The 51288-nt window shown below is 53.5% G+C and overlaps 2 protein-coding genes across 2 annotated transcripts; both read left to right on the top strand.

Moving 5' to 3' along the window:
* The first annotated feature begins 8050 nt into the window (after nt 1-8050).
* Selplg (selectin P ligand) lies at nt 8051-10381 on the top strand. The gene has a single exon (XM_059249472.1). It carries the CDS (start codon nt 8051-8053, stop codon nt 9299-9301), a length of 1251 nt encoding a protein of 416 aa, XP_059105455.1. The 3' UTR covers nt 9302-10381.
* A 17451-nt stretch (nt 10382-27832) lies between these two features.
* Tmem119 (transmembrane protein 119) lies at nt 27833-34818 on the top strand. Its single transcript, XM_059249421.1, has 2 exons — nt 27833-27988; nt 32756-34818. Exon 2 carries the CDS (start codon nt 32770-32772, stop codon nt 33592-33594), a length of 825 nt encoding a protein of 274 aa, XP_059105404.1. The 5' UTR covers nt 27833-27988; nt 32756-32769; the 3' UTR covers nt 33595-34818.
* Nucleotides 34819-51288: the final 16470 nt, after the last annotated feature.

Here is a 51288-nt window from a genome sequence, read left to right as displayed (position 1 = left end):
TTGATTGCATGTATGTCTGTACATCATATGTATACAGTGCCCTCGTAGGCCAGAAGACGGTGTTGGGTCCTTTGAAATCGGAGTTAAAGATGGTTGTGAGCCTCTCCGTGTGGGTGCTGGAGAGCACACCTGGCCCTCTGGACGAACAGCCAATGCTCTTAAACTGCTGAGCCATCTCCCCAGACACCGTGTTTTGAGACAACCTCATGTAGCCAAGGCTGGCCTCAAACTTACTACATAGCCGAGGAGGACCTTAAATTCTGTGCCTGCGTGTTTAAACGTGCTGTGATTACAGGCATGGACCTCTATCACACCCGGTTCAATGATGCTGGAATCAGACTCAGGGCCTCAGGCGTCCTAGGCTAGTATGCTGCCCACTGGAGACTGGGAGGGGCTGAAAACCCAGGCAGATCCCATCCCCCACACCTACAGACCTGTGTTGTCTTTGCTGAATGATGTTGGGGTTTGAGCCCAGGCCCTTCGGCAAGCTTGGCAAGTGCTCTACCACGGAGTCCTCCAGCCCTTCACCCTGTAGATAGAAATTGGTTCCTGTTGTCTATTTTTTTTTGCCTCATTTTACCTCCTTTTCCCATAACTAACTTCCATGTACAAGGGCCTGGCTTCTTGGAGGCCAAGGGTTAGGGAGGTGGTTCTTCTGGGTGCCTCTGGTGGTGCCACACCCTGTGAGGATGTTCCTTCCTTGCTGCTTTGGTCAACAGCCAGAGAGCTGAAACTGGGGGATGGAAGGGACTGGGCCACCCTGCCAAGTTCTCCAGGAAACCTGGGTTAGGTCCCTGTTGGGCCACCAGAGGGGCTTTGGTGCTTTGGGGTCACCTGGGTGTTCCTGACAGATGGTGCTGCTGTTTATAGGTGGGAGATCCGGGCTCTGAGGGGGAGAGGCAGGACATATGACGTCATATGAGGCCAAGCAGGCACTGAGTTAGGATGTCACACAGGCCTTCTGGCTGTGTGGTGACCAGGTCTGTCGGTCCCCTTTGCTGCATAGCGCAGGAAGTGGGGTGTGGAGGGTGATGCACTGGGGGAGCCTGGCTGGCTGGGCTATGTGCTGATTATGCTCTCCAGAAAGCCAGGTGAAGCTCTCCTTGAATTAACTTGTGCTAAACCTCACGGCTAATCTGTAGCTGGCCGGTGCCTTGGAGTTCCAACAAGCCACGCTGGGTTCCTGTGGTTAACGAGCCCCCACGTTATCTAACACCATGCTTGTGGCCTTGCAAGGGGCCATTGGATATTAATCAGACACACAGGATGTTTACTACTAAAGAGTTACAGGGGCCGGGAGTGGAGGTGCACGCTTTTAATCTCAGCATATTCTGGAAGCAGAGGCAGGCAGACCTCTATGAGTTTGAGGCCAGCCTGGGCCACATGGTGAGACTCTGTCTCAAAATGAATGAATGAATGAGTGAATGAATGAATGAATGATAGGGGCTGAGTGTCGAGGCACACACAGCTATAATCTTGGCACTCAGGAGGCAGAGACAGGAGACTCAGTAATTCAAGGTCATTTTTGGCTACAGGGCCAGTTGTGGGCCAGCCTGGGCTACACAAGACTGCCTCAGAACAAACAAAAAGCGTATAGGGTGGGAATGGGAATTAGAAAAAAAGGGTCCTTGAGAGGTTGACCAGAAAGGTAGTATGTGTCAGCCTATGAGACCTGAGTCATGGGAGGTGCATTTGTGAAGACCCCAGCTGTGTGCCTGCCCGGGGCTGGATCCTGGTCACGTGACACTGTCTCCAGGTGGCTGTTGTGTTGAGCTTCTGGAGTCCATGGGTTGACCCGAATGGAATTTTAGGAGACAAACTTCAGGCAGGTTTATGGAATGGAAGCTGCTGGAACAAACGGGAGACAATCTGAATGGTTCCAAGAACAGGTGTTTGGGGCCGAGATGGGCTCTGTGGAGGGACAGCCTGCCTTCGAGCTCCTGCTTCTGGCCGGCGTGACTCTACGTGCCCAGCGGGCCTCAGAACGATGGTTCCCGTCCTTCACTGGGGCACAAGCCGAGGATTCTCAGGCAGGTCTTAGAGCAGTGCCCAGCAGGCAGGCCACACTCAGAACATATGACTCATGGGCCTGAGGAGGTTGAGACGGAGGTCCTGCCACAGAGACAGACTTCTGGGCATCTCAGTTCTCTAAGGAAGCAAAGGCCAGTTCCAGCCTGCTCTAAGGTTGGGGATTTCCCAGGACACGGCCGTGGTTAACAGGGATCCCCTTGCCCTAAATGCAAAATTCAAAATTAGGACAATGAGCCAGATGTGGTTTTAGTGCCAGCACTTAGGAGGCAGAGGCAGGTGGATCTCTGTGAGTTCAAGACCAGCCTGGTCTACATAGTGAGTTTCCAGACTAGCCAGGGCCACATAGTGAGACCCCATTTCAAAATGATGATGATGATGATGATGATGATGATGATGATAACAGCTGGCTTTTATTGAGCATTTATTGGGTGCTAACCATCCTGTGGGGACCATCCCTCACCTCAGCAGCCCCATGAGGAGTGGATTCTCTTGCCTCTGCACACACTGTCCTCAGCACTGTCCTGCTTTGTGACGCTTTGCCCTCACGGTGGTGTGAAAGTAAGCCATTCTGGAGAACCCACACTCTGAGTTTTGAGTTTCATCTACCCTGGGCCATCAGTTCTTAGACACCCCAGGCTGGAGTTAGACAATGTTGCCCAACTGCTAAGGTAAGCGTCTCCAACACGTTTTAGGTGGGCCTGGCTACTCAGTAATGCTTGCCAGGTCAAGGGGGTTAATGTATTTCTCATATGTTCGTGCTGCCGTGGATTTATAGGGACTAAACCCCATAGTAAACTGAGGCACACCCAGATTGCCGATGGGTTTTCCATGGTTCAGAGAGGTGAAGTGAGTTGCCCAAGGTCACACAGCTTTGTCTGGGACAGAACCATGATGGACTGTTATCTGACTCCCAGCATATAGAGCCCTCACGGGACCTGGGGTGAGGTGTGGACCTGGGGTGACTGTGCCTCAGTCTCCCCTGGTTGTCTGTGTAGACTCTGCCTCTCTTGGAGTCTGAAACTCTAAGATGATGCTCAGGGACTCAAAAGGGGAGGGTCCAAGCTTCTTGGAGGAATGAGGCCACCAGAGGCTTGTCCTTTCTAAACCTCAGGGGCTAGGGAGGAAGCTACTGGTTTGGGGGTGAAGGACAGGAAACAGGCAGGCAAGCACTGACACAAACTGGATGTGGCTTCGCCCGCCCTCTTGATGCTCAGCCCGGCCGTCCCCGTTCTTGCTTTCCTGTCATCTGAGGAGAGGAAGGGTACGCCATCTCTCCAAGGCTTGCATTCCTCACCCGTATCACATGGGCCCTGAGAACCAGCGCTTCGCGGGGAGACGATAGGGGAGTTCATCCAGAGAAGAGCCCACCCACAGCGGCGGCGTGATGGGGGCTTGGTCAGAGTCGTTAACTGTGTCGAACACACGACCTCAGGAAATATCACCAGCGACGCGTCTGGCACCGGACTGCGGTCCACCTGTTTCAGCCATGGCTCCCGTTGGAGCTGTGCACTTCCATCCCTGCAGAGGACAGATGTTCCAGGCCGCTGTGTTTCAGGACCTGTCCTGTTGAGGTACACAGATAGCAGGGACCGGCCTGGAGTGGCGATGGCCCTGGTTAGTAGAGACTGAGGGATTTCTGTGATGTACGACTTCTGGGTCAAACTGCTCACTCTGGACAGGCCCAGTAAGGAGATTTGGGCTCTCCCAGGGAGACTCATCTTTTCCTGTGCTAAGTGAATGTTCTACCACTGAGGCACACCCCCCAGCCCTTGGTTTATTTATTTACTTTTACACCTGGATTCTTGTATTCTTCTGCCTTTACCTCCTAAAGTGCTGGGATTACAGCTAAGCATCAGCATGCCCGGCCATAGTTTTTTTTTTTAAAAAAAAGAAAATTATATTAATTAATGTATTTACTTATTTATATGAAACAGAGTCTTGCTCTGTTACCCAGGCTGGTGTCAAACTCCTGGGCTCCAGCGATCCTTCTGAGGAGCTGGGATGCCCGGAGCCTCCACCCGGCTCACTCCTGCCCCGAACCTCCCACAGCAGGGAAGGGCTCTCTGTTCCCTGGTTGCCCACAGCGGTGGCCCCCGTTCTCATCTCCATGGCCCTCTTGAGCCTGAGGCCTCCCTGTAGCCCCACAGAAGGTGTCCCCGATTTCTTCCTTTCAGAAGCCAACATCTGGGACCTTCCACGGGACATCTTGGAAGCAACGTTACTCGTTTTATGTAAGAGGCAGCCAGGCTGGGCTGTGGTGGCGCATGCCTTTAATCCCAGCACTCGGGAGGCAGAGCCAGGCGGATCTCTGTGAGTTCGAGGCCAGCCTGGTCTACAGAGGGAGTTTCAGGACAACCATAGCTACACAAAGAAACCTTGTCTCGAAAAAACAAAAAAACAACAACAACAAGGCAGCTGAGGGTCAGAGAGGGCGCTCAGGGTCACACAGCTACTGTGGGGTGTGAATGTGGGCCAGCCCTGTCTTCACCCCAGGCCACCTCTGCATGCAGGGGATTGTGGGTAGGAAGCAGCCTGGCTCCTTTCTGATTGGCCCTCGCCTGTAGATAGGACCCCTGACTTTCAGACCCTCTGACGCTCCCCCTCCCACAAGCTGCGTTGCCCCCAGAAACTGATGGGCTAGCCTCTGTAGTGCCCATCCCCCCCTTTCAGGAAGTGGTTCAGTCTCTGCCTTCCAGGAACCGAGGTGAGGTAGTGGGTGCGGGCGGCGGTGGTGTCATGATGATGACATGTACCGCTGCACCGGTGGCTTCTTCTCGCCTTGCTCTCCCCTCAGGGAAGAGGGACCGCGGCGGGGCGTGTCTTTTTTCTCTAAGAAGGAACCCTGCTCAGAGAGGCAAGCGCCTATCTCAAAGTCACACAGCCTCTAAGGGGCAGTGTTTGAACCTTCTCCCGTGAGATGCCACTGTCTGCTGTCCTTTCTAGGACCTTGGGGGTTCCTGAACAACTGGGGCCTGGCCTTTCCCCCAGTTCAGGATTCAAGCTCCACAGGCCTGAGCTGAGCCCTCTGCCTGGCTGTGTTCTCCATAAAGCCTCCCTTGGTCTGGACTGGGCCAATCCCCTCCTGGGTGTCTTTGGGCCTGTCCCTGTCTCTGTAACTGCCTTTCCAAGTACCATAAGGTTTGTTTTCACTTTTATTATTATTATTTTTTTAAATAGAAGATGTGATCAAGCTGGGCATAGTGGCGCACATCTTTAATCCCAGCACTCCGGAGGCAGAGGTAGGCGGATCTCTGAGAGTTCGAGGCCAGCCTGGGCTACAGAGCAAGTTCTAGGATAGCCAGGGCTACATAATGAGTTCCAGGATATCCAGGGCTATGTAGAGAAACTATCTCAAAACAACAACAACAAAAACAAAAGAAAAAAAAAAAAGTCCACAAAGATGTGCTCAGAGTTGCATTTTAAAAACTCAGTGCAATTCTAACTAACCCGCGAAAGAGGCCAGATTGAGCCGAGCAAAGAGGGACCGACAGGTTTGAGCCACCCGGTCCCTCCCTCCTGCCAATCACATGTATGAAGGACCAGGGAAGGATACAGGAAATGGTGGATGTGGAAGCCGTCTGCTTCAGAGACACTGCTGGAGGGTTGTGTACCACCAAAAGATACTGTGTGCAGGGCACCAGCAAGTACCCAGGTCCAGCCACTCACCACAGCATTCTCACGGCTGGATTCTGTCTTCTCTAAACCCTGGCCAGTGCCAGGAGGACGTAAGGGGTCAGGGGGATGTTGGCCTAAAGGAAAGGGCTGTTCTTCCTGGCGCCCTTGTTGGGAAGACAGTGGTCCCATACAGACAAGTCTGAGGACTGAGCTCCTTGAGAGGTGAGATTCCTCCTGGATCCTGTCTCTGGGCCCTGAGGAACTTACAGGAGAAGTCGGCCAGAGCAGCCAGAGCAGCGACCTCGGCTGAGACCTTGCTGTGGCATGGCTCCCATGGCATTTTCACAGTGCCTTGGAGGCGGGTCTTGTCCCCATTGTCCAAGCAAGGACACCAAGGGACCAGGACCAAGGAGAAACGCTGACAGTCATCAACCGAGAGGAGAGGCAGCTCAGTGGTTAGGAGCACTTGCTGCTTCTCCTGAGGACCTGAGTTCGGTTCCCAGGACCCACATGGCAGCTCACAGCTACCTGTAACCTCAGCTCCAGGGCGTCTGATGCTTCTAGTCCCTGAAGTCAGGTGCACATGTCCCCACACAGACATATCATATGAATAATTTAAAATACTTAGAAAAAAAACTGTTTTTTTGAAAAATTTTTGTTTGGTTGGTTGTCTTGGTTTGGTTTTTCGAGACAGGATTTCTCTGTGTAGCCCTGGCTGTCCTAAAACTCACTCTGTAGACCAGGCTGGCCTTGAACTCACAGAGATCCACCTGCCTCTGCCTCCGGAGTGCTGGGATTAAAGGTGTGCGCCATCACCGCCCAGGAGGTTTGTTTTTTTAATTTTGAGACTATAATTACATCATTTCCCCCCTTCCCTTTTCGTGATCCAAACCCTCTCAAATGCCCCTCCTTGTTCTATTTCAAATTCATGGGCTCTTTTTCTATTAATTGTTGCTGCACACATATATGTATGTGTATAGAAATATATTCTTAACTATAACCTGCTTGGTCTGTATAAGGTGACTTGTATGTATGTTTTCGGAGACGACTGTTTCGTGGTGGGTTTTTGGAGATGACCGTTTCGTGGTGGGTAACCTGTTGGTGTGCTCTTCCCTGGGGAAGACTGTTTCTCCCCATTAGAGTATTGCTCAGGTGGCTGTAGTTCTTTCTTGTGTAGAGCTGAGGTCTTTCCCCAGCCACTTTGGCGTGTCTATGTTGTCTTTGTTTGGCTCAAATATATCCTTTTTAAAAAAGAGTTGAAGACCCGAGGACAGGCAAAACTGTGTGGGGCAGGGAGGAGACAGAGAGCTGGAGGGGGCGGGGCTAAGGAGAAGCATTAGGGGCCAATGAGCTGCCTTTTTCCTCAGCTCTCGAATGCTGAGTCACAACGGACCTTCCTCTTTTTTTTTGTGTGTGTGTGTGTATTTTTTTTTTTTTTTTTTTTTTTTTGATAGGGGGAGGGTTTGAAACAGGGTCTCATGTAGTCCAGGCTGGACTCAAACTCACTATGTGGTTGAAGATGATCTTGAACTCCTGACCCTCCCGCTTCTGCCTCCTGGGTGTTGTGATTACAGGCATGTGTCATGTCCAGACCCTTCAGGCTTCTTAATTTTGCTTTTTTGTTTTTTAAACAGACTCTCACTAAGTTATGCAAGGCTGACCTTGATCTCACTATGTAGATAGGCCTACTTCAAATCTCAGGCTCTCAAAGCTGGGATTATAGTCATGAGCCTAGTAAAAATAAAATATTTTAGGGCTGGAGAGATGGCTCAGTGGTTAAGAACAATGGCTGATCATTCAGAGGACCAGGGTTTGATTCCCAGCACCTACATGTCAGCCTATAACTGTATCTCCAGCTCCAGAGGATCCAATGCCCTCCTCAGACACTGCATACATGTGGTTCCTAGACATTTAAGGAGGCAAAACACTCATATACACAAAACAAAATTAACTATATATATATATATATATATATATATATATATATATCATATTATTCTTTTTTAACCACTGAGCATGGTAGTTCATACCTATAATCTCAGCACTCAGGAGGTTGAGGCAGGGGGATCATTAGTTTGAGGACAGCCTGGGGTGAGACTCTCAACTCAAAAAATAAAATAAAATAGAATAAATAAAATTAAAAAGTAAAAAAGTAAATAGAGTGTTGGGGAGAGAGAAAACAAAATGTAACCAAAATCGCTAGGGAGGTTGGTGAACCTTCTCAGATGGCCGGATGGTGTTATTTGTGTGGATAAGCACAAAGCTTCTAACAGCTAAGAATGTTACCTCAAATATGTCTGATGCCACAGTGCCGGCCCCAGACCAGACCAGTGCTCCTTGTGTGCTCCTCAGCAGGCACGGGCTGACACCATCCCACCTGTCCATCCCTGTCTCCTCAGGTACCATGCTTCCACGCTTCCTTCTGCTGCTGAGCATCTTGGGCCCTGGCAACAGCCTTCAACTGTGGGACACCTGGGAGCAGGGAACCAAGGAGGCCTCACGCCCTGTGCGTCTCCGGGAACGGAGACAGGCAGATGTGGGTGATGATTTTGAGTACCCTGAATATAGCCTGGATGGCACAGATCCCCCAGAATTGCTGACAAATGCCACCAACACTGTGACTGCACACCCTGAACCTGTGACCACGACGGCCGTGCTGGAGCAAAGAGTTTCTGGAACCCCTGAGTCAGCCACTGCCCAGGTTACCGCCACTAGCCCTGCTGGCCAAGATGCAGGAGGGCGGGCTGTTGGAATGCTGAGCACAGAGTCTGTCACACAGCGGAAGCCAACCACAGTGGAGATGACTATCCAACCAGCAGCCACGGAAGCAAAGACCTCACAGCCAGCACCCACAGAAGCAAAGACCTCACAGCCAGCACCCACGGAGGCAGAGACCTCACAGCCAGCACCCACGGAGGCAGAGACCTCACAGCCAACATCCACGGAGGCAGAGACCTCACAGCCAACATCCACGGAGGCAGAGACCTCACAGCCAGCAGCCACGGAGGCAGAGACCTCACAGCCAGCAGCCACGGAGGCAGAGACCTCACAGCCAGCAGCCACGGAGGCAGAGACCTCACAGCCAGCAGCCACGGAGGCAGAGACCACCCAGTTTTCCAGGAGTCAGGTTGTAAAAAGTCGGTTCACAGAGTCCACAGCCACAGAAGCCCCTTCCACAGAGCCCACTGCCACGGAGACCCTGTCCACAGAGCCCACTGACTCTACCACTTTCCTTGTGCCATCTGTGAGTCACAAGGACAAGGATGAGGCAACTGGCCACTTCAATGGCAATGGTTGGAAGAACGAGCTGTTGGTGACCCCTGGGAGCTCCCTGGCTACAACGACCCCAGTGACCTCCGACCTCATCCCCGTGAAGCAATGCCTGCTGGCCATCCTCATCTTAGCGACCCTGGCCACCATCTTCCTCGTGTGCACCGTGGTGCTGGCGGTCCGCCTCTCGCGGAAGAACCACATGTACCCGGTGCGGAACTACTCCCCCACGGAGATGATCTGCATCTCATCCCTCCTACCTGAGGGGGGCGACGGGGCCCCCGTCACGGCCAATGGGGACCTGCCCAAGGTCCAGGACCTGAAGACAGAGCCCAGTGAGGACCACGATGGCGATGACCTCACCCTGCGCAGCTTCCTCCCTTAGCGCCCCCCCCCCCCCTCGGCTCCCTGAGCAAGACCCTTGCCGGCTTTACCCTCCACGCCCACCCACTGGTCACCAAGGCCACAGATCGGGGCTACCTGGGTGAACTTTCTCCATAGGGGTCGTGAGGGAAGAGGCCTTGACCCACCCCAATCATGGCCCAGAGCCTCCAAGGTCCTGCAGCTCCTGCTTTATTCATAGAGCCTAGTGGCCTCTTTGCCAAGGACCACGGTAGCAGTTGCTGCTCCTGGACCCCTTTCTCCACTCTCCGCTGTTTTTTCTGGGACCCCCTCCTCACTTTCCCCCCCCTCCACCAATGCCTCCCAGTGCTGTGTGACTTCCTGCAGGGTCACTGGAGTCCTGACCTCACATCCCCAAGAAAGAAAGAGTTCCCTTACCCCACTCACAAAGCCTTCCTCTCGGTTGCCGTGGTTACCTGATAAGAAAGGATCTCTGGGGGGAAGCTGCTATTTCCCAAGGCCTGTCTGATCCTCTACACTGAGGGGCAGCTTGGCTTTCCCCAGCAAGGCTTGGAAAGACAGTCAGTCCTTCATTAGGGTCTGTGTGAAGCATGAGCTTCCGTCCAGTGACAGAGCGACCTCGCACTGCGGCCTGGCACAGCACAGGCACTCAATAAATGTGTGTGGTAGCAAATGGTGGCTGCGTCCTTTGCCTGCCCAGGTTGCCACCTCCAGGTAGTTTCCCCAAAAAGCTCTTAGGCCAATGTCCATGTTGCTCTTAGGCAATAGAGACTTCTGGTACGTTCTTGGGCAACTGCAAGGGGGGAGAGCTCCATGTGATTGCACACGCCTATGATCTCAGCACTAGAGAGCTGGAGGAGCAGGAGTTCAAGGTCACCCTCCACTACCACAGCGAGTTTGAGACGACCAGCCTGGGATCCATGAGACCAGTCTCAAAGAAAACGAAAACTAGGTCTGGCTGGATGGCTCAGTGGGTAAGGGTACTTGCAGCCAGGCCTGAGGTCCTAAGCCTGACCGGGGCCTACACGGTGGAAGGAGAAAACTGACTCCTCAAAATTGTGCTTGGATTTCTACACACATGCTCATGCACAATAAACAAACAAACTCAGCAAATAACAAACCAGAGAACTTCATTGAACACACCCTTACCAAGTTGGGCTGAGAGAGGGGGGGGTCCCTCAGCTCTCAGACAAATATGCCTCTTGGTACCCACGTGAACCTGCCCAGAAACCTCTCTCCTTTCTTTCTTTCTTTATTTTTTAAATTTTTATTTTTTTTTATTAAGAAAAAATTTTCATTCATTTTAAACACCAAAGATCCCCCTCTTTCCTCCTCCCGCCCCCCAGCCTCCCACTCCCATCCCCCCGCACTTCCACCCACAAGAAGGCAAGGCCTCCCATGGGGAGGCACATCCAGTAGAGGCAAGTCTAAGCCCTTCCTCCTGCCTCAAGGCTGCACGAGGTGTCCCATCATAGGTAGTGGGCTCCAAAAAGTGCGCTCATGCACCAGGGATGGATTCTGATCAACCTCTCTCCTTCCACAGGGAAGTGCCCAGCTCCACTAACGCCTTCCAGCAGATCCCCACACCTGGCAGAGTCCCTGCCATTCATGACACTTTCCAGGCTGCCACTTACCTCCCAGGAGACGTGGGCAGTTGCTGAGAGTTTGGGGTTGACCAGTTGCATTTTATTTTATCTTATTTTTTGGTTTTTCGAGACAGGGTTTCTCTGTGTCGTTTTGGTGCCTGTCCTGGATCTCACTCCCTGGTCCAGGCTGGCCTCAAACTCACGGAGATCTGCTTGGCTCTTCCTCCTGAGTGCTGGGATTAAAGGCGTGCGCCACCGCCACCGCCCCCTCCCCACGCACCCCCCTGCCCCCCGCCCAGTTACATTTTAAGGTGAAGGTGGTGAGTATCCCTGCTGCGACTTCCCACATTAGTTTTTTAAGCCTCAGACGATGTGGTGCGTGATGGTGTCCCTGTGTGTGAGAAATGATGGTGTCCCTGTGTGTGGGAAATGATGGTGTCCCTGTGCCCTGTTATGAGGAGTTGGCTCAGCCGGAAAAGCACTTGTCTTACCAACATGAGGACCTGAATCCACGAAAGTTTGATCCCTGGAATCCACGAAAAGCAAAACAAAACAGGTGTGGTGGTTCACACTCTTAACCCCAGCCCTGGGGCAACAGAGGCAGGTTGTCCTCTGGCCAGCCAGTCTATCCTACCTTGAAAAGTCCAGGCCGATAAGAGACCATCTCAAATGGAAGGTAGATAATTCCCGAAGAGCATCAGCTGAGGTTGCTCTCTGGCCTCCCTGGGCACATGCACACATGTACGCACACACACATCTACACCTATACACACACACACACACACACTCATGCAACCACCCCCCTACACACATACGCATACATACACCTACATACACACACACATACTATACATACGCGCGCACATCCTGAGGACCCTGAACTCTCTCTCACCCCACTCCCAAGTCCTTTCTTCCAGTCATTTCCAGACAGGAGAGCCTCTTGAGCACACAGCCCCCATCTTCTGCGAGAAGAACAACAGCATTTCTCTCCCAGAAAACACTCTCTGGAACAAAGAGGCCTTGACCCACCTGCTCAGGGTGTGACCTGCAATGCAAGGGTTCAAAGAAAAGGCTGAATCTTGGGAGAGAGGGTCAGGGATGAGGACAGGAGGAGCTATGGGAAAGGCAGGAAGGAACATGGCAGGTGATGGGACCCTCGGGGAAGAGCAGGGAGCGGTGGGGAGATGTCCCAGCATCTGGAGGTGGCCCTGTCTGCTGCCTCCCCCCAGACCTTTAGAGGAGGCCCGCTGGTGGGCTGGTCAGATCGGGGTTCATCTCCTCCGGGTCAGAGACAATAGAGTCACAGACCCGGCTTCTACAGGACTTGAGGGCATCCGAACAGTTAGTTCCCTAGGGCCCTGATTCCCTTCCTGAGGATGCTGCCTGAGAACACAGGAGTGGTTTTCTGGCTTGGAAAGGGACTCACCCTGGATGAGAGGAACAGCCACCAGGGGGCGCTGGCCACCCGCTCCTGGAGGATGAGGGTGCGATGAGGAACCGGGCAGCCTGGGGTTTTGAGTGTGGATGCTCTTGGCTTTTTCTGGTAATGTATTTGCTAAACAACTCATTCTCAAAGCTTGACACCTGGTCCTCGGTCAGATTCCAGATGCCTCTTGCGCACAGCTGCCCTCCCCCATCTCTGTACGCCCCTGACCGTGAGAGCCTGAGTCAGCCAAGGCATCCACTCAGCAAACCCACACATGTCTGCAGTATCTCCCTGAACCCCTCAAACAGCCTTCAAAGGCGGCCCTCAAATGTTCTCCATTTCATAGAGGAGGGATTGGAGGCTCAGAGAAGTGAACTCCCAGCCCCAGCCCCCTTAATACAGAGGACCTGGGACTGGAACCCAGGCCCTGGAGCCACGCTCTTTACCATGATGTTACTCTCTCCTCCAGATCACAGCGGGGTTCTGGGGGAATCCTGTGCCCCAAGGTCTCTCTGTTGACTTTCCTGTCATCTGGAAGTCCCCCTTGTCATCCTTGGAACGGAGGAAAGGCATGGTTCCTCGGAAGGGTGACAGAGAAGAACCAGCCCCTCTCTGTAGAGACCAAGAGGATGCAGAGCTAGGCCCAGCACAAAGAGGGCTGGCATGTGCTGAGCACTCTCTGCATGCCTAACCCTTGTCTGTATTATCTCATTCAGGTCTTAGGGGGACTGCACAGTTGGGGTGCAAAAGTCACTGTGGGGAAACTGGAGCTCAGAAACCAGGAGCAAACAGGTTGCATTGCCAAAAAGCCAGAAGAGGCGGGGAGAGGGTCGGCAGGAGGTGGAGGGCAGGCAGGGAGAGGATCAGGCAGAGGTGGGGGTCAGGCTGGAGGTGGGGGTCAGGCAGAGGTGGGGGTCAGGCAGGAGGTGAGGGCAGGCAGGAGGTGGGGGTCAGGTAGTTGGTAGGCTAAGTTTACGCCCAGTCTTTGCCTCCCCCCCACCCCACCCCCACCCCGTGTCAAGGGCTGCCCCCTCCCACCCATCACACGGGTGTTTCACTTGACAACCGATCTGAGCAAGAGCTCAGATTCTTCTCCCCGTCTGCCACTAGCACAAGTCACAGGGTGTTAAGAGTGTGTACTAGCCGGGCGGTGGTGGCGCACGCCTTTAATCCCAGCACTCGGGAGGCAGAGCCAGGCGGATCTCTGTGAGTTCGAGGCCAGCCTGGGCTACCAAGTGAGTTTCAGGAAAGGTGCAAAGCTACACAGAGAAACCCTGTCTCGAAAAACCAAAAAAAAAAAAAAAAAAAAAAGTGTGTACTAGTGTAAGTACAGGAGTGTGCGTGAGGGAGATGAACTAGGCCATGGAGGAGTATCTGGAGGAGGAGGAAGAGTCGCTGCGGGGGTGAGGTGGGGGAGACTGAGGATGTGGGTGAAGGGATGATAAAGACAACCTGGGGGATGCTGGAGTTAGAGAGGGTGGGGGAAGAGCAAGCTAAGACCTCGGGGTTCTGCTGAGGGCAGCCATCCTGAAGGGGGCCTGAGGGAAAGGCAGTAGAGGGCTGGGATGAGGAAGGGAGGGACCCCTCGTGGGATTTCAGCCTTGTGGAGTGTGAAGGCCCTCCAGGTGTTTCCCTAAGGCAAACGCTGATGCCATCAGCCGTCAGGGGAATGCTCAGGGAAACCCCACTGAGGGTCACAGCATACTGAGACTGAAACCAAAAAGGACAGCAGCACCCTGCTGGATGGGGAGGGGCTGGGGTGCCTTGCAGGGCTGGTGGAGTTATTCATGGTGGCACCCAGTTGCTGGTGAGGATGGGGAGGGGCTGGGGTGCCCTGCATGGCTGACGGGGTCCCAGATGGGTTTCTTTGGAAACCAGTTGGGCAGATCGCCAAAACGTTCAACACAGACTCTGTGTTGTGCAGCTTGGGAATCCCACTCCCAGGTGTTTGTCCAAAAGAATGCAAATACATGCTGATCGGAATCCATTCCCGGGCTGGTAGCAGCCTCAGTCCTAACAGCCAAATTCAGCTGGTAAAGGGGTAATGACATTGTGGTACATCCATACGGTGGAATAGCCCTCAGAATGAACAAGAGCACAGCTGCTGACGTGTTGAGCTCACTTGCTGGATGGCAGAAGCCAGGCACGGAGGCTGTATGTAGAATGTGGATTCTAATGACACAGTGTCCAGGAAGGGGCTGTAGAGATGGCTCAGCTGGCTAAGAGCACCAGCTGCTCTTCCAGAGGACCTGGGTTTCGTCCCCAGCACACGGGAGCTCACAACCACCTGCAGTTCTAGCTCCAGGGTATTCGATGCCCTCACTTCCGCAGGCACCAGGCATATGTGTGATGCACATATACACTTGCAAGCAAAACACTCAAAAATAAAAGTTCAGGAAGGGGCTGGAGAGCTGGATTGGAGCTTAAGAGCATTTATGCATTTTTTATATATACAGTGTTCTGCCTACATGCATGCTTGTGGGCCAGAAGAGAGAACCAGATCTCATTACAGATGGTTGTGAGCCACCATGTGGTTGCTGGGAATTGAACTCAGGACCTCTGGAAGAACAGCCAGTGCTCTTAACCACTGAGCCATCTCTCCAGCCCGGTACACATATGCCCATGTTGAAACATATCCACATGTATAATTTTTTAAAATTTTAAATATTTTTTGGGTGGTGGTGGCGCACACCTTTAATCCCAGCACTCAGGAGGCAGAGCCAGGCAGATCTCTGTGAGTTGGAGGCCAGCCTGGGCTACCAAACTCTGAGGTGAATGTCACCCAAAGATTCACAGCTTCTCCTTTCCCTGGTTTAGGAAGGAAACAGACATCAGCCCGAGACCCTGCTGGGTGTTTTCTGATGCCTTGTGGTGCTTATTTGCAGCCTGGTTGGTCCGGGGGCTCTGGAGACATTGTGTGTAAGACACACACACACACACACACACACACACACACACACACACACGCAGCTGAGTAATCACGCTCCCTCGCTGCTGGCTGAGTTTGCTGTTACACTCTTCCACTAGTTCCTCACCCAAGGTGAGTCCTTCTGGGTAGGCTATTTTATCTCACAGGTTTGTCACTGCGTGGGAGTCAAGCGGCCGGGACACGGAGCAGCAGCCGGTGTCATGTCACATCCAGTCAAGAGCGTGCACTCATGTGACCTGGCTCAACTCACCCCTCCAGTCTGTGCGATTCAGAATCCCCTGCCCAAGGAATGGTGCTTCCCACGGTGGAGGGGTCTCCCTGCTCGAGGCAATCCCCTGCAGACCTGCCTACAGGTCAACCAACCAAATCTAGACACTTCCTCATTGAGACTCCCTTCCCAGGCTGATAGGTAAAACCAAACATCATAGCCACCTAACTAATGCCACGCAGCCAGAAAATCAGAGATCTGGATTTAATCTCTCTCTCTCTCTCAAAGCATAATTTTTTTTTTTTTTAAGCCAGGCATGGTGGCACATACCTTCAGTCCCAACTTCAGGAAGCAGAGACATGTGGAACTCTGTGAGTTCAAGGCCAGCCTGGTCTACATAGCAAGTTCCAGGACAACCTGAGCTATATAATACACAAAAACCCAATACATAGCCAGGCAGTGGTAGTGAACGCCTTTAATCCCAGCACTTGGGAGGCAGACAGAGGTGGATCTCTGTAAGTTTGAGGTCAGCCTGGTCTACAGAGTGAGATCCAGGACAGCCAGGACTATTACACAGAGAAACTCTGTCTTGAAAAACAAAACAAAACAAAATACATAAATAAAATAAAAGTATAAAACAAAACAAACCATAACATTTTATAAAAAACCTTTCCAGAGTTTAATTAGCTCAGGATTAAAGTCTTTTTTTATTTTGAAAGAATTTAAAATGTGGATGTGAGTTTATGTGTACCTCATGTGTGTGTATAAGTGTCTGCAGAGGCCGGAGGATGTCAGATCCCCTGGAACTGGAATGACAGGTGCTTGTGAGCTGCTTGACGTAGGTGCTGGAAACCAAACTCAGTCCTTTGCAAAAGCAGTAAGCACTCTTACCCTCTGGCTCATCTCTCCTGCTCCTAAAGAGCTGAGATCAACCATGACCACAGCCTAGCTCCCCGAGCAATGGCTGGGAACCCCCCAAATTTCAAAATCGCTAAGTCAGGTCCTAGCCTGACTTAGCAGCAGTGAGGTTCCTCTCCCAGAGAACTTTGAGTCTGCGTGGGAAAAAACAACTGCTGTCCACCTGTGGTGTCCATCTGGCCAGAGCAAAAGCAGAGAGGCCACCTAAGTCCACCAGCTCTGGGCTAAACTCCAGAAGTCTGGGGGCAGGCCGCCACACTCGCAGGCCCCCATTTCCTCATCTGTGATTAGGAGTGTTGGTGTTCGTCCCCTCTGTAGAGGTAGCCCCAAGGGGCAGGAAGCAGGTCTGAGGGACTGATGTATGGCATGGCAGGCAGAGACAGTCCCCACCTGGTGGCAGGAGACTGCAGCTTGGTGAGGAGGGGAAGCCAGGAGGTAGGGTGTGGAGCCTCTGCCTGGAGGAAAGCCGGTTGAAAAGGACCCTGAACCCCACGTGTTAATAGTGTTAGGAAGTGGGACTTTTGAGAGGTAATTGGAGGTCAATGAGGTCATGAGGGCAGGGTGCCATGGCAACCTCGGTGGCACTGTAAGAAGAGGAAGACAAACTCTTCTACATGGCTCTGGCTGTCCTGGAACTCACTACATAGACCAGGCTAGCCTCAAAATCAGAGATCTGACAGCCTCTGCTCCCCACACCCTGCCCCCACCAGTGCTGGGATTAAAGGCGTGCACCACTATGCCTGGATCTCCCTTTGAGCTTTTAAGGCCACCATCTTCTCATATCACCTGCAGTCCCTTGTTGTAGAATATTAAAGATGTGACCAGGCGGTGGTGGCGCACACCTTTAATCCCAGTACTCAGGAGGCAGAGTCAGGTGGATCTCTGTGAGTTCGAGGCCAGCCTGGACTACAGAGTGAGTTCCAGGACAGACACCAAAACTACACAGAATAACCCTGTCTTGAAAAACCAAAAAAACAAACAAATTCTGTTTATTCTACAGAATAAACAAATGTAGCACGTTTGTTTTTGTTTTGTTTTTTGACAGGGTTTCTGTCAAAGACAGATGGGATAATTTAAGAAAAGCTGGCTAGAAACAAGCCAAGCTAAGGCCGGGCAATTAAGTAAGACTCTGTGTGTGTGTGTGTGTGTGTGTGTGTGTGTGTATTTGTGAGCTGGGTGGCGGGCCCCTGAAGAGTAAAGAGCAAAAACAACCAACTCTGGTGCCCAGGCACAGATGGAGCATGTGCATGGGCAGGAAGAGACTCACTTTTTCTGCCATCATCCCCAGCAATGAACAGGTGACTGGGGAACATTTGGAGAATGTCGTAACAGCTGGAAGCTTGTCAAACAAGGCAACTCCAACCTATCCCAATGGAATATTGTGGTGGTATTGTGTCCCCCAAAATATTGTGCACCCTAATAAACTTATCTGGAGTCAGAGAACAGAACAGTCACTAGACAGACATAGAGGCCAGAAAATGGTGGCACTCACACCTTTAATCCTAGCCTTCTGGAGGCAGAGATCCATCCGGAATCTCTGGAAACAGCCAGGCGTGGTGACACACACCTTTAATCCCAGGAAGTGATGGCAGAAAGCAGAAAGGTATATAAGGCGTGAAAACCAGGATCTACAGCAGGTTAAGCTTTTAAGCTTTTGAGCAGCACAGTTCAGCTGAGATCCATTTGGATGAGGACTCAGAGGCTTCCAGTCCGAGGAAACAGGATCAGCTGAGGAATTGGCAAGGTGAGGTGGCTGTGGCTTGTTCTGCTTTTCTGATCTTTCAGCGTTCACCCCAATACCTGGCTCGGGGTTTGTTTTTATTAATAAGACTTGTTAAGATTCGTGCTACAGAATATTCTTCAAGCAACCAAAAATGACGTTTTGAAGAATAACATGGAACCCAGTTGTGGTGGCTCATGCCTGTCATTCCAGCACTCAGGAAGCTGAGGCTGGAGGATTGCTTCGAGTTGAAGGGTAACCTGGGCTGTGGGTGACTTGGGCTGTATAGCAAACACCACGCCAGCCTGAGCTACAGAATAACACCTGCTCTCAAGAAAACGGAACAACTGACGAGGAGCTAGTGAGGTGATTCCTGGGCAGAGGCACTTGCCACACAAGCCTGACAAATGAGTTTGATCCCCCCAAAGCCCACATGAAGGTGTAAGGCAAGAAGTCACACACACACACACACACACACAAAAAAAAAAAAAAAAATTAAAAAGACAAATGGGGAAATATCAATGATGTCTATGTTAAATGAAATCTGAATCTGTTTTCTTAAGATTTCTCATGGTCAGGAAAAACCATTAGTGTGACGACATCAGGGACCCAGCCTCCCCAGGCAGTGACACCAGTGTCCCTGGTACCCCTGCCCACACCGGAAAGCTGTGGCGGCCTCACCTCCCGGGGGATGTTTGACCATTCTGTAGATATTTTTGGTTGTCACAACTAGGGAGGTACAACAGTCATATCGGGGTACATCTCAACAGGGCATAGTGTCCCCCTTCAGGGTGGCCCCCCAGTGTCCGTGGTACCTAAGTGAGGATTCAGAGGTTCCTCACATAGCAGGAGAGACCCCAGAACTTCCTTCCCAGTGATTTTTGGAAGCCCCGATTGGCTTCTGGGTCCCCAGGAGCGTGGCTGGGGAGTGTCCTCTTGGTGGTGTGAGGAGGCTACAGCCACCTCTGTTTGGGGCTCTGGGCTGTGAAGCCCCCCACCGTGGCCAAGGTTAGCAGGAAGTGAGGGCTACTGTGGGCACAGAAGCCCAAGCAACCTGTCGCTGGCTTGGTTACTTTCACTCTTCCAGGGTGGCTCTGGCTTCTGTGTCCCGTAGAGGCATGAGTTCAGGTGATGTCCCCCAAGTGTGGGAGGCCAACTCCCACCTTTAAAAAGGGTTCCAATGAGGAGGAGAGAGGGATAAGAAACTTTTAGATAGAAAGAGAGTAAAGAGGAGCAAGACAGAAACACAGGGTAGCTTTGGGAGGACCTGGATCAAAACCCACTGGTCCCTATCGATCTACCTCAAGACCCAGCCATACCACTCTTGGGCATATACCCAAGGAATGCTCAATCATACCACAAAGATACATGCTCAACTATGTTCATAGCAGCACTATTTGTAATAGCCAGAACCTGGAAACAGCCTAGATGCCCATCAACTGAAGAATGGATTGAGAAAATGTAGTACATATACACAATGGAATACTACTCAGCAGAGAAAAACAATGACAGCATGAAATTTGCAGGCAAATGGATGGAACTATAAAATATCATCCTGAGTGAGGTAACCCAGACCCAGAAGGACAAACATGGTATGTACTCACTCATAAATGGTTGCTAGATATAAAGCAAAGAACAATCAGACTGCAACCCACAGAACCAGGGGGGACCCTAGGATGACTGTGGTTTATAATAAGCTTTGGTTTTACTCAATCACTGGGCAAGCCTCAATGAAACATTTCACTATTAGGATAAGAATATGTACTGTATCAAGCTGATAATAGAAAAATAAATAAATAAATAAATAAATAAATAAATAAATAAATAAATAAATAAATAAATAAAATGGGGGGAAAAACAACCCACTGGTCCCTTCTCTCATCAAAGGGACTTTTTATAACAATGCCAAGGGGCGGGGCAAAAGACCTCCCCCTTGCTAGATCAAAGCACACTGCACAGTCAAGTGTAGACCCTTCCAAACACCTGGTAACCACGCCCGTGGTCCAATCATCCCCTTATGCAGCCCTGCTGGGTAAAGCAAGCTCAGATCCTCAGACCCTGAGTAAGTTCTCACTAGGAAACCTCTGTGGCTCTCTACACCCAAGAGTTCAGCAGTCCCTGTGGAGACATCGAATACAAAGGGTCATGAGTGCGGTCCAATCAGCTTATCCATGGAAATTTCTGGGCCCCGCTTTGCCCTTGTTAATTTTCTGACACACGTCTGCATCAGACGGTTAAAGGGGGCGCTGGGTAGCTCTCACTGAGGTGCCTTTCTCAAACCTTTCTGCTCCTCAGTGCACATTTTTCTACCTCAGGACCTTTGCATGTGCTGTTACTGATGCCTGGTGCCCTCTTCCCAGATCTCTGCACAGCTTGGGCACACAGATGTCTGCGCGGTTGGCATCTTCGAATGCCTTAGGTCTCAGCTTGAAGCCCACCTGCTTGGACAAGACCATCAGAGTCCCCAGCCGCAGCCCCTTACCCTCACCCAGGCACGGCGGATGGGTGCTATGGGAGGGCTTAGTTCATACTACTCCCTGTCACTATATATGGCACACAGTAGGGATTCAGAAAACATCTTATGGATCAGGGAAATAAAAAGGGAAGCTTTGTAAAAGGCTAAAGGCACAGATGAAAATGGAAAGCCTACAAAAGTCTGGAAGTCAGGGTAGCTGGGTTAAATCCTGGTTCTGATGCTTACTTGGGGGGGGGGGGCATGTTACAGGACAACTCCCTCACCTCTGGGCCTCACTTCCTCTCCTTGAAATGTAGAGGAGAGGCTGGGTGGTGGTGGCGCACGCCTTTAATCCCAGCACTCAGGAGGCAGAGGCAGGAGGATCTCTGTGAGTTTGAGGCCAGCCTGGACTACAGAGAAAGGCACAAAACTACACAGAGAAACTCTGTCTCAAAAAACCAAAAAAAAAAAAAAAAAAAAAAAAAGAAAGAAAGAAATGTAGAGGAGAGCCCTCCTTGGTGCCAATCTGTGCCCATCGGCGAGGGAGTCCCCAGCTGCGAGGCAGGCAGGACCATCCCAGGGGCACCATGGGGGCCTCACAACCCTCTCAGCCTGTCTGCCTCTGTGGTTTTAGGGACCCAGACCCCGCCCTGCTGAGTGCTCTGTCTTTTGGCCTAAAATTAACTCACAAATTCCTTGGCTGCCTGGCCCGAGCTTCTAAGTGACAATTCAAACCAGATGTTTCCAGCTGTCGGTCCCCATCCCCCCAACCCCGGCTGACCCATGCTGCTAGTCTATGCCCAGGCTCAAGAGGTTAGACCCAGGCTTGAGTGTCAGTCTGGTGCTCTACCTGCCTAGGCTCTGGGGCTGGGGGGGCCAGTGGGAGGGCTGTGTGCACAGCTATCCAAGAATAGGCCATTTTTCTAAAGATATGGTGGGGTGGGGGAGCTCACTGAGCATTTAAGGAGGGGGTGGGGTGGCTGAGGCTTCCTCTGCCTTGTGGAGCCCCGCTGGGTGCCGCTACCCAGCTTCTGTGATCATTACCCTTAATTCCCTGTGCGGCCACTTTGCCTTGATGGTTCTCATCTGGGTGCCAAGGAACCCTTGTTCCACAACAGAGGGAAAAGGACCTGGCTGGTTGGCCACTCCATGCCTGGTGTTCCTGCCAAGCCACAGACCCTCAGGGCAAGTAGCGTGCTGTTGGTGACACCATTGGCTTCTTTGGTCCCACCCTAAGGGCCTTGTTCCCCTTGGTAGGTGGTCTGGATGTCCTGGAAGACCGCCCCCACCCCCGGGGGCAGCTGTCCCTGGGTGATCCCTGGCCCTGGGGCAGAAGGCTGACTGGAGTAGCCAGCTACCTGCAGGAAGATGAGGCAGAGCTTCTGGACCCAGCTGAGCCGGAACTATGTGGTCAGATGCAAGGAACTGAGGAGAGGACCAGAGGCCTGCATAACCATCAGGGGGTTGGCACAGAGCCCTTGGTCTGCCTGGAGATGGGGCCCTGAATATCTCTTTCTCTGGGTCCTTGAGAAAAAAGGATTGTGGATGCACAGAGGCTTGATGGATGAGGAATGTGGCCAAGTTTTACATACATGCACCACACAGCCTGGCCAACATGGAGACCAAACCCCTTCAAATGTCCCCAGAGCTCCAGGCCCGGCCCGCTGCCTTCTGACTTCACGCCTTCCCATGCCCACTTCGTCCACTCCATTTGGAGACACATCTCCCTCCTTCTCACGTCTGGATGGTGCCAGGTGACCCTACCCCAGGATCTTGGCATCACTCTTTCTGCCTGGACCATTCCTCAGAACATCTCCTGGATCCGCTGTCACCTTCCTTCAGGTCTTTTCAGGAACGTCACCCTCCCCCTACTCTGTGACCAGCCCTGTACCACCAAGACATCGTCTAGGCATCTTAAAAATGGTCCATGACCTCTGACCAGGATGTAGGTTCCGCAAGGACAGGCCTGTGTGGCACCTGAAAAATGTCCAGAACATGCCACGAGGAGGGTGGGGACGGGAGGGAAAGGGCAATGTGGAGGGACTAGAGGGCTACAGGGAGCCGGAGAAATGGACGCGACATCCCGCAACTGGGAACTTCAAACCTCTTCCTGCTCTTAGACATACAGGGTCTACACACACACACACACACACACACACACACACACACACAGACACACACCGCCCCTGCACTGCCTGGGGTTTGTGGAGCAGGGAGGGAGCTGACCAGCCTGGAAGCCCCCAGCAGGGAGCTGGTGAAGCAGAAGGGCTGAGGCCGAGGCTGCAGCCTGGTAGCTACCAGCTGCAACGCTGCTGCCACCATGGCCCCCGGTGAGTCTCATAAAGTGGCTCCTTCCACAGGGAGAATGTAAATGTTTACAAGGCAGCCACAGCTGGCTGGCCACCCGGCCACAGGAAGTTCTGGGACCCCAGTCCTTGGCCTGTAGTGTGCACCCCCCCCCCCCACGGAGGGATGTGGGTTCTTAAGAACACTTTGAACTGAGTCATAACCTGGACAGGGCAGGTCTCCTGTGTCCAGCTGTGCCTTCCCACACTGTGTGTCCCTTGAATGGGAGCCTGAAGGCCACCGTATCCAGGACCACCCTGTTCCGTGAGCCCCTTGCCAGCCAGAACTCCCCCCACCCCAAGACTACTGTTCTGATGCCTCAACCTGAGGCTGAGTCTGGCCTTGTTGTTTTGTGGGTTGGGGGTGTGTGTGTATTTATTTATTTGTTTGTTTATGAGACAGGGTCTCATGTAGCCCGGGCCGGTCTTGAACTCACTATGTGCCCAAGGATGTCTTCGAACTCCTGATCCTCTTGCTTCCCTTTGTATGATTACAGACACGTGCCTCAACCGACTGAGCCACTGTTCTATTTAGCTCTGTCAACTGGGCATAGCCTAGCGTCACCTGAGAAGGCTGGGGGATTGTCTTGTTGGCTGATGTAGAAGAGCCCAGGCCACTGCGGGCAGCACCATCCCCTGGGTGGGTAGCCCTGGGCAGTACGAGAAAGCCGGTTGAGCGCAGGCCTGAAAACAAGCCAGTCAGCAGTGTTCCCGCTTGACTTCCTGCCCTGACTTCCCCTCGTGATGGACAGCGACCTGTAAGGGTTCCCTTTTCTCCCCTAGTTACTCTTGCCCTCGGTGTCTGTCACAGTGACGAAAAGCAAACAAGGATAGCTACCCGCGTCTCCAGCTTGTCCTAGCCCAGCTTGGTGGTCACCTTGGTTAGACTGACAAATGCCTAGGACGCCGACGAAACTCCACGGGTACTCCTCCACCGGCCAGGCTTGGGCTGTGCTGGGGCTGCAGCCCAGGCCTCGCTGGCCACATGAAAGACCCAGCTATTTTTGCTCGGAAGGCAGGCCCCAGTGCCCAAGGGTTGTGTAATTAGATGTGGCCCTGGACCCATGAAAGGCTGGAGCTGGGGACTGTGGTGGGCTGGCACTGCCCAGAGCCCAGAAGGAAGAATCTCAGCAGAGACCCAAGCTCGGGGCGTTTCCCAGCCCTCCCAAGCTCCGCTGGCCAGGGCCGCTGAGCAGGGCAGTGTGGCTGCTAATTGCAAGGAAGTTCAGGGCAGGGTCTCTGAAGTGTTTCCAGGCGGAGCAGAAACCCTGGCACTGCTCTGGGCCTCTGAAATTATGGGTTGCAAGGGAACAGCCCAGCCTGTGCTCCACACCACAGGCCCGCCCACGCCCCGTGGATGCCACCGCAGGGCCCCACACGTGTCCCAGAAACCGCGGGACGTGGTGTGAGACACCGGGGAGGGATGGAGCTTCTCGTATAGTGTTGGCTGACTGGTGCCTGAAGGTCCAGGATCAGATGGCAGGGGCATCGTTCAGTCATCTATTGAGCCCCATTGTGTTTCAGGTGTTGGCTTAGATCAGAACCCACAGGTTGCCCACCTCAGGGTCGCACGCATATCAGATATTTACATGACGATTCATAACAGCAGCAAAACTACAGTTCTGAAGTAGCAATGAAATGATTCTATGGTTGGGGGGGGGGTCACCACAACACGAGGAAGGTTGAGAACCACTGTTCTAGCTAGATGCTAGAGTCAGGATAGGGCCCCAAACAAGCAAAGTTCTTTGTCCCCGCAGACCTGGCTCAGCCACGCTGGCCTGATAATATTTAGGAGCTGCCTCGGTGGTACTGTGCTTTTGGCCACCTCAGGGCCTTTGCACATGCTGTCCAGCCGCTGGGAACCCTCCTGCATCCGTGCCTTCCTAAATCTCTTCTCCCCATCTTCTTTTTTTTGGGGGGGGGTGTTTCAAGACAGGGTTTCTCTGTGTAGCTTTGGTGCCTATCCTGGATTTCACTCTGTAGCCCAGGCTGGCCTCGAACTCACAGAGATCTGCCTGGCTCTGCCTCCCGAGTGCTGGGATTAAAGGCGCGCGCCACCACCGCCCGGCCCTTCTCTCCGTCTTTGAGGGTAGCACTATGGTCACTTCCTACAGCAGAAACCTGGGCCTGGACTAGACACACGCGCACACACACACACACACACACACACACGCACATGCACACACACACATACATACACACATACATACATACACACACACACACACACACACACACACACACACACACACACTGCCACCCCCCGTGCAGTAAAAAAAAGGTCCCTTTGTGCTTTACTTACTTATTACAGCTCTCCCACCTCTTTTGTGAGCTCGGGCCTGTTTGCTGATCACTGCCTCCGAGGACCTGACTGTGAGCCGGATGCCACAGTCTGGGGACACATCTGCAGACTGAGAGAAACTTGGAATGTCTCTAGGTGGGAGCCTGAGGGCTGGCAGTCAGCGACTAGTGTCGAAGCCAAACTCATGTTTAGTTGTGGCCCAGGGAAAGTGCTGTGACTTGTAGCGGCTCGGTGCTGGGCTCTTCTGTCTCTGCTCGTGAGTGGCACTTATGAGCATCTACAGGTTATGGGTGGGGGTGCACGGTGAGGTACCTGTGTGTGCGTTTGTATATGCTGTGTGAACGCATGCACGTGCGAATAGGTGTGTAGTGTGTGTGTGTGTGTGAGTGTGTGTGTGTGTGTGTGTGTGTGTGCGTTCTGTGCGTGTGTGTGCTCGTGTGTGTGGTCCCACAGTCCCTTCTCCCAAGGCATGTGGAGGTAGGAGAGGGGCTGTGCTGTGCTGTGCTGTGGGCATGGCCCAGTCAGAGGTGGGCCACTGGCCTGGTGGTGGCACTTGGGGAGATTTGGAAATAGAAACTGGTGTATCAGAAGGCGCCTACCCCCAGCCTTCCATTATCCCAGGGCATGTCACTCCACTAAGAGCCCCATTTTCCTGTTCTGGTATGGAGCTTCACTCTGCCACATCTCCACAAACACCAACAGAATCTTGTTCGGGAACCGTGGTTCCGGGCTCTGCAGGGCCGGTCTCTCCCAGGTGGGCAGGCTGCGGCTGCTCAGCGTCTTTGGGCTCTGTGTCCTCAGGCTCAGCAGAAATGACCGCATTTGCTCTAAGCAGGTTCAAGCATTAACGCTGGGCCCTTGATAGCAGAGCAGAGTGACTGCCCGTACCTGCGCCACCGCGGGGACCAGGGCCCCAGCAGGCATGCAGTCCCTACACGAGGTAGAGGCAGGAGGATCGGAAGTACAAGAATGTACTTGGTTACATGCCGAATTAGAGCCAGCCTGGGGTACAGGAGACTCTTGTCTCAAAAGAAAAGAAAAAGGAAGGACCGTGGTCAAGGCACACTGAGATGAGCTTAAGGACAGCAGGGTGGGGGTGGGGGTGGGGTGGCAGGTCTGGTTCCACACAGGCCCTATGTAAAGTTGCTTGAGGGACTTGAGCATGCGTGGACTCTGGTATCTGAGTCTGGAGCCAGCCCCAGTCAGCACCAAGGTAGACCTTGTATCCCTGAGGCCGAAGACAGGAGACCCCTGATCTGGGGCCCAGGCTGTGTGTAACCCGGCCTTTGGTTTACCCTGTGTCACGAAGGCTTCCATGGTCAAGAGTATTACCTCCGTGGGCTGGGGACCTTAGGTGGGGACAGGATAGCCCTGGGTCACCCCAATGTGACCTTCATCCAGGGAAGGAGAGAGGGCAAAGAACACTGAGCTAACTGCTTGAGGATTCTGTGTGGCTGCCGGACATGGAGGAGGATGAGGCCTGAAGCCAAGTCATGCAGGAAGCTTCCAGAACCCTGATGAGGCTGAGGATCTGGCCCTCCCTGAAAGACCAGAGTCCTGACATAAGTCCTCGGTCCACTGGGAACAGGACTTGCTCCCTGGGAAGTGGCCCTGGGGAGGTCTGGCTGCTTCTGAAACTGATGACTAGCCCAAGACAGGTTAGGCAGGGCCGGGGCCATCCTCAATCCTCCCTGCCTCGAGGGCCTTGTCGGCCCCCCTTTGCTCAGCTTGCTTGGGGTTCCAGGGCACATCAGCCTTCCTGCCTGACCTCCCTGAGGGCCCTCCCCTGATGTGGAACTCCTTCTGGTCTGCAGAAGGGCAATGCACACCCCGTGATGAATCACGGTGCACATAGCTCCAGAAGCCCGTGAGCTCCTGGAGAGGGTGCTGTGGCTGAGTTCCCTCTGGGGCCTGCTCAGCGCTGACCTTGTATGTGGGAATGCATCAGGCGTTTATGGAAATAAACAAGTGTGTGTGTGCATGAGTGAGTGAGTGAATTTAGGGGCCCACAGACCACTGGGTTCCCCAGGGAAGGTACCCATGGTGCTTCAGGGTCAGTTAGCTACGGTCCACAGGACCCAGCTGCACCATATGAATTCCCCCATCCTCTTTCCGCTTCTGTGGAATGGGTCCATAGTTTCTGCTCAAGCTGCCCTGCTGGGGGCTTTGTGAGGTAGAGGGCAGGATGTCAGTACCTCAGGGAGCTCCTTCTCACCCCTTAGAATGGGGAAACAGAGACCTGGGGAGAAAGGGCCAGGACAGTGCCTGAACTCAAGCGCCATCGAGCTTCCCTGAAACACCCCATTCCCACTCAGCACCCCAAGCCTGGAAATCCTGAGTCACAGCTGGAACGGGCCATGGAGAGTTTTCCTTCCCACTTTCGGGGGCCTCAGAGCCTCCTGACCTTGTCCCCTAGGGAGTGGGGGGGGGGATGGGAAGGACTTCAGCTCGAAGTTCTGGGGAAGCGCTCCTGGAAGCCCCCCTGTCTGTCAGTCTGTCTGAGTCTGCCCAGGGGACCTGAGGTCAGAAGGAAGCAAGCTTGGAGTGTGAGGAGGGTGGGACTGCGTGTGGCCCAGCATAGTCCCGCCCTACACTATCCCCACCCCAAGCTCTCTTAATGAAATCAAGCTGGCCCTCCAGTCCAGCGGGGAGGAGGAAGAGGAGGGCCTGGAGGCCGAGGTGGGCAGGCACCAGCCAGAGCAGCTGGCGGCAGGCAGACTGCGGGCCGACTGTCTGTCTGTCGACTGTCTGTCGGACTGTCTAGCAGGCCAGGCTCGTCTACCTGGCGGTGGCAGCCAGGCCTTCCTCCACGGGAAACTGGTAAGTCCCAGCCTGCGGCTCCGAAAGTCAGGCGATTTCTTGGAGAACTTTGCCAGAATCCCTAAATGGGTGTGCAATCTGAGTATGTGCATGTGGTTAAGATGTGCGTGCATGGATGCTGGGGTCACCAGGAGGGTGCATGTATGTGGCTGGGATGTGGGGAGGATGCTGGTGTGAACTTGTATTGTCCTGTGTACTTTTTCTGCAGGCTGTACTTGGGATGTCCAATGCACCGGTTGGTGTGTGGGTGTACAAGAGCTGGGGGGGGGGGGTGGCTGTGGGAGCTTGCTGGAGTGTCTTGGAGTTGTGTGTGGGTCTCTGAGTCTGTGTTGTGGGCTCTGGCTGCTGCTGCTGCTATTGGTGCTGGTGCGTGCGTGCATGTGTGTGCGTGTGCGTGCGTGTGCGTGTGTGCGTGTGTGTGTGTGTGTGTGTGTGTGTGTGTGTGTATAGGCTCTGAGACCTCCTTCCAGGCCTCTTCTCGAGGGGTCCAGGTCCCTGTTCTTGGCAGCCCCGAGGGAATAGGCTGTGGATACAACGCTTCAGCCAGAGCCCCCTCCCCCCAAGTCTAATTGAAGCCAGGTTTCCATGGCCCGCCCCTCCATCACTGGCCACCAGTTTCTGGGTGGGGGTGGAACAGAGACTGGCTAGGCAGCCTCAGGTCCTGGGGTACCCAGTCCTTGGGGAGGGGGATTTGCCTCATCTGCGTATTCATGACCATATCGATTTAAAACAGCAGCTCCTAAGAAAGAGGGTCCTGGAGGGCATCCTGGATGATCCCCTGTGTCCACTTGCTGACATGTGCAGGGCACTGCACACTGTGACCTGTCCCCACTGCGTAGATGTGGAAGCTAAAACTCAGGGAGCTGACATGCCCAACCCCAGACACAGTTAGGAGATGACACGGGACTGTTCTGGGCCACCTCTCCGTCAGGGCTCTGCTGGGCAATGAGTTTCCTCTGGGGGAAAAGCAGAGGTTTATCAGCCTGAGACCCTCAGTCCTTGTTCAGGACGGACCCAGGAGGCCAAGTAGGCCCCGCTCTCCCCAGGAGGCAGGTGAGGGGCGCCTGGCAGGTCTAGTGGTCATTTCAGATCTGTTCGGGTCAGTTCTTCTGTGCCACAGAGAGGAAACTGAGGCCCAGAGAGTTTAGGGGAACCACTCAGGGTCACACGACCATCTGCAAGATTTGGTTAGTTCCACGCAGGGCTGAGTCCCCACACTTAGCTGCCTGCGGTCCTTCTTAGGGAGCCAGGAGAGACTGAGGAAGGTGGTGGGCTCTGAGAGTTAGGGTCTTGCCCGTTAGAGGTAGGAATAGTTTCTTCTGAACCCCTTGACTGATTCCGGGGTGCCAGTGGGAGGCCAGTGCTCTCTTGTCTGGGGAATTGCTGTCTACGTGTGTGTGTGTGTGTGTGTGTGTGTGTGTGTGTGTGTGTGTGCACATGCGTGCGTGCGTGCGTGCGTGCGTGCGCGTGTGCACGCGTGCATGTGTGCATGTGTAATCTGCTCTTCTCCTGGGGGTGTTGGGGGCCAGAGCAAGTGAGGACAGTCATGGGTTTGCTGAGGGGGAAATGCTGGCTTATCCTGGAGCATTCCGTTCCTGAGTTCCAGCTCTCCTGTGGGATCTAGCCTGTGCTGGCACTTCTAGAACGTTCTCTCACACGGTCCCAGCAGCTCTCTGGGTCTCAGCCTGGAGTCACCCCACTGCTGTCCATTTGAAGACGGGGAAAGTAAGGCCCTGAGGAGGCAGCTGGTAGATTTAGACATGACGTGGCCAGGTTGATCAAGCCGGCCCAGTGGCTTTCCAGCTGATGTGTCTGGGGTCAGCATGCCTGGGGACTTCTACAGTGCTCAGCCACGGTGGTCACCGTGGCTCGGCCCTCTGGAGCAATAGTCCCCACGGGCTGCCACTGTATTTTTAGACAGCGTCTTAATATGTAGCCTGGGATGGTTTTGAATTTGCCATCCTGCCTCTTGTCTCCCAAGTGCTGACCCAGTGCTGGGTGTAGCTCAGTGGCAGGGCACTTGCCCAACATGCATAAGGCCCCCGGTTCAGTCCTAGGCACACCCCAGAAGGGGGAGGGTCCGGGAAGGGGGGGCATGAGAGTAAAATGCTTGCCAAGAAAAAAGCGAGGCGTTGAAGCCCAGCACTCAGGTAAAAAGCCAGGCGTAGTGAGGTGTGCCCGAGATCTCAGCCTTGGAAAGGCGGGGACAGGGGTCGGCCTAGCCCACTTCGTGATTCTCCGTTCTCAGGGAGAGACCTCCTGGGCGTAATACCTCAGATTGTCATCTGGCTTCTACAAGCCTGCACACACATGCACATACATGTGCACCCTCACAGCATGTAGGTGCCCACACCCGAGAGAGGATTCTGATCGTCTGTATGTCCTTGGACACGTCACCATCCACTCTGAATCTGAAGGTATCACTGTTGTAGGCCTGGACCAAGGGAGAGGGCTGAGATGAATTATTCTCCACAGAGGTCTAAGCCATCACTGTCCATAAGCCCCGGGGGCTCAGCAACGGAGCACTTGCTTAGCACATGTGAGGCCCTGGCGCAGCAGAAAGGCCAGGGGGGTGGGGTGGGGGGAAACAAGCCCCTTGGTAATTTAATCATTTTACAAAAATTTTTATTACATTTATATATTTATATAATAGTTGGCTGTGCAGACCACGGTATATGAGTGGAGGTCAGAGGACAACCTGTGGGAGATGTTCTCTCCTGCTATCCTGTGGGTCCTGGAGATCAGCTCCGGGCATCAGGCTTGGCAGCAATCTCCCTTACCTGCCGAGCCATCTCGCTGGCCCATCGAGCCTCTTTTTCTGTTCTGCAATGAACGTCGGTCTTTTACTGTTTGAGCCGGTTTGACCAAATTGGCACCGGTTCAGTGGCTCTCTGCTGCAGATCCAACCAAGACAGAAAGCATTTTAAAAATGAAGCTATAAGAATTTAACAATGAAAACGATCAGGCTAACAATCCCCCACAGCATTTGTGGTGTTGTGAGTCACCCAGAGCTGACTGGAAAGACCAGGAGGCTGAGAGATGATGCTCCCTGCTTTGGCTTGATTTTTGGCTCCTTTGGATGGGGGTGGGGGCATCCTGGTGCCAGTTTCTGGTGAGACCCAGGGCTCAGGGCACATCACTGGAAGGCTTCAGTTATTCAGGCCACTGGGATAGTCACTAAATGACCTACCTCCTGAGTCCCCGTCACACCAGAGGCAGGTAATGCCACCCGTCTTGTGAAGCAGGCCCCGAGGCTATGGTGCAGCTCAGGAACTTGCTGTGTGTGTGGCTTGTTGCCTGCTCTGGGCCTCTGCCTCTCCCTCCCCACCTCAGTCCTCTGAGGGAGACCCCCTGAGTCAGGGCCCTGAACCCGGCTCTGTCTTAGACTTCTAATCAGCCTCAGGGACCCGAGCTCCCTGCTGTGCTAGCAAGAGTTGGAACCCCGGATCCCGTTCCCACTGGCTGGGAGAGTTAGTGTAAACTTGGGCAATGAGGAATTTATTAATTAGCCTGGCTGTCTGGGCCAGATGGGGTCTGGGGGGTTCATGCCTGGAGCAGCCTTGGGGGGGAGGGGCGCATCTGGTTCCCATTTAGTGGCGGTTGTGGGGAGGGGCTGCTGCCTTGGGGAGAGGCAGCTAGCTTTGTCTCCCCAGGAACTGTGCCTCCCCCCTGGAACCTCTTGGGCTTTTGGAGGCTCCCAGTGAAGTCCAGGCTTCCAAGGATTGGGGAGATGGGGGCACAGATGCCCTGAGCCCCACCCTGGCTCCCAGGCCTCCTATACAGTTTGCAGACCCTGCAGCTCCAGAGCCTAGAATCTTCTGGAAAAGGAAGTGGGTAGACTGGAAAACCCTATGCTGGAACTTCCAAGGCCCCAGGGTAAAGGTGCCCGGGGACGCTTCCTGTGCAGAGGTGTCCCTCAGCCATCTGGTCTCCTGCCCCACCCCCATCTCCCAGAGTCCTCAGGCCATTGCTTCCTTTATGCCTGCCAGATCTCCCTGGGTAGGCCACTGGATACCCTGAGCCTCAGTTTCCCCCGAGCCTTGGTTTCTGCAGCTGGAAATGGGGACAATCATAGCCTTCCCCCACTGGGTGGCTCTCAGGCTTCCAGGACAAATTTCTAATCGGGCTGGGAGGTGGCATCAGGGGTGACTCTGAAAGACCTGAGTTGCATCTCTAGCATCATGTCAAAAGCCAGCACGGTGGCGCATGCCTGAGATACCAGCAGTGGGGACAGGGACACAGGCAGGTTCCGGAAGCCTGTCCATCCTAACACAGGAGTGCTAAGTCCCGGTAAGAGGCCCGGCCTTGAACATGAAGTGGAGGGTGTCTGAGGAGGAACAGCCTCGAGGTTATCCTCTGCTTTCCAGATGCATCCCTCTTTTCACACAAAGATGCTTCAACTAGTATCCAACACGTGGTAAACCATGAGCGTGTAAGCTAGTTTTGTGAGTTCGGCCACGCTGGCGCAGAAGCATCTGTTGAGCGCTTCGTGTATACTTTGGGTGCAAAACACTGAAGCCACCAAGATGAACAAGATGCAGTTCCTGTCCTCAGGAACATCAGAAGGAAGTGGGACAGGTGGCATTCCCTGTATAACGGCCTGGGAGTGTGTTCATGTTGCTGTACGGTGAGGGGTGCGGCTAAGTGACTTGCTGGAATGTGACCTGGGTTCTCTGCTGTCCCCGGGAGCGAGAGAACCACTCCTGAGTCCCGAGACCCTAGAGACACAGGAGACTCAGCCTGATTTCTCTCACTGTTTCCCCTCAGGTTCTGTGGTCAACATGGTGTCCAGCCTCCTCTTGTCTCTGCTGCTGCTTATGAGGCCTGTGCCTGTGGCAGCCTACTCTGTGTCCCTCCCGGCCACCTTCCTGGAGGATGTGGGGGGCAGTGGAGAAGCCGAGGGCTCCTCCGCCTCTTCCCCGAGTCTGCCACCACCCCGGACTCCAGCCTTCAGCCCCACACCAGGGATGCCCCAGCCCACAGCTCTGGAGGGCCCCTCGCCCCCCACTAACCTCCTGGATGGGATCATGGACTTCTTCCGCCAGTACGTAATGCTCATTGCCGTGGTGGGCTCTCTGACCTTCCTGCTCATGTTCATCGTCTGCGCCGCGCTCATCACCCGCCAGAAGCACAAGGCCACGGCCTACTACCCATCCTCCTTCCCTGAAAAGAAGTATGTGGACCAGAGTGACCGGGCTGGGGGGCCCCGTGCCTTCAGCGAGGTCCCTGACAGGGCATCTGACAGCCGGCCGGAAGAGGCCCTGGATTCCTCCCAGCAGCTCCAGGCTGACATTCTGGCTGCTACCCAGAACCTCCGGTCTCCAGCCAGAGTGGTGCCAGGCAGTGGGGAGGGAACAAAGGCAGCGAAGGGTGGGTCAGAGGATGAGGTGCCGAGCAGTCAGGAGGAGGCCCAGGAAGCCCCAGTATGCGGGGTCGCCGCAGAGAAGCTGGGGGTCCCAGACGAGTCTGAGGCTGAAGGGGCTCCTGCAGCCAGTGAGGGCCAGGGGGGACAAGAAGGGTCTTTCTCTGCAGCCCAGGAGTCCCAGGGACCTGCCAGCCCCCCTGAAAGCTTGTGCGCTTGTAGCCGAGTCTCCCCAACTGTCTAACAGGCCCCACCCAGAACTGCTGGGCCTGACTGCTGGGTCCTCGAGGGTCACCTCCTTGGTCAAGAAGGGCCTTCAGCTCTGACTGCTTCTTGACACCAGCTCCTTGGCCATCCATGGTGGGACCAATCCTGACCCCAAATGGGCAGAGCTGATGACTTCTGGTGCACCCCAGGAAACACCACGCCGAGTTCCAGCACCTTTAATGCCTCTTGCTATATCCTGGGGTCTTCACCCGAAAGCACCACTTCTCTACCAGAGGACGGACAGACGCACCCCAGTTGGAGCTGCCATGAGGCAGTCCCCACAAGCAGCCAGCCAGCCACACAGCAGAAGGGGAAGAGGCCAGAGGCCCCTGGTGAGGCGGCTGCTGCTTCCATCTTGGCTGTGAAGACAAACAGGGTTGCTGGATCTGAAAGACGTCAGACGGATGGACCCGCCATGGTCCTCAGCTGCCTTCGCGCCCCACTGGGAAAGCACGGCGCAGCCGGTGTCCAGTCATGCCGGGGACTGCAGAGGGTCCCCTGCGCATCTCCCGGTCACCAGAATGTTGGTGTCACTCTGCCTCGCTCAGTGGACTTGATTAGTTAGGAAGCCTCTTGAAGGGACCCCCCACTTCCATCACAAGAGTTCCCCTAGACACTCCATGGATACACAAACTCAAAGTCATGGGTGTTGAGGAGCTGCTGTGCTCCTCCCCAAGCTGATGCAACTACTTTAAGGCTTCCTATTGGGGTGGCTTTGCTTCTCTTTCCCCGTGCTGCTTTATGATGAGGGTGGTGACGAATACAATGTCCAGTCTCACAGCACCCACTCTGGAAAAGACTGTTCTCAATTTTCTAAGGCACCCCACTTTCTGGTTTGGTTCCGAGTTGGTATGTGAGATGCAGGGGGTCTAGTTCTCTCAAGTGTCAAGCAGCCCTGAGGTGAGAGTGTGCAACTCATCTTGTTACCGATGCTGGGATGAGAGGAAGGAGCGGAGAAGCAGCCTGGAAGCCACAGGGCATTCGGGACAACTGCTGTTCTGGATTCTGACGCCCAGCCTGGAGCAGGGGCCTGGCACATCCCTTGTTCACACAGTGGTCTGGCAGCCTGAGCCCACACCATCCCTCAGTCCTGGACAGTGTGGAGGCTTTGTTCTGTTGGGGGAATTGGGGGGTTCCCCACACCTCCATTCAGGGACTCCAACTCTTCAGGTATGGAAATATAACATATAATAAATCTTGATCTGGCTCGAGTCTCTCTGGACTGTCTATGGCTGCACAAGTCTACAGTGAGGGGGTGTTCGTGGGCTGTGGGTCGCCATCCCCTAGAGCTGAGGATGGGTGTGGTAAAGAGAATGCTGGGTGCCCATAGCTGTTGGGGTCTACATACCTGAGGAGTCCTGGAGGTGGTGTGTCAAACACATGGACACCCTTTGCTGCCTGGCTCTACAGCTGGTGTGACCATACCGCAGCCACCTCTTTGTGCTGTGGGACAGGGCTGTGGTGAGGTCATGGTGGCCCATTCTCTGTAGGTGGGGTGAGCATTAGCGGGGCCTCAGGGACAGTGTTGCCGACACCTACCCTTGGCAGGTCCTTTGGCCTCCAGAGACCCACCCAGCCTTCAGCCCCCCACTTTTAGCCTCTTCCTTTGCTTTGATGGTGAGTTCCTGTGTTGATGACCTCCTGCCTGAGCCCAGGAACTGCCTTCTGGAATCCAGATGTGTTGGGGTTGGGGAACATGTGCCAGGTTCCCTGGATGGTGGTGGCAGGGAGGCTGTCTCCTACAACCCTGATCCTTCAAGGATCTCACATCCAGTCTGAGGGGCCCGTGCTTCGGCTTCCGGAGCACACAATGGCCTCTGTGTTGTGCAGTTGGAAAGGACCCACCCCTCAGCCCAGCCCAGCTTCCTCCAAGAGCACCAGAAGAGTTGCCTATGTTCACCCAAATACCTCCCATTCTGATGTGCTGGGTGGCTCTGGTCAAGTGCCTCAGTTTCTCTGGGTGTCAGGCTCTCTCCTTGTTGCTGAGTTGTGACTGTGGCTGGAAGTACAGAAGCTCCCTGGGGTCACGCCAAGGCGACACTGGAGAGCAATTCTCCAGGCAGCAGTCTCCCACTAATTCCAGGGGAGCTCTCCAGAGAATATGGGGTACATGGCCTTGACAATGGTGTGTGCCCTCTGATTCTGGAGTCGGGGGGATTATGGAGGTGGCCCGAGAGCCTCTGTGCCTCTGAGCTTTTCCAGTGCTGTTCCTCATGTCATGATGCCCTTCCACCCTCCCATACTGCATGCAATGACAACTTCTCAGCCTTCAGCTCCTGGTCTAGACCCTCTCCTGATGCCGCTCCTTCCACACCTCCGGGGCTCAGTGACGGCAATGGCCCATGGTGAACGGGAGCAACCAGTGACAGGTGACCGGGCCCAGTCTAAGTACTTGACACTTTACTCACTGAAACTCTTGGGACTTGAAATGAGCTGTCATGACTTCCACAGCCGGAAGAAGGAAGCAGGGCTGGCGCGTGCAGTCAGTTGCTCAGGTCCCACAGCCAGGGGTTCAGCTCAGTGGACAGCAGCCCGAGTGTTCTGTGAGGGGTGGTGGTGGACGGACGGAGGGCTGTGTGGATAGAGGAGGGCATGAGGGATTGATGGGGGGAGGGAGGAGCAATGATGGATGGAGAGGTGAGTGGGTGGAGGGACGGAGAGAGGAGAAAATGGTTGCCTCAGGGAGGGGACAGCAGGGCTCCACTCCTGCTGAAAGTCCCCTGATTTCTCCACATCTGCAGGGATCTGCCCAGAGGGGCTGTTTTGTGGACACACCCAGGAAGCCATGGAGGGAGATCATGAGTGGTGGGCTGGGACCACAAGGGACAGAGCTGGGCTTGAAGTTGACGTCAAGGGAGACAACCTCAGTGCCGCCCCGGGGACCAAGGTCTAAACAAGCTGTCCGGCTTATAACCTGTTCATCTGTTTCCAGCCCGGCCTGCTGCCACTGTGTGTGAGCCTGTGTGTGCTTGTGAGTGCATGCATGTATGCATGTGTGTGTATGAGTGTGTGTGCGCATTGTGTATATGTTCATGTGAGTACCTGTGTACATATATGTGAGTGTGCAAGTGTGTGTGTGCTTGTGAGTGCATGTGTGTGTGCATATGTGTATGCATTGTGTGTGTGTGTGTGAGTGGGAGTGTGTGCTTGTGAGTACATGAGTGAGTGTGTGTATGCGTATGTGCTTTTGTGTGTGTGTGTGTGTGTGTGTGTGTGTGGTGCTGGTGATCTGTGGTAAGGGGCTGAAGAGCCACAGAAGGAAGCAGGCACCTCCCTTTCTTCACACAGCTGTGGTCAGCCCCGGGGACAGGGCTGGGTCACATCAGGTGAGAACAGGCGGGCGGACCGCGGCATCCGCACACGCGGCATCCGCACACATCTTTATCCCTCTCACGGTAGAGTCAGAGCTTCTGCCGTAAGGACAGCCCCATTCATGGCCATGTGACCTTGGGTATACCCCACCTCTCTGGGTATCTGTTGCTCTGTGAAGAGAGGTGATTTTATCCTGGGCTCAGGGCTGAGGCGTAGCTCAGTGTAGAGTGCTTACTTAGCTCCACCCCTGCAGACAAGGATGGAGAGAGCAGCACCAGCCCAACTCCCCAGGCTTTCCCTGACTGAGAGGTACAAAGTCCAAGAGAAGAGGGGTGTGGGGCTCCATCCCCACCTCAGGGCTGCCTCGGGACCCTGCCTGGTACTGCACACACAGAGTGGGTGCTGTGCACTCTGCGTGCTCCTGCGTGAGGAGGAGGAAAGGCAACCAGGATCCACAGAGCCGCATCTAACCCTCACCACAGAGACCAGCAGCTCAGAGAGGGCAGCAACTTGCTCGAGGTCACACAGCCCTGCGGAACTGCGTTCGAACCCAGGTCTGTCTGCAGCTTGCTTGGGCAGGAGTCCTCAGGACTGTGAGGACTGACTGCCTTATTTTAGAACATGTCATTTTATTTTATTTTTAAATGTGATTTGCTTTATTTTGGCAGGATTTTGCTGTGTGGCCCTGGCTGGCCTTGAATTCCCGCTTCATCGTTGAGTGCTGGGATTGCAGGAGTGGACCACCACAGTCTAGAACACGTCAGTGGTCCACAGGCCAAACCCAGCTGTTGATGGTGGGGTAGGGGATGCATGTGAGCTAGGTGCTGGCTGCGGGGTGTGTGGGGGCGGCCTCTGGCCTCATCACTCTCTCTGTGTCCGGATCCGTCCGCCCTTTGTGTTTCTGGGTTGCTGGGAGAATACAGGCGGCCTTTGCCCAACCATGGCTATTTAGCCAGCAACCACCATTAGGGACGTGTGTTTGCACAGAGTGGGGCCGTGTGGCAGCGGCGGACATGACAGTGATGGGCAATGTCGGCTGCCGCTTGTCAAAGGCTCTGCGCAGCATCAGAGCTCCACAGTCGTGTTCACGGCTTTGCTGAGGTGTAACTAACCCATGGGGTAGTTAGTGTGCCTGAAGGTACAACCCCGTGGTCTGTGACACACATGTCCTCACAAAACTGTCACCACAGACCAGATCATGAACACACCTGTCACCCACAAACCCTTCCCTTCCCTGCCCTCAACCCTTCCCTTCCTGACAGCGTCTCACGCAGCCCAGGCTAGCCTCACGCTTACTATGTAGCGGAGGATGACCTTGAACCCCTGATCCTCCTGCCTTAGCCTCCCAAGTACCCGGATGACAGGACCCACATCTGGCTTTCTAGGCATTACTCGGGACTCCTAAAATCCCTTCTGCTTCTCCTCTTCATACCTCTTTCTTATTCAACCCCCACACTCCTCCCAAGCCCCACAACTAACTAGATTCCTTTTGTTTTCTGGGGTTTTGCATAAATGGAAGTGTATAGTGTCTGTTTTTCTGGCTGGCTTCTCCTACTCCATATAAATATTTGTGATGCTTTTGTCAGTGTGGTGTGCGGCAGTGTTCGCCTTTTTCCTTGCTGAGTAGTTTTCTACTGCATTGACGTACCAGGATTTGTTCACCCAACCCCATGCTGCTGGGCATTTGTTTCCAGTTTGAAACGATCAAAAATAAAGCTTGTGTTGTTTCCTCACAGCCTTCCTAATGCAATGGGTGGGAAGAATGGGAATTCACAACTGATCGTTAACTTGTAAACGGGATGCAAAAGGGCTTCTCACCAGTGTTATCGGAAAGACGGGCTAGGGCCTGTGAGAGAGCTCAGTGGGCAAGGGAGCTTGCTGCTAATCCTGGAGACCTGGGTTCAATCCTGAGACCCACATGGTGGAAGGAGAGAACTGATTCCCGTATACAGGTTGTCCTCTGACCTCTGCACACGCACACCATGGTGTATACACACAAACACACAGAGAGAGACACAGACAGACACACAGACACAAAAGTGGAGGGGGATAAGTGGGGGAAGGTTCAGCAGGAGCAAAGTAGATGAGAGAAGGTAGTGGGGTGAGAAGGGGTGAGACGAAGTGGTGGGATGAGGAGGGGTGAGAGGAGGTGGTGGGGTAAGGAGGGGTGAGGAGGGGTAAGAGGAGGTGTGTTGTGGAATAACACTTTAATTGTGTAAAGGTGTGTTGCATTGGTTTATGTTGCGTTTGTTTAACTAGGCAAAGATGTGTTAACTATGTGAAGGTGTGTTACATTTGTGTAGCTATGTGAAGGTGTGTTACATTTGTTTAACTATGTGAAGGTGTGTTGCATTTGTTTATGCTGCATTTGTTTAATGATGTAAAGATGTGTTGCTTTGCTGGCCTGAGGCACCTAATTGGTCTAATAAAAAGCTGAACAGCCAATAGCCGGGCAGTAGAGGGATAGGTGGGGTTGGAGGGCGGGGAGAATAAGTAGGAGGAGAAATCTAGGCTGTAGAAGAGAGAATGAGGGAGAAAGAGAGAGAAAGAGAGGGAGATGCCCAGGGTTAGCCAGGCAGCTGCCAGCCAGACACAGAGTAGGACATATAGAATGAAGGGTAAAAAGCCCTGAGGCAAAACATAGATGAAGAGAGACAGGTTAAACTAAGTTATAAGAGCTAGTGGGACAAGCATAAGATAAGGCCGAGCATTCATAGTTGATAATAAGTCTCCATGTCGCTATTTGGGAGCTGATTGGTGGCCCAAAAGAAAACCTGTTATGCAGGGCAGTGGTGGTACACTCACTCGGGAGGCAGAGGCAGGTGGATCTCTGTGAGTTCGAGGCCAGTGTGGTCTACAGAGCGAGATCCAGGACAGCCAGGGCTACACAGAGAAACCCTATCTGCCAGAGGTGGTGGGGTGAGGAGGTTTGAAGAGCACTATGCACAAGTATGAAGCTGTCAAAACCGATAAACCACTAAAAGCTCATGTTAACGTATTTGCATATCCCAAGTGTAAGCATGGCTTTGGTGATGCACCGATGTGCAGGCAGTGTGCTTCCTGGACTCCCCTTACGGCACCACCTTCCAATGCAGAGAGTAATGTGGTGTAATTATGCTACTGCACAGCAAAACCCGTCCCTAGGATCTGGAAGGAAAAGGAAAATGGAGACTCAGAGATCCAGTCCAAGATCACACGGCCACCCAGAGCTTTGAACACGGGGTGACGGTGAAGACGTGGGGTGGACATGACTTCAGGGAGCCTCTAGTTTAGTGGGTATCAGAACTGTGGCTGGTCCTCACTGTTGCCCACAGGATTTGGAGTCACCTAGGAGACACACCTGTGGGCCCCTCGGTGAGGGTGTTTCCAGAGGAGATTCCAGAGGAGTTCAACTGAGCAAAATCCACTCTGAAGACAGCACATCCTGCGGGCCGGGCCTTAGAGTGAGAAAGGCAGCTGAGGACCAGCATTCATCTCTCCGCTTCCTGACAGAGCGGTGTGAGCTACCTCACTGCTGCTACCGTGCCGTCCAGGCTCTGAGGGACCACATCCTCTCACACCGTGAGCCACGGTAAAGCCTTCCTTACGCTGTGTTTGCTGGACGTTCTGTCACAGCGAACTGACCGGAAGAAAGAACCAGGTGGGCTGGAGCGATGGCTCAGTGGTTAAGAGTGCTGACAGGGCTGGGTTCGACTCCCAGCACCCATCTGGGGGCTCACATCCATCTGCAACTCCAGTTCCAGGAAACTCAATGTTCTCTTCTGGCCTACGAGGCTCCGATGCACATAATCTCAGCAAAAAATCCAAATCTTTCCTTCCTTCCTTCCTTCCTTCCTTCCTTCCTTCCTTCCTTCCTTCCTTCCTTCCTTCCTCTCTCTCTCTCTCTCTCTCTCTCTCTCTCTCTCTCTCTCTCTCTCTCTCATTCAGGCAGGGTTGTATTATGTAGCATTGGCTGCCCTAGAATTCAATAGGTAGACCAGGCTAGACTCGGACTCACAGAAATCCACAAGCCTTTGCCTTCCAAATGCTGGGATTAAAGGTGTGTGCCATCATATCTAACTAATAAATTCATTAACAATGAAGGCTCACCTGGGGTCCTTCTGTGGCTGTTTGCGGGGTAGATCAGGTTGGAGACCTTGATCTAAAGCAGTCCTTTTCTCTCTCTCTCTTTTTTTTTTTTTTTTTTTTTTTGTGTGTGTGTGTGTGTGTGTAGTTTGCATGCATGTGTGGACATGGTGTGGGTGACTGGTATGGGTGGAGGTTAGAAGAGAGCATCGGATCCTTGAGAACCGGAGTCGTAGACGGTTACGAGCTGCCATGTGGGAGCCGGGAATTGAACCAAGATCCTCTGGAAGGGCAGCCAGTGCTCTCAGCCTGCCGAGCAGTCTCTCCAGCCCCTGCTCTTTCCACATGAGGCCCAGCTGGGTGCTGGGCAGACCTTGCGCCAGCTCTTCTGCTCTGGAGAAAGGATGAGCCTCCGACAGAGTGGAACAGGGATTTGCCTCTCGTTCAGGAGGTTTAATTTCAGGATTTCTCTGGCTGCTCAGAAATAGCAAGGGGTAGGGGGACTTGGCGCCGGCTCTGGGCCCTGGAGACCCTTTACAGCTGTTCCCCCTGGGTGGGTGGGGGCTGGGGGGGCAGTTTATGGCAGCAGCTGCAGAGTGAAAAATAGCCAAGCTTGTAAACCGCCTTTCCAGGAACACTGGTGCCAGAGATGTCTGTGACGTCTGTCCTTCCCTGAAAGGACCCCGGGGCTTCTCCCTCGGGCTTGAGGAGCTGTGTTCAATCAAGGGAACTGGAGGGGGACACAGGGCTGATCTAGGGGGACACGGGATGTTCTGCTGCCAGGCCTCTGGCACCCCCAGCGTGATGTGGGGCTCATGGGCATGAGGGACAGGGTACGTGGCACAGTGACAGGAAGGCAGGGCTGGGATCTCAGTTCTATCTCCTAGTTGTGTGTCTTTAAAGTCACTTAAGCCCTCTGGAATAGGAGCCGAACTGAGTTCTTTCTGGGACCAGGCCCCCTGTGGATGCTGGACTGTGAAGGGAGGAGTGGGAGGGGGAGGAGATGGGAGAGGGAGGAGGCCTGTCTTCTTTTTTTTTTTTTTTGGTTTTTTGAGACAGGGTTTCTCTGTGTAGCTTTGTGCCTTTCCTGGGACTCACTTGGTAGCCTAGGCTGGCCTTGAACTCACAGAGATCCGCCTGCCTCTGCCTCCCGAGTGCTGGGATTAAAGGCGTGCGCCACCACCGCCCGGCGGAGGCCTGTCTTCTTGGAGGTGAGTTTCTAGGCTCTGCAGCCTGAGCTCAGAAACTCCTTGAGTCAATTAGACTCCCACAGCAGCACTTTCTTGAGCAGCCAAAGGGTCCTGAGGACTGGGAAATCAGAGCTGAGACTGTCACCAGGGAAGCCCCAACACCCTGTGCATGAGGGATGAGAGACTGGATCTCTGAGCTCCCCCCCCCCCCCACATCCTTGGGAGCGTGCGTGTAGGGTGTCCAGTAAGGTCAAGCGTCACATCTCAACTGTTTCTCGTCTCCCCTTGGGGACGAGGTGACCGTGGCCAGGGCTTGAATGTCGTCTGGGTCAGCAGCTGGAGACGTGGCTGGGGGAGGCCTTCCCTCACTGGGCCAGGTGCCAGGCTGTTTATAGGGGAATTGGAGGACCCTGGGGTTAATGGTCAGGGCACCCGGGTTGTGTTTCTATCCTCTATAGAAGTCTTAGTGGGGACAGCTTCCAGGCACAGCTCAGGGAGGGTGTGAGGTGTCTGTCATAGGCCCCCAGAGACACGGATTAAATCCTAGCATTTAATCCACACCCCAACTTTGAGCAGCTCTTGCCCACAACATGGAGCCTCTGGACCCCAAGCCTGAGAGTCCACAGGCTCTGCCTGGCTGGGAGGCTCAGGGAGGAAACTTCAGGAATATTTTTTGTGTGTTTACTGCTCTCACTAGTGGAGGCTCTGAAGAGGGCACTGCAGGACCCTGAGTCCACATGACTTCTCTCAACCCTGCTAGGCAGAGCTGGATATATAGTAGGTGCTTAATAAGTGCTGAGAAAGGAGTATGACACTCCTTTCTAAGCCAGGCCCATAAGTGAGGAGTCGGGAGCGGGTGGGGGCACTAGGTGTTGGCTGTTCCTCCATATCTGCTCCTGGCCAAGTTGTGTTGTGAAGGGCTCCAGGCCCCCAAAGCCACAGCTCTGTCTTCCCTCAGAGTTTAAATCCCACTTTAGAATTTCCACTCCTTCTCGGGCACCACTGTGCGCTGGGAATGGCCATCAACACTTGCTTTTGTTTGTTTTGAGACAGGGTGCAGCTCAGGGTGGCCTCAAACTCCTAGATCTTCCTGCCTCAGCCTCCCAAGTGCTGGGATAATGTACGTGAGCCCTGAAACAAAGCACTTTCTCATGCACTGGGCTCTCACAGTGCTGAGAGAGGCATGAGGTCATTCATCTTGTGCTGAGGAAAGACCTGGAAGTTCAGAGCGGTGAAGTGACTTACCCACCCATCCACATAGTCACATAGCCAGAAAAGTGTCTGAGCCAAGCTTTGAACTCCTGGATGGTTGAACTTTATAGTCAGTTCCCTGCACTTACTACAGTGCTGTGAGTGAGTGAGTGGATGGATAGATGGATGGATGGATGGATGGATGGATGGATGGATGGATGGATGGATGGGTGGGTGGGTGGGTGGGTGGGTGGGAGGGTGGGTGGGTGGATGAATGGATGGGTGGATGGGTAGATGGGTGAGTGGATGGATGGATCGATGGATGGATGGGTGGGTAGATGGGTGGATGAATGGATGGGTGGATGAATGGATGGGTGGATGAATGGATGGGTGGATGAATGGATGAATGGATGGGAGGGTGGATGGATAGATGGATGATGGATGGGTAGATGGATGGATGGGTGGTGAATGGGAGAGTGCTTTGGGGGAAGGAACCCAAGGCTCAGATTTCCTCAGGACCCCGGGCAGTCTGTGGCAACCTCTCTACTGCTGGTGTTGCATCCCTGGTGGCTTGCTGGGGAGTCTGCAATGGCTCTGACTGTAGCCTGCCTCTTGCCAGGCCTTTCCTGTCTGCTCGTAGAGTGCAGCTGCCTGCAGGCCGCTAACCTCTGGGGGCACCCATGCGGCAGAGCCCTGGTGGCTTAGCACCTTGCATGGGCACCCATGACCTGCTGATCTTCCTCTCGTGGAAGGGAACTTGCCGAGCTGCCGACACTGTGACTCTTGGCATATCTTGCCTTGCCTCATTCTTCACACAGTCTGGCTTTGAGCAGACTGGTGAGGGATCGTCACCCCTCCTGGGAGGTCCCGTGATGACATCCGGTGAGCAGTGAGTGAGGATCACCAAGTCTTTTCTAGAACTTGCCTACGGAAATATCCATGAGCTCACACCAGGGTGGACACCCAAGGACCGCTGTGCTAACGTTGTTTAGAATAAGTGAGAGGGGAGATAAGAGGCGAGATGGATCAGCGGTTAAGAGCGCGGACTGCTCTTCCAGAGGTTCTGAGTTCAATTCCCAGCACCTGCATGGCAGCTCACAACTGTCTGTAACTCCAGTGCCAGGGGGATCTGACACCTTCACGCCAATGCACATAAAATAAATTTAAATAAATTATTTTTTTAAAAAGAATAAGAACAGGGATATGGGAGCAGGGGAGAAGGGGTAGCCCCAGCCTGGGCCAGCTCAAGGACGGGACTTTTTTTTTTTTTTTTTTTTTTTTTTTTGAGACAGGATTTCTCTGTGTAGTTTTGTTGCCTGTCCTGGAACTCACTCACTCTGTAGACCAGGCTGGCCTCGAACTCACAGAGATCCGTCTGCTTCTGCCTCCCAAGTGCTGGGATTAAAGGCGTGTGCCACACACACACCTTGCCTTGCTTTCAATCTGCTCTCCTGCAGCCTGGGCTGCTTCAAACTCTCGGTGTAGCCCCAAGGGTGACACCTCACTTCTGATCCTCCTTCCTCCGACCTGTGAGTGCTGGGGTTACAGGCATGTGCCACACACACCTGGTTTTATGCAACACCGGGGATGGAACCCAGGACTTCATGCTTGCCAGGCAAGAACCCTAGCAACTGAGCTGCAGCCCCAACAGTATAAACTGATTCTTTTGTTTTGTTTTGTTTCTTGTTTGTTTTTCGAGACAGGGTTTCTCTGTGTAACAGTCCTGGTTATTTTGGAACTCGCTCTGTAGACCAGGCTGCCTCGAACTCACAGAGATCCACCTGCCTCTGCCTCCCGAGTGCTGGGATTAAAAGCATGCGCCACCACCACTGCCTGGCTAGAAACTGATTCTTGAATAAAGATATTCAGAGAGAACTGGGACAGAAACACAGTCTTTATTTCACTCAAATGATTGCGTGTAAGAAACTGCTATGAGGTTGGTTTGGTTGAGTTTATGACAAGAAAATCAGAGGGTTTTTTTTTTTTTTTTTTCCCGAGGCAGCACCTCAGCCATGGAGCAGGGCACCCCCTGGGGTGCAGAGAGGATGCTGTGGCACTGGGACCAGAGTGGTACCCGTCTGGGGGTGGATTCAGACTTCTCTGCCCTAGGCTTTCGGTGACCATGGTGGGCATGCTTCTTGGGGAGTGTGTGTGGGGGTCTGCGATAGCCAAGCTATAGGCCCTTGTGGTGACTATGATGATGGAGAACTTGGAAGTGATGGTGGTGGAGGAGGAGGTGATGGTGACCAGGATGGGGAGGAGGAGGTGATGGTGACCAGGATGGGGAGGAGGAGGTGATGGTGACCAGGGGAGGGGAAGAGGAGGTGATGGTGACCAGGATGGGGAGGAGGAGGTGATGATGTGGCTGTGATGGCTCAGGAGATGAGAGCAGAGGAGGCTGTGGTGGCGGAGGAGGGGTCCCGGTGACGATGTGGTAGACAGACTGATGATGGTGGAGGCGGTGATGCTGGGATCCCACTGTTAGTGCAGCCGGCTGGTGACAGGCAGAGGTGAGGCCGTGACGACCTTCACAGTGGTGACGGCTGAGTGTACTCTCTGAGTCTGCTGCTCATGAGAACGCTTTAATGTTTTGTTAGTGACAAGATGTAGGCTGCCATTCCTAGCAAGTGGCCTTTGCAGAGGTAAGGAAACCCCTTTCCAGCCTTAGATTGCTAAGATTTCATGTCATCGATGGCCACTGTCTTGGTTAGGGTCTCTATTCCTGGGACGAAACACCGTGGTCACAAGCCACTTGGGGAGAAAAGGGTTTATTTCACTCAGTTCATCCTCAGAAGCAGTGAGGACAGGGACTCAGACATGGCAGGAATCCCGAGGCAGGAGCTGATGCAGAGGCCACGGAGGAGTGCTGCTTACTGGCTTATTCCCCATGGCTTGCTCAGCCTGCTTTCTTATAGAACCCAGGACCACCAGCCCAGGGATGGCTCCACCCACCATGGGCAGGGCCCTCCTCACATCAATCACTAATTAGGAAAATGCCTTACAGCCGGATCTTGGGTGGTGGTGGTGGTGGTGGTGGTGGGGGACATTTTCTCAATGGAGGTTCCCTCCTTACCAGTGACTCTAGCTTGTGTCAAGTTGACATAAAATGAGCCAGGACAGCCACTGAAGTTTATATAGCAAATGCTTTCCAGCCTCCACTGGAATACAGCTTCCCCTCACCAGGGGAGGCTGGGTGGATATGTCCCAGGGCAAGCGGAGTGGGCTGGCTTTCTGAGCACCTACCCCCCTCCTGCTGTCTTGCCTGGTGTCTCCGCGAAGTGCTGACCCTGCAGAGCTGGGAGATGGGCAGGCAGTCAGAGCCATCCCAGGGACAGCATCCTCTGGACTCCTGCTGGCTCAGCGCTTTCTCCTGCACACTTCTGCCGCTGTTTCCGGCTGGTGGGATCCCAGGGGGACCCGACTTCCCCCGAGTAGTTCCAGACAGAGCTCGAGACATCCTGAGGCTGGGTAAAAATGCCAGTGGCAGACAGGCAGGAGGGGATCTTGATGCCCTGCATTCTGTTTACCCAACCCCCTGCGGCTGGAGTGGGGGAGAAATGATTCTGAGGTTGGGGTGAGGGGAGGAAGGGCGGATGAATCATGCTCTGGCCTGCACTGGTTATTGGCTAAAAATGAGGACTTTTCCAAGTCTGTGGAATCTTTTTGTTTGAGCTGGAAGGGAATATGGTTCATGGGATCCAGTTACCTCATCGTCTGCAAGGAAGCAGAGAAAGTTGCCCAGGAGTTAGGGACAAGCTCTGCCTCCTGGCCTTTCCAGGGCCCTCGCTGTGGGCGGGGTCTGGAGGAATGTGAATGGAGGGTGATGCCTCAGAGGTGAGCTCTCTAAGCAAGAGACATGTAGAGTAACTATGATGGTGTAGTGACCAGGCCTATGTCACCTTAGCTGTGGCTACTGGAAGCCAGTCTGGAAGGCGGCATTTAGGTGAGACTCGTTTGAAGGCACAGAAGCTTGGGGGAACTCTAGGCAAGATGGTTCTGGAACTGGGGATGACAGGTGCAAAGGTCCTGAGGTAGAATGAACTGGGTGAGACAGGCCCAGTGCAGGGAGTAAGCTGTGAGAGAGCGGGAGTGAGGAACTGCTCCACGAAAGGCTGACGTGCGTGTATCTTTCCTAATTCCTTCCTCGCAGTGTGGTTAGGAACCACGCTACAGCAGAATGAGCATTTAATATGCACCTGTAGTATACTTTGTGCTGGGCACTTTCCACGTGACCTCGCAGTACCGCAAACGACCCCTCTAGCGTTATCCAAATCAGCGGAGCAAATGTAGTCCCTTGGTGGCTCACACACAGTACAGGGACAGCTCTGTCCCTGGGGACCCTTAGCTTAGTTAACTAGATCCAAAATAAAATAAAATAAAATAAAATAAAATAAAATAAAATAAAATAAGATAGCCACCCTGGCGCACTGTCCTCCACTCGGCTCCCCTGAAGACCGGGAGCTTGGAAGGAGACTCAGAGCCTGGGGCTGCCCAAGCTAGACATACAAGGAAGCTGGGCCGGGCTGTCTGGAGCCCTTGGGGTTGGAGTGGACGAGAACTCCCCTGATGGGGAGCACTCTCTGGGGACCCTTCTGTTGTGGGAAAGAGAGCAGGATCCCAGAGCTGAAGCACCACTGGGCAGGGTGAGCAGCTACACCAAGCCCTCTGCCCCAAGATGCAAGCTTGGAGGATGCCTGGGATTCCAGCGGCTGAGTCATCCGCGTCTTATCATCTTCGCCTCTGAGTGTAAACTGGAGCGCTCTCTGGGAAACAGAGTCCCGGGGCCAGAGTGGGAAGCGGCAGAGGCCCTGATGGACGACAACACGGAGGAGCATCGGGTCTCAAGGCCCCATCATGGGGACTGAGGCTTGTCTCTCCTCTCTTCCCCATTCTGAATTCGTACCCCACTTTGACGGGTACGGGCGGAGCCCAGGAATAGTCTCAAGTGAACACCTTGCTTGTGGCATCCATTGGAGAGTCAGCTTCCTGGGGTTTGTAATGATGGTGATGGTAGTGGTGGTGAGACCGTGTTGATAGTGGTGGTGATGATGATGGTGAAGGTGATGATGGTGAAAGTGATAATTATGGCGAGATGGTGATGGTGATGATAGTGATGATAATGATGATGATAATGGCAATGATGGTGATGGTGATTGTCAGGGTTAGTTTTTATTTTTATTTTTTTATTTTTTATTTTTTGCCAACTTGACATGAGCTAGAGTTATTATCATCTGAAAAGGAACCACAATTGAGAAAATGTTTCCATAAGATTGGCCTGTTGCTGGGCAGTGGTGGAGCACGCCTTTGATCCCAGCACTCACGAGGCAGAGGCAGGAGGATCTCGGTGAGTTCAAGGCCAGCCTGGCCTACAGAGTGAGGTCCAGTACAGCCAGGGTTGCTTCACAGAGAAACCCTGTCTCGAAAAACAAAACAAAAAACCAAAACAACCTTAATAATGGGCCTGTAGGGTATGTGGCCCACACTTTAATCCAGCACTCAGGATCCAGAGGCAGAGGGGTCTCTGTGAATTTAAGGCCAGCCTGTTCTAGATAGCAAGTTCAAGGATAGCCAGGGCTACATGTGCTACCCTGTCTCAAAAAAATCAAACCAAACCAAACCAAATGGTGATTGATGAGGCCCAGCCCACTGTGGGTGATGCCATCCCAGGCTGGTGCTCCTGGGTTCTATAAGAAAGCAGGCTGACAGCCAGGTTGGTGGTGCATGCCTTTAATCCCAACACTCAGAAAGCAGAGGCAGATTTCTGTGAGTTCAAAGCCGGCCTGGTCTACACAGTTGTTGTGGGATACTTGTACCCTGTGTGAAAATGTATTGCTGTGATAAAAAGCTGAACAGCCAATAGCTAGGCAGGTGGGACTTTCAGGCAGAGAGAGAACTCTGGGGAGAAGAAAAGGGGAGTCGCCAGCCAGACGCCGCCGAGGAAGCAGGATGGACAACACAGAACCACGTGAAAGAAGGTAGATTAAAAATACGGGTTAATTTAAGTTATAAGAACTAGTTAGGACCAAGCCTAAGCTAAGGCTGAGCCTTCACAATTAATAATAAGTCTCCGTGTTGTTATGTTCAGGCTGGCGGTCCCAACGGAGAAGTACGACTACACACAGTGAATTCCAGGAGAAGGGAAGACAGCAGCCTGAGCAAGTCACAGTGAGCAGCGCTCCTCCATGGCTCTGCTTCAGCTCCTGCCTCCAGGTTCCTGCCCTGACTCCACTCAGTGATGGAGTGTGACCCGGAAGTATAAGCTGAAATAATCTCTTTCCTTCCCAAGTTGCTTTTGGTCATGGTGTTTATCACAGCAGTAGAAACCCTGATTAAGACAACGGTGATGGTGTGATGATGGTGTGATGATGGTGTGATGGTGTGGTGATGGTGTGATGATGGTGTGATGGTGGTGATGTGATGGTGTGATGATATGATAATGTGATGGTGTGATGATGTGATGGTGTGATGGTATGATAATGTGATGGTGTGATGATGTGATGGTGTGATGGTATGATAATGTGATGGTGTGATGATGTGATGGTGTGATGGTGTGATGACGTGATGGTGTGGTGATGGTGATGGTGTGGTGATGGTGTGATGGTGTGATGGTGTGATGATGGTGATGGTGTGGTGATGGTGATGGTGATGGTGTGGTGATGGTGATGGTGTGGTGATGGTGATGGTGATGATGTGGTGATGGTGTGATGTATGATGATGGTAATGGTGTGGTGGTAGTGGTGGTAGCTGTTAGCATTTGGTCTGTCGTAACAAAGTACCACAGACTGTGTGGCTTTCACAATTGAACCTCACGTTCTCAGAGCCCTGGAGGTGGGAAAAGCCCACGATCCCCGTTCCCGTGGGTTGTTTCTGATGTGGACTCTTCCCTGAGGTGTAGATGGCCACCTTGTCCCCACCTGGCCTTTCCTGCGAGTGGAAAGAGACCCCTTCTTCTAAGTCCATCCTTTCTCCTGGATTAGGCTCACATTTGCACGACTGTTTAACCTTGATTGCCACACCAGACTCTCTGCGGAGAAGGTCGCTTTGGGGGTTTTGAGGGAACACAATCCGCTGTCCAGCATGAGGATACCAGCTGGGGTGGTGTGGATGGTGCTGGTGGCGGTGGCGGTGGCTGGGACAGCCGGGGTGGTACCTAACACTGGTGCTTGCTCGATGCCCGGTGTTGTGGAATTTTCCACTTTATGTGGGATTTAACCCTCACAACAATCTTGTAGTTTAGGAGCCAGGATTGTCCCAATCCCCCCGTGAGGGACAAGAGGCTCAGTGATATGCCTGCATATCTGTTGTAGACAGATCATGGCATAGTTAGGATCAGAACCCAGGCCTTTGGATTTTCTTCCAAAGTTGTTCCTAAAGTCCCGTGGTGGTCCTGCTTACAGGCTGAAGGACAGAGGACTGTAGAGCATGCTTGTGCTTGGGCAGAGTGCTGTCCAGCCCATCCCCCACTTGGGCTTCCCAAGACCCATTCGTCTGAGGCCATGGGCAGCCTGGGAGGGTCCAGAAGCCGCTCTGCACCATCCGCTCCAGGGTAGTGAGGGTTCTCCTCCCCTTGGGGACTCTTGAGAGTTAGGTTTCCATGAAGTGAGGCCAGGGGTGGAGGTGACTAAGATGACTTTCCAGGGACAGCTGGGCGGTGGAGGGGGCGGGATTGGGCCCCGTGGCAGACCGACCGTGGTGGAGCTAATTTGGCTTTCAAGCCAAGTGTTACTGGTGTGCTTCTGCGTGGATGTCACCAAGAGGATCTGTGGAGTACTCTGGTGTAGTACACTGGAGTATTGTCAAGTACTGAATAGTACTCTGGAGTACTGTGTAGTTCCAGGCTAACAACACCGAGGCTGGAAACCTTGAGATTATACTATTATAAAAGAGTGGTAGCCGGGCGGTGGTGGCGCACG

Source organism: Peromyscus eremicus, chromosome 23 (genome assembly GCF_949786415.1).
Source record: "Peromyscus eremicus chromosome 23, PerEre_H2_v1, whole genome shotgun sequence".
Lineage (NCBI taxonomy): Eukaryota > Metazoa > Chordata > Mammalia > Rodentia > Cricetidae > Peromyscus > Peromyscus eremicus.
The sequence above is the reverse complement of the archived record's forward strand: the minus strand, read 5'-3'. Positions and strand labels throughout refer to the sequence as shown.

Bases quoted from the DNA above. Each gene is read 5' to 3' on its own strand.
- Selplg (XM_059249472.1), top strand. From the start codon at position 8,051: ATGCTTCCACGCTTCCTTCTGCTGCTGAGCATCTTGGGCCCTGGCAAC.
- Tmem119 (XM_059249421.1), top strand. From the start codon at position 32,770: ATGGTGTCCAGCCTCCTCTTGTCTCTGCTGCTGCTTATGAGGCCTGTG.